Source organism: Hypanus sabinus, chromosome 11 (genome assembly GCF_030144855.1).
Source record: "Hypanus sabinus isolate sHypSab1 chromosome 11, sHypSab1.hap1, whole genome shotgun sequence".
Taxonomy (NCBI): Eukaryota; Metazoa; Chordata; class Chondrichthyes; order Myliobatiformes; family Dasyatidae; genus Hypanus; species Hypanus sabinus.
The window spans coordinates 17,107,833-17,175,475 of NC_082716.1; the positions used below are offsets into that span (position 1 = coordinate 17,107,833).

The window sequence follows — 67,643 nt, forward strand, 5'->3', positions numbered from 1 at the left end:
CTGACCCAACACAGAGACAATAGCCTGTCTCACCCACTCTGAGCATAACACAAGGTAAAATCTTTGCAGGTGAACTGACTCAACTGGTGAGTCGTATTCACTGACAGGCTCTCGACTGCACTTCTCCCTCCCATTACGCCCTCCAGCCAATGAGATAATCGTTCCCTTTCAGCCCTCTCTTTACATGCCACAGCATTGTTTTTGAGGTTCTATTCAAAATGCTATTGAATTCGATTATTTTGTGATTAAAAAATAATTATGAAATATTGAGGATTTGTTGTGCAGTTACAGAATTTGTGTAAGTGACCCAGTTGCAACCTAACTACTACATTCAGACAGATTTATATTTATTTTTTCTAGAAACATAGAAAACCTACAGCACAATATAGGCCATTCGGCTCATAAAGCTGTGCCAGACATTAGAACTACCTAGGCTTACCCACAGCCCTCTATTTTTCTAAGTCCCATGTACCTATCCAGGAGTCTCTTATAAAACCATATCATTTCTGCCTCATTCACCTTCGCCAGCAGCCCATTCCACGCACTCACCACTCTCTGCGTAAAAAACTTACCCCTGGCATCTCCTCTATACCTACTTCCAAGCACCTTAAAACTGTGCCCTCTCATGCTAGCCATTTCAGCTCTGGGAAAAAGCCTCTGACTATCCACATAATCAATGCCTCTCATTATCTTGTACACCTCTGTCAGATCACCTCTCATCCTCCATCACTCCAAGGAGAAAGGGCTGAGTTCACTCAACCTATTCTCATTAGGCATGCTCCCCAATCCAGGCAACATCCTCGTAAATTTCCTCTGCACCCTTTCTATGGCTTCCACATCCTTCCTATAGTGAGACGAACAGAAATGAGCACAGTACTCCAAGTGGGATCTCACCAGGGTCCTATATAGCTGCAAAATTACCTCTCGGCTCTTAATCTCAATGCCACAGTTAATGAAGGCCAATGCACCATATGCCTTCTTAACCACAGAGTCAACCTGCGTAGCAGCTTTGAGTGTCCAATGGACTCAGACCCCAAGATCCCTCTGATCCTCCACACTGCCAAGAGTCTTATCATTAATGCTATACTGTATTCTGCCATCATATTTGATGTACCAAAATGAACCACCTCACACTTACCTGGGTTGAACTCCATCTGCCAATTCTCAGCCCAGTTTTGCATCCTATCAATGTCCCGCTGTAACCTCTGACAACCCTCCACACTATCCACAACACCTCCAACCTTAGTGTCATCAGCAAACTTACTAACACATCCCTCCACTTCCTCAACCAGGTCATTTATAAAAATCACAAAGAGTAAGGGTCCCAGAACAGATCCCTGAGGCACACCACTGGTCACTGACTTCCATGCAGAATACGACCTGTCTACAACCACTCTTTGCTTTCTGTGGGCAAGCCAGTTCTGGATCCACAAAGCAATGTCCCCTTGGATCCCATGCCTCCTTACTTTCTCAACAAGCCTTGCATTGTTTCTGGTTTCCTGTCATTCTTCGGTAAACAAGTGTAAAGGAGAACAGCAGGATTATTAATCCACATCCAATGCAGCATAAAAATACACAATAAGCCACACATGAAGGCCAGGAGCTGCACTTGGTTGTCAGAGGCCATTTGAGATGCATGCTATTGTGAACTTATCCCCGCTACCTCACTCCGATATAACAAACCTTAAGGAACCACAATGAGCATAAAGAACACAACAAAACTCATTAGGTACAAATACATGTGATTAGCATATACAGTATACATAGTCAGATTGTGTGTACATAAAGTTTCAATGTACATATATCGAAAATACAATACTATGCAAAAATCTACACACACGCACACACACGCACACACACACACACACACACACACACACACACATACACACACACACGATGCCTTAGACTTTTGCACAGTACTGTATTTGTCAATATGGAGCTGAAAGAAAGTTTGTAAGTCTAGTGGGAGAAAAGATGATGGGATTAAGGATGGAGCACCCCAGGAGGGGTGTAGGACAGGAGAAGGAGAAGGAGTGCCAGGGATGGGGCGTTGCTACGGATGCAGATACACCCAGCCATGAGTCACCGGGTAAGGCCATTTGATTCCAAAAAATTGGTCTCTGGTGCTCCATGCTCCCTCGATTTCCCTTCCCCTTTTCCCGACCATGATCCCCTCTCCCTGCCCCCTTACCACTCTCTGACTACAATAGAGATCCATATCAGAATCAGGTTTACATATAGATACCTAAGACTGACTTTTACACAGTACATGCAGTGAAATGCATCATTTGAAATGTAATGATTGAATGTGTGAGCCTGAAACACTATCGACAATTCAGGAACAACTTCTTCCCCTTTGCCATCGTACTTCTGAATGGACGTTGAAGCTATGTATACTACCTCACCAGGGAAGAGCTAGAGGCAAATGTCGCCACACATTCTGGTACCCACCCTGTTCCACACAACAACATGAAAGCAATAAAAATGAAACAGACAAGACAGCAACAGCAAAGCAAGCCCCTTTCCCATCCCTCCCACCAACTCGCACACCCAGACAGGCCGACAAGCCAAGGACAGTCCGCCTCTGATTTCATGAAGCAAAACCAATTACGCCATAATGTAATTCCATTGTACACAAGCCATATTTTTGAAAATTGACAGTGCAGATTTGTAACAACTGTGTTTTCTATCTTCACAGTTATAGATTTTGATTAGTTATTTATTTTGGATTTATTAATGTTATGCCTTTTGTGAAATAAAAAAAAACAACCAATGCAGAATTCATTCTGCAAGTGCAAATTTCCCCTCTGTCTAACAATCTTCAATCAACAATATCAAAACCCAGTCAGACTCCCAAAGTAGTCTTGTGCTTCAGCTTGCTCTGCAGCTGTACATGTGAATTATATTCATAAGTTGTGCCGCCGGTCGTTATAAACATGAGATTACTGTAATTTTTCATTGGCTGAAGATATAATTCAAATCACAGTTGTACCTTCAGTTAAAAGCAGGAGACTTTAATTCAGATGGAGAGGCTGTTCTAACCCTCGCAGGCTGTGATAAACCTTGCCCATTATATTGCTCATTTATGGGCGCCAACTGTTGAAGACCCCAGGGATCAGGGCTCTTGTTCGGTTGCTTGAGCATTCTGTTGTCAGTGCGTCGGCGGATTTGATACACCTGACGTTAAAAAGCATATTAATGCCGCTGCTTGGGGGGATCTTGCAAATGCAGAGACGTGCAGCTGTTGGGCAACTTCTGCAGGCGACCAGCTTCTGTACTCTCGTGGTTGAATCAGCTAAACTGACCAGCCGTACAACCTCATCAGGGTTTTACAGAGGTACCCACTGACCTCGAAACTTTGCTTCAAACAAAAAAAGAATTCCTGTGATTGGCACAAAAGCCTTATTAGTGTTTTCTGCCTGAATGTTTGAGATAGGATTCTTGCCATTAGCACAGTCTCCAAACTGCTACAAAAGTTAGGTCTTGATTGTATTCCTCCTCATCCATATTTTATCAGGTAATTGGATCGAGTTGCATTTTAAAGGATAATTTATTTGTTGTTTTTTTTTGCATATAAAAACATGACCTGATCATCTGTTTCTGGTTTTGTTTTATTAATGGTGCAAGAAAGACCCTTGTCCCAGATCTTGGGGCTTGTTCTGTGAAGTGAGGTCTGAAGGAAGCGGCCGATCAAAACACGTCAATCAGATGTAATTGGCCTCCCTTTAGGAACACCATCAGGTAGCAGAGAGAAACTTGTACGGTACAAAAAAGGCAGATTCACCACAGCACCTAATCCACTAATGAGTTCAGTCGGCTTTTTCCCACATCTCTGCAGCAGAATAAGAGACAGAGAAAGAGAGAATATCGATGGAAGGAAATGGACACTCACTATTTTGGGTTGTCTTCATTAGACTGAATGATATGGAAGGTTTGTTCATTCATTACATGCCGTGTCATATGACTATGATTATGGTCTCCATGATCATAATTGTTCCTGGCAATTTTTTCTACAGAAGTGCTTTGCCATTGTCTTCTTCTGTCTTTACAACATGGGTGACCCCAGCCATTGTCAATACTCCAGAGATTGTCTCATAACCAGGACTTGTGATATGGACCTGTTCATACAACCATCCACCACCTGCACACATGGCTTCATGTGACCCTGATCGAGGGGGTAAACAGGTGCTGATGAAGGGTTTACTCTTTACTCTTTTCCAAAGATGCTGCCTGGCCTGCTGAGTTCCTCCAGCATTTTGTGCGAGTTGCTCGGATTTCCAGCATCTGCAGATTTTCTCATCTTTGAGTAAGAGGTTGTTGTAGTGACAGCACGCAGCCAACTTTCAATCTGCTTCCTATGTGCTGATTCACCACCACCGTTAGATAGCCTACACCAATGGTGTCATCAGCAAACTTAATTATGGCATTGGATCTGTGCTGAGTCACAGAGTCATAAGTGTAAAGCAAGTAGCGGGGGCCAAACACACAGCTTTGTGACGCATCTGTGCTGATGGCAATCGTGGAAGAGATGATGTTGCGAACCAAAACTGACACTCAGCTTCTTGCAAGCGTTCACATATATACAAAGAAACGTCATAGGATCAATGAAAAACTGCACAAACCAAAGGATAACAGATAAACAACCAATGTCCAAAAGACAACAAATTGTACAAATACCAAACAGAAAAAAAAACAAAATAATAATAAATAAATAATACTGGGAACGTGAGTTGTGGAGTCCTTGAAAGTGAGCCCACAGACTGTGGAATTATTGGGTGAATGAAGTTATCCATGATGGTTCAGGAGCCTGATGTTGAGGGGTAATAACTCTTCCCGAACCTGGTGGTGTGGAATCTAAGGTTCCCTCTCAACCCCTTTCTTCTGCCTTCTCCCCATAACCTTTGCTAATCAAGGACCTATTAATCTCTTTCAAATACAGTATACCCAATGACTTGGCCTCCACAGCTGTCTGTGGCAATGACTTCCACAGATTCACCAGCCTGGCTAAAGAAACTCCTCCTCATCTCTGTTCTAAAGGACTGGAGGGAGTCTACAATTCTGCCTACAGTTCTGGGTGCCATGGGAAAGCAGCCAACATAATCAAAGACCCTTCTGGACGGAGTCTGATGTCCCTCCTCCCATTGGGAAGAAGATACAGAAACTTGATAGGAACCACCAGGCTCAAGGACAGCTTTTAGTCTGCTGTTATAAGAATTTTGAACAGACATCAAGTATGATGACGACAAACTCTTGAACTCAAAATCTCCCGCATCATGGCCCTTGCATGTCATTGTCTACCTGCACAGTACTCTCCCTGTAACTGTAACACTATTTTGTGTTCTGTTATTGACTTTCCCTTTGTATTACCTTGATGTTCATGTCTTGAATTGATCTGCATGGATGCAAAATAAATCTTTCCACTGCGTTTTGGTACACGTGTCAACATTAAATCAACCGTTCAGCTCCTGGCCCATGGAATATGAGAATGTTTATCTACCTCAATTGGGTCCTCTGTGCATTATTTACCTCTTGTTTTGGGCTCTGCCCTGGGACCCCTTGCACAACAAATCCCATCTCACTCCCGCAATCATGAAACCCTTCTCTGTCTCAGGGACACCAGAAAGAGAAAAGACCCTTTATCATCAATGGGGTAACTCTTATCAGCAATCTTACTTCCTGTATCCAAGACCTTTATACCAAATAAATGACAAACATGCGGCATGCAGGAGAATTCCTGGAAGCATGGTTTTCCATGAACAATCCTGCAAACAGACATGGAGACCTTGATCCTAATTATAAGCCAATGTTGGCAAAATTTCAGACTACAACGCACGAAATACACCACTCAAACAATCAGCAATGAGGTTTCCTCCCTACCTCATGACTGAACTTCTGGAATGAGACCATAAGATATAGGAACAGAATTAGGCCATTTGGCCCATCAAGTCTGCTCTGCTATTTCATCATAGCTGATCCATTTTTCCTCTCAGCCCCAGTCTTCTGCCTTCTCCCTGTATCCCTTCATGTCCTGACCTATCAGCTGATTGAGAAGTATATAAATTCGGAGGACACACCACAATTAACAGCACACTGACGATGCCTCCTTGTATGGTGACGAAACGAATGCAAGCAAATTACGGAGATCTGAAAACAATTCAACTCAACCATCAACCACCCCAGCTACACATTTTCCAAATTATTTCCTAATGACATTTTCTTTAACTTCTGTTTTTGGCAAGTAGGCACACAATGGGCTAAAATGGCCTCATTCTAAGCCATATATTTGCAATTTTCACTGATTCCATTGTAATTCTTTGACCTTACCGTACGTTGATTATTTTAGAGAGTTTACACCTTAGTCATTTTATTTGAAGTGCAATAAATCCAGGTATAGGATGCAGCCCACATCCGATTTATCCCTGCACTATTGTATGCCATCAGCATTACCAGCTTCCAGTTCATTACTCTGTCCTGTAGTTCTAGGGTTAAAAACTCAAGAGCTGGAAGATATGGGTCCCATCCCAGGTCAGCAAGGGCACAATAACATAAACACAATTATTCTTCTGAGGAAAATCATCCACTAATCAGTTGTCGATCAATAGCCTGACAAGGGAAGATAGTTACATCCTTGCTGAAGCTCACTCTTACTAATAGTCCCTTCCTGTAATTACTTCAGGCTTGTGCAGGTGCATAAAAGGACAGACTGTGTAGTGTACTGGATTGAAGATTAATGAGTTCTGTCTATCTATTCCCCAGCAGACAGCTGACTGTTCCGCTGCAGCACTATGGCCACTCTCACAATCCTACCTCGTTTGGAGCGCTCTCTATCACTTGGCTCTTGTTCGCCTGCCATTTGTTTAATTCCTGCCTTTCAGCACAACTGCAACCTCTTCTGTTTTTAAGATCCGGCCTCTATCAAAACCGTATAATTATAGTGAAGCTTACGGCATACCGAGACTGTTTCGGAACATTGAACCTGGAGCAAGCAGTACCGCACAGGAACAGGCCCTTAGGCCCATGATGTTGTGCTGAACTAATTAAACGTCTAACTAAACTAATCCCTTCTGCCTACACAAGGTCCATATCCCTCCATTCTCTGCATATTGATGTGCCTCTCTAAGAGCCTCTTAACTGCCTCTATCAGATTTGCCTCCACTACCAGACCTGGCACTCCCGGTACTCACCTCTCTCTGCATGATAAAAAGAAGCATGCCCTGTTCACCTCTTTTGGAATTCCCCCTCGCCTTAAATACATGGTGTTAGGCATTTTGAACCTTGGAAAAAGATACTGGCCATCTCCTCGATCCAAACCTCTCATGGTCATATAAACTACTATTCGTCTTTTATATCTGTACTTCAACCTCTAAGTTTATATAATTCTTTATTCTTTTAATTGTTGAATGTTGTTGCTTTTGTTGTATTTCACACCAACACACCACAGCAAACTCCTAATACATGTAAATGTGTATTTGTGAATAAAGTTGATTCTTGATCTTTACTTTTGATAATTGATCAGGTATTCACTCAGCCTATGCTGCTCTAGAAAAAAAAGTAATATGTTTGCTCACAGCGTGTACAATTCTTTTCCTGTAATGTACAGGAAAAAAGTACTCACTGGAGTTTAGACGAGTGAGGGAAGGGGGGTCTCATTGATACCCATCGAATATTGAAAAGCCTAGATAGAGTGGATGGGGAAAGGACGTTTTCTATAGTAGGGGACTCTAGGACCAGAGGTACAACCTCAGAATAGAAGGACATCACTTTAGAACAGAGATTAGGAGGAATTTCTTTAACACAGGGTGGAGAATCTGTGGAATTCATTGCTACAGACAGCTGTGGAGGCTGATGGGTTCTTTATTAGTAAGGATGTCAAAGGCTACAGGGAGAAGGCAGAAGAAAGGGGTCGAGAGGGATAATAAATCAGCCGTGATAGAATAGCAAGGCAGACTCATTGGGTCGAATAGCCTAATTCTGCTCCTCTGTATTCTGTAAACAGCACAGATATAAAATTATTTTCAAGCTGTCTATGAAAAGGAGTATACAGACGACCCTTCACACCAAGACCCTTCATCGGGACTGGAAATGAAGCGTGAAGAAGCCAGAATGATACCATTTTATATTGTATTGTAAACCAAAAACCTCCAAGAGGACCACAACCTTGTTGTAGGGTTTGGAGGCTTGCATGCCTCAATGACCCAGAGAGCCATGTTGGCTGGAATCAGGGCTTAATGCTTTGTCTCTTGGTAGCCAAAGGGTAAAGGCCAGGCTAAGAGTGGTCCAAATGTTTGGGTGTTCAGTTCAGGGCTAACAACACTGACTGGCAAAACAAAATTGCTACAGAAACAGCAATGGACAATTCTATATCTGAGTGTGATGGTATTCCTGAGTCTGCACCGTTGATTTGCGTGACTGACAGTAGTGAAAACCGAGAGGAAGCTACTGACACGATGAAGGAAGCCCTGAACACCGCCAGAGATGGAGGACTTTCATTGCTGCCCTAAACACCAGCGGCATAACGGGCAGTAGGAAGAATAAACCAAAAAGCACTTAAAAATCAGCTTCTTCAAATATTAGCAAATGAGCAGTTAGAATAACTTTATTAAAGCCAATCCATCACTGTATTTTAAATGCATCAAATCCTCTAATACACATGTGAGAAGAATTTCCCACACATGCATTATACATTTGTGCATTAATATCCGGAAAGAGTCATTTCAAGTCTAATTATTCCAATGCTTTTCTTTAGAAGAAGTGTGAGTGAAATCACTTGGCCAAGTACTAAATGCTGAACATCTGTACACACTCGAACTTGCTGCCTCTCCATCTATTCAAGAATAACGCTGGACAGATACAGAGCCGAGCAGATTGATGAGGGCCAGCATTCAGATAGATAGCTCAAGCAGTAAAACACCTCATTTCCAACTCATAAAAATGCTTGTAAATTCCGTGTCTGCAGACAGACCTGGCTGAGGTGAACTTCATATACACTGAGTGGCCACTTTATTAGGCACAGCTGCGCACTGGCTTATTAATGCAAATATTTAATCAGGCAACCATGTGGCAGCAACTCAATGCATAAAAGCATGCAGACATGGTCAAGATATTCAATAGGTCTGAACACCAAGGTGACTTTGACCTTGAAGTGATTGTTGGAGCCAGATGGGGTGGTTTGAGTGTCTCAGAAACTGCTAACCGCCCCCCCCCCCCCGGGATTTTCATGCACAACAGTCTCTTGGGTTCACTGAGATGGTACAAATAACAACAAACATCCAGTGAACGGCAGTTTTATGAACAAAAATGCGCCGTTAACGTGAGAGGTCAGAGGAGAATGAGCAGACTGGTTCAAACAACACACACGAAACATTGGAGGAACTCAGCAGGCCAGGCAGCATCTGTGGAGAAAAGTACCATTGATGTCTTGGTCCAAAACCCTTCAGCAGGACTGGAGAGAAAAGGCTGAGGAGTAGATTTAAAAGGTACGGGGAGGGAAGAGAGAAACACAAGCTGACCGGAAGGCAACAGTAACTCAAGTAACCACGTGTTACAAATGTGGTGTGCAGAAGAGCATCTCTGAATGCACAACATATTGAACATTGAAGTGGATGGGCTACAGCAGAAGACCACAAACATACTCCCAGTCACCACTTTATTAGGTACAGAATTTGTACTTGATAGAATTACCCAGAAGCTGACCAGAATTGGGGTTCAAAGGAGATGCAAAGGAAACATAGTTAATGCTTTAGACTGATTCTCTTATCTCTGTTTCTCTCCCCGCAGATGCTACCTAGCCTGCTGAGCATTTCTAACATTTTTTTCTTTCATTTCTGATTTCATGCATTGTGGGCCGAAGGGCCTGTGCCTGTGCTGTGCAATTAGACATAGGAGCAGAGTTAGGCTATTTGGCTCAGTGAATCTGCTCCACCATTCCATCATGGCGGATTTGCTTTCCCTCTGAACCCCATTCTCCTGCCTTTTCCCCATAACCTTTGACACCATTATTAATCAAGAAGCTATCAACCTCCACTTTAAATATACCCAATGAGTTGGCTTTCTGTAGCAATGAAGTCCACAAGCCCTTTGGCTAAAGAAATTCCTCCTCACCCCTGTTCCAAATAAGCATCCTTGTATCCTGAGGCTGTAGAATATTCTAAGTTCTATGTTCATAACATAACGTGGCTCGCAGCCTTGTTCTCCTGCCTCGTCCCATAACCTTTGACACCCATACTAATCAGGAACCTGCCATCCTCTGGCTGGAATAGAGTCAGGTGCACAGTAAGGGATATGCAGCAGCTACTCGAACAAACTAACGCCACTGCTTGGAGACCAAGCACAGCGAGTTACTGTATACTGTCTGATGTGTCCTCTGATCCAATCCAATAATAATGTTCAAAAAGTCAAAGAAATGTATAAAATCCTTTATTAGTAGCTACCAAAACAATCAATCTTGAAGTGATAAAACTAAAGGTAGCGATATTACAAGTACTTAAGTGAACTTAAGGGTGGCATGGTAGCGTAATGGTTAGCACAATGCTTTACAGTACCAGTGACCCAGGTTCAATTCCTGCTGCTGCCTGTAAGGAGTTTGTACGCTCTCCCCCGACCTCATGGGTTTCTTCCTGGTGCTCCACTTTCCTCCCACAGTCCAAAGACATACTGGTTGGTAGGTTAAATGGCCATTGTAAATTGTCCAATAATTAGACTAGGATTAAATTGGGGGATTGCTGGGCTGCGCAGTTTGAAGGGCCAGAAAGGCCTATTCTGTGCTGTATATCAATAAATAAATAAGTAAATAAATGGAGTTAAGAGAAATTAGGTGGTCATCAAAAGGTATCACACGTGGCAGTCTCCAGCTGTAAACTGCTCCTGGCAAACCCTTTGCTTTTACCACGTCCCACCCACATACGTAGCTGCCATCATAAACATAATAAACGTGCAATTGTCTGTTGTGACTGTTTACAGAATCACCAGAGATACTGAAGCGAGTAGATATAGAAGTCTTTATTCAGCAAAAATAAGCAGCAGATATATCTGATAAAAGCACAAAATGCTGGCCGAACTCAGCAGGCCAGGCAGCATCTATGGGAGGAAATCTGATATATCTGAGACAGGCCTGGGAGAAGAGGCCTGCCGGACCCAATATTGCTTCGCACACAAAATGGTGGTGGAACGCAGCAGGCCACGCAGCTCCTAGAGGAAGAATCACTGTTGATGTTTCGGGCCGAGACCCTTCCATCTTCCAGCATCTGCAGATTTCCTCGTGTTTGCCGATATTGCGTGACAATTTATATGCCAAAGGTCAAAGGTAACAGCAGAATAGTTACAATGTATCTACAATGCTTCCTTTGGATTACATATAATTTTCAGACACTACCTTCTTCACACCCACAGCCCAGACACCCAAAGTAAATGTTAAGTCAGCATTGTGTCTCTGTCTCTAGCTGCATGCAGGCATCAAGGGAAAGGATGTTTCCTGGTTTGCAATCAACCCCAATCTGCAGCTCCAGGAAGCAGTTCACAGCTGCATTTTAAATTCAATCTACAATCCACATTCAAATCTGAAGGTTGATTGCTGTTGAAATTAATATTTGCTATATATCCTAACTCCAGAATACGCCCTAACACTACAAACTATATTCATGACAAGTCCAAAAGCAGTGTCGGGGGGCTCTGGGTACATTTCCCAGCAGATAATTAGTGAGTAGCAGAGCCAAAATCAATGCTGTTATCTGAATATGTTGTAAGTTTCATTAATAATTATGGATGTGATCCCAGATAGGTTTGAACTGCCCAACCACCATAATAGGGAGCAGTTGCTGCTACATCTGCAAAGGTATTAAGTTCATTTAGGACAATGTATTTCCAGTAACAGATAAGTAGAGCAGCTGAAACTTGATTTTTCAAATGAATGGATTAAAACCATATCATACATTGATCTATGTTCATCGGCAATTACTTTGTCAGTTATTTGAGAAGCCCGTAAAGAACTCTGCAATAGAGATCTGCAGATTTACTGATCTGCGTCAATAGTTAGTGGCCAATTACCAGTAACTCTATTTTTAATAGAGAGAAAAAAAAAGAATGTTTTAATGTTGCTAGGTTAAGCATTTCATGGTGTGCCTCAGTTTAAAATATCTGAGTGCCAGGATTAAAACATAATTTTATCCTATTTATAAAGCCATGGCACTTCCAATAAGCTATTCATTTACTAATGAGTCAGCGAGATTTTTCATTAGCATGCATTTGCAGTCCCAGAATTTTAATCAAGAGGATTTAATTTCAAAGGGGAGAAGAGGGTAAAAAGTGGTATGGACATAGTAATTCAGGATTATGGAAATATTGTAATATCATGAAAAGTAGTTTGATTAACAACAGACCACTAAAAATAGCATTTTATTTTCTCTTTTTAACCCAGGAAGTCAAATGCTTTACATTTTAATTTTGTGGTATCACAATTGCGCGTCTCTTAGTGCGAGGTGTGCAGTTGTTGACAGATAATTCATCTCCACTGTTGTGATGATAGATACGTTGAAATGTACTCGATCAAGATCGAGAAGCAGAGATAAACAGGGTCATGGACATTCCGCATCTGTGGAATTTCCAAAGGTGCTGTTGAATGAAACCTTGTTATTCTACCCGAACTTTTTCTTAGCCAAAATGTCTTTGGTTTCTGCTACAGAGGTGTCAGGCACTGATATTAGATGGGTTAAGTGTCCCTGTTCTCACAGCAGAGAGACAATTTTCATGCCAACAATTCAAGCTCTACTGGGTTAATATTCACAAGAGTCCCAATACAAGGTCTTTATTGGCAAAGTAATATAAGCCAGGGTGATGCTTTGCTATCAGTTGGTGATGCATTAAAGTATCAGATTTTAAGAAATGATACTTTTCTTAATTTAATGAGATTCTGAGCATGCTTTCTCCTCTTTGTTCTGGCGATTTGGCAAGGCTACATTTATTGGTCACCCCTAGTTGCCCTTGGAAAATCGATGACATCCAAGAGCAATTGACAACCAATGAAACGTTTTTTAGCTGCTGCTGCTGGAATGTAGCAGCCAATCACAAATGATCTAGGGATGATGCAACAACTGAGGGGTCCCTGGAACGAAGATGAGAATGGGGGGAGTGAACAGATATCATGAATGATAGGGTACCAACATTCAAAATGACGGAAAGTTGGGTGCAGACATCATGAAATCGTTGAATGAAAGAGTGGAGACGTCATGAATTATCGGGCACAAGAATCAGAATGAAGGGGTAAAAACATCCTGTATTATGAGATGTGGGCAACCAGGAAAGGGGAGTGGAGTACAAACATCAGAAATTATGCTACAAAATCATCACGATTTTTGGGAAACACACACACACACACACTCTGCTAGAGGGACTCAGTAGGTCAGACAGCATCCATGGAGGGGAATAAACAGTCAATATTTTGGGCTGAGACCTTTCACCAAGACTGAAAAAGAAGGGGAAAGAAGCTCCTTTCCCTTTCCAGTCTTTGTCCTTCTCATCCTTCTCAGCCCCCAGCCTTCCTTTCCAGTCCTGGTGAAGGGTCTCAACCTGAAAAGCTGACTGTTAATTCCTCTCCATAGATGCTGCCTGACTTGCTGAGTTCCTCCAGCACTTTGTGTGCATTGCTCAAGATTTTCAGCATCTGCAGAATCTTTTGTGTTTATGATTCTTAGGAAACAAGTGACAGGAATTCTAAGGCATAGATAGTAGGGGGTACAGACCACAAATTAGGGCAAAGGCACCAGGAGTTCTGTGGTATAGACACACTGTATGAAGAGGTGAGGTGTAGTACTGTTTACAGGTGGAATCTGTGTGTGACCCTCTGACAGATTAGAACTTGGAGCACTACAGCACAGTCCAGGCCCTTCAGCCCACAATGTTGTGCCAACCCTTTAACCTACTCTTAGATCAATCTAACCTTACCCTCCCACGTAGGACATAGGGGAGAGATGTGAGAATAGATAGTGGAGGGGCCTGTGCTGATCTTGAGAGCCTGGAAGAAGTTTCTATGAGAAATTTATCTTGTTTTTATGGAGCTAATGAAACCTCACACAAAATGCTGGAGGAACTCAGTAGGTCCAGCAGTATCTATGGAAATTCATAAATAGTCAATGCTTTGGGCCAAGACATTTCATTAGGACTGCAAAGGAAGGGGTAAAATGCCAGAATAAAAAGGTGGGTGGAGGGGAAGGAGGATAGTAAAAGGTGATAGGTGAAGCCAGGTGGGCTGGAAAGATAAAGGACTGAAGAAGAATCTCATTGTAAACAATTCCACATGATAAGTATCAACTGCAAACCATTAATCTTTTCCTGGAACAGAGGAGGATGAGAGGTGACTTGATAGAGGTGTATAAGATAATAAGAGGCAGTGATAGAGTGGACAAAAAACACCTTTTTCTTAGGGTGGAAACGGCTAATGCGAGGGGACATAATTTTAAGGTAAATAAAGGAAAATATGGGGGGGGGATGTCAGAAGTAGTTTTTTTTACACAAAGAGTGTTAAGCGTGTGGAATGCATTGGCAGGGATAGGGGTAGAGGCAGATACATTAAGGACATTTAAAAGACTGTTAGATAGCCACATGTATGAAAGTAAAACGGAAGGCTATGTAGGGAAGAAGGGTTAGACTGATTTTAGTGCAGCTTAAACATCATGGGCTGAAGGCCCTGTACTGTGCTGCAATATTTTATTTTCCATGATATGAATAATCACAATGGATTCCAGTTTCTCCAGGTGCATAACTTCAAGCACCTTTTCACATTACTATGTTTGATTTTGGTCTCTGTAACTACCCTTATTTTACAGCTTTCTCTACTTCCCTCTCTTTCCAGCTTCCTCCATTAATCCATCAATTAATGGCCACATTAACTTTTCTCCATTGCAGACCTGGTCTCACCATATCAGAGATGTTCTCTTCGTACTGTCCCTCTCTCCTCAGCCCTCCCTTCATCTTAAAACTAACATGTTTTCTCTTCTTCCAAGTTCCAACAAAGGGTCTTCTACCTGAAACATTAACTCTGTTTCTCTTTCCACAGATGCTGCCTGACCTGCTGAGTGTTTCTGACATTTTCTGTTTCTACCTCATTATATCTCAATCCCAAGGGACTGTCTATATCACTCATGATTGTGGATGAGTTACATCCAGTCTGGTTTTATGGGTTCTGATGTATTGGTATTAGTAATGGTATTGATATGAGTATTGGTATTGGTATTGGTATTGGTACTGGAATTGGAATTGGTTTATTATTATCATGTACTAAGTTACAGTGAAAAGCCTGTTTTGCATACAGTTCATATAGATGAAATCATTACACAGTGCATTGAGCTAGAATAAGGCACAAAGAATAAAGTATAAAAGCTACTAAAAAAGTGCAGTGCAAGTTAATGATAAAGTCCAAGACCTTAACAAGATAGATAATGAGGCCAGAATTCCATCTTATCATTACAAAAGGTCCATTCAATAGTCAGATAGCAATGGGATAAAAGTGGTCCTTCAGCCTGATGGTACGTATTTTCCGGATTTTGTGTCTTCTGCCTGACGGGAAAGGAGAGAAGAGAGGATGTGCGGGCAGGTGCAGTCTTTGGTTACGGAATCTGCTTTGCTACAACAGAGAGAAGTATTGAGGAGGCTGGTTCCTATGGTGTGCTGAGCTGTGTCCACAATTCTGTGCAGGTTCTCACAGTCCTGTGCAGAGTAGTTGCCAAACCAAACCGTCATGGCTAATGAGACCAGTGCAGGAACCTCAGACTCTTCAGTTGATGCTGTCTCAAGGAACAGTTGGATGCACTTCTATTTTTGCTGGATATCTAGGTACTTCTGATATATGGCCTCAATATGTTCGATACCATTCCAAACTCTTCTCCTCTACTTAAAACAGTCATGGGCCAAAGATCTCTCTGGAGATCAGTCAGGTTTGTTACTTCACTTCAAAGAGGCTTTGAACACATCACTAAATCTTTTCCTTCCCATGGTAGAGCTTGGAACAGAATGCTTGCATCAGAAATCTGGTATCAAGGCATGAAAATGACAAGGTAGACAGCTGAGTGTAACTCAGGCCTCGGTGCTGGGGATACATGAAGCATGTCACATATGATAACACAACAACCTGAACTGTACTAGCTTGTAGTGTAGATGCCAAAAACAGCCATCATCCACCAAGCATTGAAAGTAGCCTGACTAGAGAGGCACTGCCTCAAGGAGACAACACCTATCATTGAAGACCCATACCATCCAGGCTATGCCATCTTCTCACAGCTGCCATCGGGCAGGAGATACAGAAGCCTAAGGTCCATGGCCACCAGGGTTCAAGAACAGTATGGTACTGGTGGCACAGAAGCATAGTGGTCAGCACAACAATTTACAGCACCAGTGACCCAGTTCAGCTCCCACCACTGCCTGTAAGGAGTCTGTACCTTCTCACCGTGACCACGTGGGTTTCCTCCGGGTGCTCCAGCTTCCTCCCACAGTTTAAAGTTTGCAGGATAATTAGTCATTGTAAATTGTCATGTGATTTGGCTCGGATTAAACTGGGGGATTCCTGGGTGGCATGGCTCAAAGGGCTGGAAGGGCCTGTTCTGTGCTCCATCTCAATAAATCAACTACTTCCCTTCTTGATCAAACCTGCACAACCCTAATCACTGCAGTCTGGCAACACCATGACCAGTTTGCACCACGGTAGATCTTTTTTCTTCTAACTATATGATGTTATATTGGAGGTTCTTGCAAATAAAATGACATAAGGCATTTTATGTTTAAAAAAAAACCATACAACTCATTTATTGAACTGCAAAAAACTGAACACAAAATCAGACCAGCCTCTTAAAGTGAAACCCCAATTCAATATCGGTGGTTGTGAATTACCTACGTTTCCACCAATTACATTACCCTACAATATAAATTATATTTATTTTAATCTTGTTATTGCTGTGCCTCTTTGTGCATGTGACAATAAACTCAACTTGGAAGCAGTTTGTTTTACCGTTGTTGCTTATTGTATGTTGGCTGAGTGTTGCTCTGCCGAATATTGTGGGCATGCTGTGTTGGCGCCAGTTTGTGTGGTGACACTTGCAGGCTACCCCCAGCACATCCTCAGATTGTGTTGGCTGTTTGTGCATTTCACTGTATGTCTCGATGTCATCAACGTCATCGCCATCATTCTGCGCTGCGTCGAATGACGTTGGCAATCACGGTCATCACCATGATTGTTCTTGTCAAATTTTTTCTACAGAAGTGGTTTGCCATTGCCTTCTTCTGGGCGGTGTCTTTACAAGGCGAGTGACCCCTTTAGAACAATACCCTTTAGAAATTGTCCGCCTGGTGTCAGTGATTGCATAACCAGGACCTGCGATATGCCCCAGCTGCTCATACGACCATCCACCACCTGCTCCCATGGTTTCACATGATCGGGAGGACAACACATGCTTGCCCAAGCATGACCTGCAGGCCAGCAGAGGGATGGGGCGCCTTACACCTCCTTTGGTAGAGATGCATTTCCACACCGCCACCCAGTTTCAGTATAATCCAATCTTTGACTTTTTGACTTTGTGCAATTTAGATGGGTCAACGTGATGGACAACCATTTTCTATATTTGGTGAAATTGCTTAGTGAGAAACTACAGGCTAATTGGGGGGAGGACGTCTTTGGGGGACAAGTGGGGAAGGTTTTGCCGAATGACACCCACCACCCTCTCACCCAGATAATAGGCATCCGTTAGTCTTGAGAGACCATGGATTTGTGCCTTGGAAGGATTTTTCCAGGGCGCAGGCCTGGGCAGGATTTTTATGGGAGACCGGCATTTGTCCATGCTGCAAGTCTCTCCTCTCCACGCCACCGATGTTGTCCAAGGGAAGGGCACTAGGACTCATACAGCTTGGCACCGGTGTCATCACAGAGCAATGTGTTGTTAAGTGACTTGCTCAAGAATACAATGCGCTGCCTCAGCTGAGGCTCGAACCAGTGACCTTCAGGTCACTAGACTGATGCCTTATCCACTAGGCACCAATGCTCACTCAGATTAAATGGATATCATACACTGCCTGTACAGAAGAGGAATATTAGTCACCAAATAGTCCTGGACCAAAGCAATGAGACCCTGAGAAACATGGAGGACTTGCATAGAGTAATGTCACTTGGGAAGGGCACACCCCAACCTCAAACTCAAACCTGGTGTATTTTTGACTGATGACGTTTTTTTCCCCTCAGAACATTACCATTCATCAAAACTATCAATTCATTTGAAATACAAAAATTAAGTAGGACATTTGAAAAATTAAAATTAAGAAAATACTTTAAAATATTTATTAAATCCACATAGAGGCAATTCAAAAATTAAAATCAGCTAAACAAGTTGTTTATAATTTATAATATTTTCCTCAATGAAGCTAAAAAGTCCGCAGTGAAGTTGGTTGGCTCATAGATCCTACACTGGTGTTAGTATCAGAGTCACTCAACACAGAAAGAGGCCATTCAGCCCACCATGTGCATGCCAGCCAGCTAGACTAGCACTGGAACCCTCTGACTCTATAACACCATTCCTTGGCCTCTTCTGTACCCACTGGATTCATGACCTACCAGATCCAATCAACAACCGAGATGATTGGCCACCTTCTGTGCTATCACACTTCAGGCAGAGAGTCTAGATGTTGTTATGCCAGCCGCCCAGCAACGTTCTGCACACGGCTCATTAAGAACAGCACTCTGGTCCACCTGAGGCCTCTGTCGAAGATGACTGATATCTGAAGAATTGTAGCTAGTAAGAAAATCCACAGCCCCTGGCATTTCCTCCTGGATGAACTAAACAAAAGGATTATTTTGGATCCAGCTTACAAAATAGGGAGAGACTCCCCCTCTCTGCCCTCCCCTCCACCACCTCCCCCCACAAAACACTCAGTGTCCATAGAAGGATTAACCTAGATGTCTGACGATTCATTAGTAATCCAGGCTCTTCCCTTTTAGACGTTGTATAAAAATACTTCCCCATAGACAGTTGTGTAAAGGACACGAGGGAATTTAATTTCAGTGCCACAGAGCACAATGTGGACCTTCTGTAGATGAGAAAATCCTGCCAATTTCTGCAGCACTTGGGAAACAATTTCCGTCTCTGCCACTAAACAGAACAAACAGGTTCTTGTTTCCTTCAAAATAAGCTTTGTGTATCAGACCGATATGAAATGGAGTTTTTGGAAAATTTCAGCCACTTGCGAACAGCCATGAAGGGGAACATAGAGGAAAGTGGGTGCTTTCAGGAAAGGAAATAGTTTCTCCTCTTTCTGAAATGAAAAAGCACAGAGAGGAATAAACAGTTGACATTCTGGGTCAAGACCATCAGTCCGGAAGAATGGCCTTGGCCTGAGATGCGCATGGGACAGAATTAGGCCATTTGGTTTATCAAGTCTGTTCCAGCATTTATTCATGGATGATTTACTATCCTCTCAGTCACATTCTCCTGCCATCTCTCGTAACCATTGATGCTCTTAATAGACAGCAACTGTTTATTCCTCTCCATAGATGCTACCTTGACCTGCTGACTTCCTTCAGCATTTTGTGTGCATTGCTCTGGACTTCCAGCATCTGTAGGATCTTTTGTATTTATAAAAAGTACAGAGTTTGCCAAAGGGAGTCAGGGAGGAACTCAGCGAGTTCTGTTTGTGGGGGGTGGTGGTGGTGGACAGGAATTAGTCATAGAGTAATACTATATGGAATCAGCTCTTCAAGCCATCTCATCCATGCCAACCATATTGCCCACCAAGTTAGTACCATTTGCCTGTGTTTGGCCCACATCCCTCTAAATTCTGCACCCCTCCTCCCCCCCCATTTATGTACTTATCCAAACATTCTTTGAATATTGTTTGTGAACGTGCCTCAATCACATCTTTTGGCAGCTCGTTCAAAATATGCACCATCCTCTGTGTGAAGAAGTTTCCCCTCAAGTTCTCTTAAATCCTTCAGCTTTCACCTTTAACCAGTTTTTAGTTCCTTTTCTCTGGGAAAAGGACTGCGCATTCACCCTATCTGCACACCGATGATGTTAGACACCTTTATGAAGGCACCACTCAAAATACGATATTCCAATGAATAAAGTCAAACCTCCCACAGACCTGTCAGTCCTGCCAGCATCCTCATAAGTCTAAACCACAAGAGATTCTGTAATCCTTCGCAACCTACAAAATGCCGGATGAACTCAGCAAGTCAGGCAGCATTCACGGAGAGGAATAAACAGTCAATGTTTCGGGTTGAGTCTCTTCAACAGGACTGGAAGGGAAAGGGGAAAGAAGCCCGACAACCTTCATAAGTCTTTAGAGGTGCGGTCTCACCAACAAGTCAGAGGATCGTCAACAGATGCAGTGTTTCAATGTGAAACGGTGACTCCACTGTTCCCGCAGATGATGCTCAGCCCACTCCAGTTCCTCCAGGAGATCGTTTCTTGCTACAGAGTCCAGAATCTGCCATCTCCTGCATCTTCAAGGATCAATGGATGTCTTTTTTCATTTCAGTTGAGGTACTTAACCAGCACCCAAAACTCCTTCCCACATTACATTAACTAGAGGTACTATTAACTGCTACAAACTCAGTGGCTGCTTCATTAGGTACATCCAGTATCTAATAAAGTGGCTATTGAGCATGTCTTTGTGGTCTTCTGCTTCGGTAGCCTATCTACTTTAAGATACGATGTGTCCTACATTCAGAGATGCTCTTCTGCACATCACTGTGGTAATGATTATTCGAGTTACTGTGTTTTATGTTGCAATGAGTGAATGAAGCGAACACAAGTTCAGGACACAGGCACAGAGATTGAGTTAGGATGCCAATGTGGACATGAACGTTGAACAGGAAACAGATGGGATCTTGACACGGAGCCTTGACACAGAGGGACGGAGTTTCATAGGTAAACCTTGAAACTAGAGCAAAACTTAGAACACACGGACCTAAGCAGCCAGGAAATGTTAATTACCACACAGGCAAAACCAACAATCTGGCAACTAGTGGTTGTAATGCCGGGGTTCTTATGCTGCAGGACTAGATGGAAACCAGGTGTGCCATCATCAAAGAGAATTACAAGCAAATGGGAAATTACCAGTTGGAACCATTGCACAATCAAAGGAAATTAGGAGAAAGATAGGGAATTAATAATCAGGACCATGATAATAACACACACACACCCACAACAGGACCCTCCAGGCGAACCACCAGGCTTGTCCAGATGGATCCGATGGAAATCACAGATGAGGGAAGGGTCCAAGATGAAGGAGCGGGGAATCCAGAAACGTTCCTCCGGGCCTTATCCCTCTCAGTCGACCAGGTGTTAGAAGCCCCTGCCTCGGCGGCGCACGTCCAGTACTCGCCGAACAGTGTATGCTGGGTGGTTGTCAATGATCCGGGTGGGTGGAGGGGGTTCAGCAGCAGGGCACAAAGGGCTGACAGATACAGGTTTCAATTAGGAGACATAGAACGTCAGATGAATGTGCACGGATCCGGGCAGTTTGAGTCTGACCACTGAGGGGTTGATGACACTCTCAATCTCAAATGGTCCCAGGTAGTCAGCAGAGAGTTTCTTGGGTTCATTCTTGAGTCAGATGTCTTTTAATGAGAGCCAAACCTTCTGCCCAGGTCAGTAATTTGGTGCAGGAATTCGATGGCAATCGGCAATCCCCCGGTTGCGGTCAGCTGAGCGGAGCAGGGCCACCCGTGCATCCTTCCAGATCTTGCGGCACCGGCCGAGATGGGCCTGAACAGCAATGTCAGCTTCATGAGCAGGAAATAGATTGGGTTGGTAACCGAGGGGTCATTCGAACGCAGACATTCCGGCGGCGGTGCTGACCAGGGAGTTGTGAACGTACTCTAGCCAAATGAGATGGGTGCTCCAGGAAGACAGATTGTTGACAGTTATTCATCGCAGTGCTGCTTCCAAATCCTGGTTTGCTCGTTCTGTTTGACCCTTAGTCTGTGAAGGGTCCCAAGGGCTTGACAAAAGGATCTATAGAATTGAGAGATGATTTGGGTGCCCCGATCAGAAATAATGTACAAGGAGATCCTGTAAAGATGGAAGAAGTGATGAACAAAGAGGTCAACTGTCTCACGGGCTGTAGGGAGTTTGGGAAGGGCTACGAAGTGCACGGCTCTGGAGAAGCGGTCCACCACGGTGAGTATAGCAATGTTCCCATGTGAATGGAGTAGTCCAGTGACAAAATCCAGCACAAAGTGGGACCAAACATGGCTATGGACAGGTAATGGACAAAGCAATCCAGCAGGTTGTCGGTGGGAGGCTTTTCCGCGGGCACAAACAGAACAGGCAGAGACGAAGCAACGGATATCAGCATCCATGGAGGGCCACCGGAAATGGCTCTTCAGGAGGGGCAGAGTCCGATCGATCCCGGATTGGCGGGCGAAATGAGAAGTGTGCCCCACCGGAGAACCTGAGACCGAACCAAGTCAGACACAAAGAGCCAATTGGAGGGTCCATTGCCTGGGTCAGGTTGAGTCCGTTGGGCCTCTTTGACTAAGGCCTTGACCTCCCAGGTGAGGGCAGCCACCACACAGGATGGTCTCAGGGTTGGGAAGGCCCTCCTCGGAAATGTATTGACGGGGGAGAGCATCGGGCTTCCCGTTCTTGGACCCCGGATAGGTGAACCGACCAAAACGTAATGCCTAACAGGCCTGTCGGGAATTCAGGCGTTTGGATAAATCCAAGGTTCTTGTGATCGGTCCAGACAATAAATGGATGTTCCACTCCCTCCAGCCAGTGTCTCCACTCCTCCAAAGCAAGTTTGACGGCCAACAACTCCTGGTTCCCTATGCCGTAATTTCGTTCGGCGGAATATAGCCGGCGAGAAAAGAAGGCACAGGGATGAAGTTTTTGGTCAGGGCCGGAGCGTTGGGAGAGAACCACTCCCACCCTAGAGTTGGAGGTGTCGACCTCCACAATGAATTGACAAGAGGGGTCTGGTTGGACCAGGATGGGAGCGGAGGTGAAATGCCTCTTCAGCTCGGAGAAGGCAGCATCCTGCTTCGGGGTCCCAGTGAGAGGGGGTCTTAGCAGACATGAGTCGAATAAGAGGCGCTGCCACCTGGCCGTAATCCCTGATTAACCGACGATAAAAGTTTGCGAAACCCAGGAATCGCTGGAGTTGCTTGAGTGACGTGGGTTTTGGCCACCCAGATCTTATCAGGATTCGCCCTCACTTGCCCGCTCTCGATGTGAGACCAAATGGCATGACCAGGTGTTCAAAGTGACCAGGAGGGGTGTTAAAAGCTGTTTTCCACTCATCTCCCTTGCTTAGTCTGACCAGGTGGTAGGCACTTCATAGGTCCAACTTAGAGAAGATGGGGGCTCCATGAAAGGGTTCGAAGGCAGAGTTGATAAGGGGCAGTGGATACTTATTCTTTCTGGTGATGCTATTCAGACCCCGGTTGTCAATGCAGGGGCTCAGTGAGCCGTCTTTCTTCCACACAAAGAAGAAACCTGCGCCTACAGGGAAAGATGCGGATTGGATAATCCCCGCCGCGAGAGAGTCATTTAGGTAAGCCTCCATTGCTTCCCTTTCTGGCCGGGACAGGTTGTACAGCCGACTGGTGGGTAGAAGGGCTCCGGGGAGAAGGTCAATTGCTCAATCGTAAGGTCAGTGTGGAGGCAGGGAAAGGGCCCATTGTTTGCTAAACACTTCTCCCAGATCGCGATATTCTGCTGGACCCTCAGATAAGTCAGAGGTTTCAGCAGCGGACGAGGTCGCTGTGACTTGCACAGGGGAAAGGGCCGATTGTAGACTAGTGGAATGGCAGAACGGACTCCAGCTGACCATCTTCCCGGTGGACCAGTCAATGTGGGGATTATGGCGGCTTAACCAGGGGTACCCAAGGACTACAGGAGCTTGAGGAGAGGAAATTAGGTTAAATCGTACCTGTTCCCAATTGTTCCCGGACAGAATAAGAGACAGAGGTGGAGTGCAGTGAGTGACTCGGGCCAGAAGTCCACCGTCCAGTGCCTGGGCTTCCAGAGGGGTACTCAACGGCTCCCGAGGAATTCTGGCCCGGGAAGCTAAGTTTTCATCCAGGAGGTTTCCCTCAGCGCCGATGTCCGGTAGAGCTGACAGAGGCAGGGACTGTTGGTTGTAACGTAAAGTAGCTTGGATCTGCATCCAGATTCGGGGGACGGAAGGGAATGTTGGCTAGCTCACCAGGGTCCCCCTTTCTACTGGTGAGCCTGTCCTTTTGGCCGAGTGGAACAGTTAGCGTGGAAGTGGCCGGACTAGCCGCAATAGAGACATTGCCCCGCTCTCAATCTCCGTAGTCGTTCTGTGGGAGAAAGACAGTTCCGTCCCAGCTGCATGGGTTCCTCTCCCGGGGCAGTGGAAAAGGCCAGGCTGGGAGCTATTCTAGGAGCAGGAGGAGAAGAGAGGTTTGAGCTGGTGGGAGATGGTAATGAGTGCCGTGGTGTGGCCAAAGGTGGCAGACGCACAGTTCTTTCCCTCTGGCGTTCTCAAAAACAATTGTCCAACCTGGTCATTAGGGAGATCAAGGAACCCAGGCTGTCGGTGCCATCTCTTGCCACCAACTCGATTTTCACCATGTCGCTGAGACCATTCTGAAATACCCCATGGAGTGCCTCATTGTTCCACCCCAAGTTGGTTGCTAACGTCCGAAACGCCACAGAATATTCAGCAACACTGTGTGAGCCTTGACGGAGAGTGAGTAGGTGATTAGTAGCATCTTTACCATGGACAGGGTGGTCGAAGATCTTTCTCATTTCCGCAGTATAGGTGGGGAAAGAAGAGCAGATATCCGGTTGATTATCCCAGACAGCTGTAGCCCACGCTAAGGCACATCCCTACAACAACCCCAGGAAAAAATTATCTTTGACTTATCTGTGGAGTATGTGGATGACTGCTGTTCGAACACCAAGGAGCAATGCGAAGGAAGGCCCGGCTCTTCCCCAGATCCCCAGCATAGGGTTCTAGTTCAGGTCCGTGAGGCTCTCTTGGCGGAGGTGTTGCTGACACGTAGGGGGTTGCCACTACAGGCTGTCTGGGCAGGTTAGACAGAGTTCCAGGAGTGGATGGGGTAAATTGAGTAGATACACGCTCACCAATCTTCGTTACATTAACAGACCCAGTAGGGAGCTCTGGCTGGCGAGGGCTCGTTGCAGGGGATTCGTGTCCACTGGGTGCATTGTGGCCAGATCGTTCTGTTGCAATGAGTGAATGAAGCGAACACAAGTTCAGGACACAGGCACAGAGATTGAGTTAGGATGCTGATACGGACATGAACGTTGAACAGGAAACAGATGGGATCTTGACACGGAGCCTTGACACAGAGGGACGGAGTTTCATAGGTAAACCTTGAAACTAGAGCAAAACTTAGAACACTCGGCGCTTAGCGGCCGGGAAACGTTAATTACCACACAGGCAAAACCAATGATCCGGCAACTAGTGGTTGTAATGCCGGGGTTCTTACGCTGCAGGACTTGATGGAAACCAGGTGTGCCATCATCAAAGAGAATTAGAAGCAAATGGGAAATTAGCGGTCAAAACCATAGCTCAATCAAAGGAAATTAGGAGAAAGATAGGGAATTAAGGATTGGGACCATGACATTTTCCCGTCAGCTTGAACCAGTCTGGCCATTCTCCTCGGACCTCTCTCATTAACGAGGCATCTTCAACCACAGAGCAGCCACCCTTGGGATGGTTTTCATTTTTTGCACCATTCTCTGTAAACTCTAAAGACTTTTGTAAGAAAATCCGAGGTGATCAGTAATTTCCAAGATACTCAAACCACTCCATCAGGCACCAACAATCATTCCACAGTCAAAGTGACTGAGATCGCGTTTCTCCCCCATCCTGATGGTTGGTGGATTAGATCCTGCAGTTGGGGATTAAACTCTGTAGTTTTGTGGATTGGACTCTTCGGTTCATGTCATATGTGTTTCTGGTTTCTGGTTATGCCTTTTTTATTGCCATTTTGTGTGGTTTTTATTGGGGTGAATCAGCAAATGACACACCACCAAATTGAACTGAACTGAACATTCCTAAACTGTTTCAATGACTCTGTGGTTTGATGTTTTATATTCTATATTTTATGCTCATTTTTTGCAATTTGCATGATTTGTTCTTTTCTTTAACTGTTACACATGGCAGTGAATGAACCCAAGTGCAGAACACGGGTGTGGAGGCAGAGTTGGGAGGCATTATTGACGTAGCAGGCGTGGAATCGGTATCCAGGAGCAATGCTAGACTTAGAACCATCAGTCCTAAGAACCATGAAATGAGGTTACTCACACCGGAGTCGTCCAACAAACTGACAGCTCCTTGTTGTGATCACAGGGTCTTTATCCTGCCTTTTCTGATGGAAAGTGGGTGTGTGTAGTTAGTGGAACCTGGGAATGATTGGAAACTAAACGAGGGGATTAAGGTCCAATTCCTGAGGTGAATAGCAAGGTGGGGGATTGCCCGAAGGGACCGTGACATTACGTTGGGTGTTTGATGTTTTATTTGAGCGGGTTCCATGGTGTTTTTTTGTTTTATGGCTGTCTGCGGGAAGACGAATCTCAGGGCTGTACACTACAACCATACTCTGATAATAATGTTCTATGAATCTTGGGTGTGAACAATAACTGAATCTCTTGACCATGTCTGTATGCTTTTTTGCATTGAGTTCCTGCCACATGATTGGCTGGTTAGATATTTGCATTATCAAGCGGGTGTGCAGGTGTACCTAATAAAGTAGTCACAGAGTGTATATCAAGGCTAGAAACAAACTAGAATTTTTGAACCAACTGCCTGAGGCAATTAGTAATTCCCAATCTCCGCCTTTAACAGTGCATGGAATTAAGCTGTCACTGTACAATAATTCCTTTATTCTTATTATCCTGCATGTCACTGCCAAGTGTATGCTACAAAGGACACTTTGTGTCTAAACCTCCCCCCTCTCCAACCCAATGTCCATTGATCTCACCACTCCCACCTACTCTGTAAGAAATTAGTATTGGAAACTATGCTGAGGAATTCATAAGGTCTCATGTTCCTGTTATCCAAGGCCCCAATCACCCGTCAGCTCCATTCCCAGATAAGAATAGGAGGCTGAGGGTTCTCAGTCTGATATCTCGAGACTCCTCATTGGTCAATACCAGTCAGCCTTTCCAATAAGTTCACAGGACACGAAGTTTACAGTAGAGGGATGCTGTTCACAAGACCTCAGCTGCTGATCAGTAAATAGCATAAAGAATCCTTTGATGAACTTCACCAACGAAAGCCTCTTGAATTAAGTCTTGAAATGACAGCAGCATTAAGCCAGTCAGACCGCAAGCAGAAACATGAGACTGCAAATCCTTCCTACTATACCCAGGCTCAATTACTGTCTCCTGGTAGAATGACAGAGAACTAATCCAAGTCCCACCCTGAGGCTGAGTAACGATGGTCAAGATCAGAGCTACTCCTGACAACAGGTTTCCTCTTCCCTGTGTACAGTGATCAGATTTCTTCCGACAGGATTTATCAAAGCAACTAGTCATTTGAGTGATAAAGGTAAATATGAGTCTCCAAACTGAGGTGGCTGTCAAAGGATTGTATGCTGACAGTGAACTTCAGACGCAAGAGTTACCCCTGTCTGAAGAGGGCAAATAGAACATTATTACAGTAATTGGAAGCAGATTTGTACGCTCAGTGGCCATCTTATTATGTCCTTCCTATATCTAATGTACTTGATGAAGGGTCTCAGCCCAAAACATTAACTGTTTACTCTTTTCCATAGGTGCTGCCTGGCCTGCTGAGTTCCTCCAGCACTTAGTGTGTGTTGCCTGGATCTCCAGCATCTGCAGATCTTCTAGTGCTACTGAGTGTTTGCTCAGGGTTTTTTGCTGCTGTAGCCCACCCACTTCAAAGTTCGATGTATTGTGTGTTCAGAGATGCACTTCTGCACACCACTGGTATAATGTGAGGTTATTTGAGCTACTGTCACCTTCCTGTCAGCTTCTGCCAATCTGGCCATTCTCCCCTGACCTCTCTCGTTAACAAGGCGTTTTTGCTCACAGACCCACCACTCACTGGATGCTCATTGTGTCTCGCACCATCCTCTGTAAACTCTAGAGTTGGGTGTGCATGAAAATCCCAGGAGATCAGCAGTTTCTGAGATACTCAAACCACCCCATCTGGCACCAAAAATCATTCCACAGTCAAGGTCACTTGGATCACATTTCTTCCCCATTCTGTTGTTTAGTTTGAACAACAACTGAACCTCTTGACCATGTCTGTACGTATTTATGCATTGAGTTGCTGCCACATGATTGGCTGATTAGATATTTGCATTAACAAGCAGGTGTACAGGTGTACCTAATAAAGTAGACACAGAGTGTATGTAATTTTGAAGGAAATTTCTGGTTCCTTTCATATTTCTCTTACACGAAGTCTAGAGGCCATTATGATTGTACACAGAACAATATTGCTTACTGTTCTGCATCCACCATTATAGGTAGGTCACCTTCAAACACAGCTTCACAGACTCAGATTTATTTATTACATGTACAGTACATCAAAATATACAGTGAAATGTATCATTTGCATTATCCAAGTGTGTGCCAGGGGCAGCTCACAAATGCCACCTCACATTCCGGCACCAACACATCATGCCCACCATGCTTGGCAGAACAACACAGAACGCAACAAATCAGAACATACCAAATGACAAAGCAACAACAGCAGAACAGATGCCCTGCTCCTTCCTACACACATTCACAGTCCTCCAACGCCAGGGCAAGCTGTCTTCGGCCTCCAGCCTCCGGCAGACTCGAGTATTGACAATCAACGGTCAATCTTGAGGGTAGCAAACAGAGTTCATGGCAGGATTCTTGGCAGTGCGCAGGAACAGAGGGGTCTGTGGGTCTGCGTCCATCGATCCCTCAATGTTGCTGCAAAAATTGATAAGGTGGATAAGAAGGCATATGGTATGTTGGCTTCATTTAACAGAATTGATTTCAAGAACTGTGAGGTAATTTTGCAGTTCTATGAAACTCTGGTTGAACCACACTTGGAATACTGTGTTTAATTTGGGTCACCTCATTATAATGTTAAAAGGATTAACCCTCAATAACAGTGATCAGTTAGGCACAGAGAGAATCCGTATTTACTAACAAATAGCTTTATTGTCTCAACTAACAAGGTGACTAATTGTGTGCACACCTACGAAGTTTCCTGACTCTCCATGAGCAATCAAATAAGAAAAAAGATAATAACCGGGATAGACAATCTACGCTGGCAAGGTATCACTCATGGTGATGATGCCAACTCCACATGTCCAATGTGGAGTCCTCCACATCCATAGTGGTTGGTCTCCAGGTATGTTGCTGCCTGTATTCCCAAAATCCTCTATTTTTATACTTTTCCTCATCAAATCAATCTATGATGTTTCACTAGTGTTGGCTTGAGGTCAGCTGACTGTTTTTTGTCAGGTTCCCGTTGGATGTACCCCAGCGCAACAAACAGTATTGCTTTTTAGCCTTTGTCTTCAATATCGTGCCTGCTTTTGTTTGATTCAACTGTAACTGGTTCAAACCTGTCAAAGCAGGTCATTAGGGACACTGGGCCCAGAATATGAGATCACTCTGCAAACCTACCATCTTACACAACAAACAGCTTCTCATCTGAGAATAGACTCAGGTTTAGCAGATCATTCGCAGAAACTCCTTGAGTCCATAAGAGACAGGAGCAGAATTAGGTGATTCAGCCCATTGAGTCTGCTCCACCATTCCATCACAGCTGATCCCGGATCCCACTCAACTCCATACACCTGCCTTCTCACCATATCCTTTGCTGCCCTGGCCAAACAGAAAACTATCAACTTAAATTTAACGACAAACTTGGCCTCCACCACAGTCTATTGCTGAGCATTCCACAGATTCACCAATTTCTGGCTAAAAAAAAATTCCTCCTTACCTCTGTTCTAAAAGGTTGCACCTCAATTTGGAGGCTGTGCCCTCTAGTTCTAGATACCCCTACCATAAGAAACATCCTCTCCACATCCACCCTATCTTTCAACATTCAACATTCGGTAGGTTTCAACGAGACCCCCACGCATTCTTCTAAATTCCAGTGTGTACAGGCCCAAAACTGCCAAACACTCCTCATATGTTAACCCCTTCATTCCCAGAATCATCCTTGTGAACTTCCTCTGGACCATCTCCAATGACAACACATCCTTTCTGAGTTATGGTACTCAAAATTGTTGACATACTCCAAGTGCTACCTGATGAGTATCTTATAAAAGCTCAGCATTATCTACTCGTTTTTATATTCTATTCTCCTTGAAATAAATGCCAACATTGCATTTGCCTTCTTTACCACAAACTCAACATATAAATTAATCTTCTGGGAGTCTTGCACAAGGATCCCATGTCCCTCTGCAACTCAGATGCTTGAATCTTCTCCCCATTTAGATAATAGTCTGCACTATTGTTCCTTTTACCAAAAAGCATTATCATACATTTCCCAACATTGTATTCCATCTGTCACTTTTTTGCCCATTCTTTCAATTTGTCTAAGTTCTGCTGCAATCACATTGCTTCCTCAGCACAACCTATCCCTGCACCTATCTTTGAGTAAACATTCAATTGCTCGGCTTAACTTATCCCAGAGCAAGAATCAGTTCATCAAACAGTTCACAAAATGGCAGCAGAAAGGATAGTCTCACAAAATGGCCACCTCCATTCCTGTTCACTGATTGTAGCTCTTTCTGGCCAACATGGAAGTACGTGGAAGCCTGCATAAGGATGCAGAGGAGGTTTACCAGGATGTTGCCTGGATTTGAGAGCATGTCTTATCAGGAAAGATTGACCAAGCCAGGACTCTTCTCTTTGGAGCAAAGGAAGATGAGAGATGACTTGATAGAGGTGTTTAAGATGATAAGGGGCATGGACAGAGTGGATAGCCAGAGACTATTTTTGCAAGGCAGAAACAGCTAATATGATTGGAGGAAAGTATGGGGGTAAAGTCAGAAGTAATTTTTTTAACAGACAGTAGTGGGTGCAAGGGGTGGTGGCAGAGGTAGATGCATTAGGAACATTGAAGAGGCTCATGGATGAAAGGAAAATGGAAGGGAAGCATTGGATAATCATGGGGTAGTTTAGATTAGCACAACATTGCGGGCCAAATGTCTTCCTCTGTGGTGTAAAGTTCGATGTTCTATATTGTAAGGGTTGTCTTGTAGCTTCAAAGTATCAGAATCAGGTTTATTATCACTGACATCCATCATGAATACAGTAGTAGTACAGTGCCACACAGTCAGCTACCTCAGCAATAAAGAGAGACCAAAGACCGGAACAAGTTCTGCTAATTTGTAATACAACTTGGCAGTCATGTAGCTTATGAAGGTAAAGCTTATCCATGGACCAGCCCTGCTATTCAAACTTTCCCTCCAGTTCGTAAACCAAACTTCTCTTTGACTTTTTAGATCAGGCTGTGTAATCCAAATTAATTCTTCATATTGGCAAACCAGTTGACTTACAGTCATTATCTTCTTACCAATGTCAAAAAGGCTACATCTTCTTGGAAAAAGATACCATCTATGGGGAAAGCAATTAAAAATATAAATAGGATAATATATAGAGGGCAATGACATTTCATTAAAATTAATTCAACATTGAGGTGTAACATCAGATCTGTTTATCTCTCCATCGATGCTGCCCAGCTGGCTGAGTGTTTGCAGTGTTTTCTGATTTTATTTCAGTCTCCCAGGATAAGCAGAATTTCATTCCAATAACAACAATTTCACTTTGACTTGTAATGTATCTGTTTTATGCTTTACATTTTGGTGTTCTTAATAAATCATCTTTTAGGACAGGTATATCTTCAAGTCACTTAACAGCAAAGTTTCGTGCAGATGTTACTTGAACTCAGTGGCCACTTTACTCCGGACACCTGCTCGTTAATGCAAATATCCAGTCAACCAATGGTGTGGCAGCAACTCAATGCATAAAAGCATGCAGACATGGTCAAGAGGTTCAGTTGTTGTTCAGACCGAACATCAGAATGGGGAAGGAAATGTGATCTAAGTGACTTTGAGTGTCGAATGATTGTTAGTACTAGATGAGGTTGTTTGTGTATCTCGGAAACTGTTGATCTCCTGGGATTTTAACGCACAACAGTCTCTAGTGTTCACAGAGAATGGTGCGGATAACAAAGCAGTGAGCAGCAGTTCTGTGGGCGAAAAATGAGAGAGGTCAGAGGAGAATGGCCTCACAGGTTCAAGCTGACAGGAGGGTGACAGTAACTCAAATAACCACACGTTACAAGAACGTTATACAGAAGAGCATCCCTGAATGCACAACACATCGAACCTTGAAGTGAGTGGGCTATAGTAGCAGAAGACCATGAACATACACTCAGTGTCCATTTTATTAGATACAGGAGCTACCTAATAAAGCGGCCGCTGAGTGTATAGTCAAACCATATTGGCCTTTTTTCTTTGAAGTGCCCTCCAAATGGATTTTTTGTTGCATTATCTGTATCCCTCCCCTTCCCTGAATGTATTGCTTGTGTTTGAAGTTTTAAACATGGACCTATCATTCAAATCACACTTACTCTCAATATGCTTTCACATTATAATTTAATTACTTTTTGATCATAGGGTGTAGTCAGTCACTAGCTATGTAAGACAGATAAAATTATCACTCACAGCCTTGTACCATTTAGCATGGTTTTAAAAGTGTCATCTTTTAGGTTCCATAACCCTGACACAATATATAATTTCCTATTGCATTTCCAATAAAGTAAATCTAGCTAAAACTGTACTGCCTGACCTTTGGATTAATATCACAGCCTCTTGGCTGTCACGCTAATAGAGGGCTTGGGGAATTGGAACGACTCATCTGGTAGTGATAGAATTTCTTCTTTTGTCTTTGTTTGGGCACTAATGGCTTTTTGTCAGCTTCTTTCACTCAATTTGTGACACATGTACCTTCTCCACTTCAGATGTCCATTTACTTCTTTCTGCAAGACACAAAAGAAATCTGCACTCAAAATATATATAGAGAGAGAGTCCAAAATGAGCAAATTATATTCCTTTAAACATTTCTGTGGCAAGGGCTCTGAAAAGGCATTAAATTATATTAGTGGGCACAAATTTTCTTTCAGTTAGAGCAACAATATTAAGATCCATTTTCTGATCACACAACACTGACCTGAACTTTAAACGTGGCAGCGCACAAGAATTTGACAAGAGTGTGCCAGCCTTTGGTTTGCACCTTGCTGACTTCTTTAAAATCACCAGTGAAAATGGTCCCTCAGGCGGGGAACCAGCATGTAGACAGGAAACGATAGAACTCAAAATGGGGGCAGGAGGTGCTAAAATAGCAAAAATAAAATTATGAGAAAATGACATGAGCTTGTTAAGACTATTAAGATTGAATAGTTCATTTTCCATCTAGCTTACAAAAATGATTTCTTTTCCAAAAAAAATCCTTTAAATCAATCTCAGAGATACACAAATTGTGTTTATTATGCTAATGAAACATGAAATCTAGATAAGTCAAAGCAAGTGGATGTAATTAATGAGTTTTATGATGGCAGTGCCCCATAATACATCTCCAAACAAGTAAGCTTCCTCTATGCTTCAGGCATCTTTGCAATTCTTATAAAAAAGTACAATAGTTATTCCTAAAGATCTACTTTCCTCAGTAAGTGCTGTCTATAAAATTAAAAATCACATGAAACATTTCCCCCATTCTCTCACCTTATCTCCTTACCTGCCCTTCATCTCCCTCTGATGTTCCTCCCCTTCCCTTTCTTCCATGGTCTTCTACCCTCTCCTTTCAGATCCCTCCTTCTCCAACCCTTTATCTCTTCCACCTATCAGCTTCCCAGCTCTTTACTTCACCTCTCCCAGTTTCACATATCACCTACCATCTTGTACTGCCTCCACCCCTTCCCCCACCTTCTTACTCCAACCTCTCCCCTTCCATTCAAGTCCTGTTGAAGGGTCTTGGCCTGAAACGTCAATGTTTAGTCTTTTTCACGGATGCTGCCTGACCTGCTAAGTTTCTCTAGTAATTTGTGTCTGTTACTTTGATTTTCCAGCATCTGCAGATTTTCTCATGTTAATGAAACATTTTGTTCAGAATTAGTTTTGGTTTTTACTAATATTTACTATCTGCATTTTGGTACTTCCATGTAAATATTGGTTAAATTATTAAGAAAATGAATATAATATATGTTGTCAGTCAGAATTATTGATGAAATGGCTCCTTGGGAGCAATCAGACTTTGAATGCAAAATAGCAGTGAGTGACAGCATTGACCTCTGCTGCTTTGCCCTACAAGAGCTTTACCTACAAGTACGAAGCACAAAGTAAATTTATTATCAAAGTATGTATATATCACCATATGCTACCTTGAGCCACATTATCTTATCTACACTACAGAATGTAGTAAAATGGTAATCTTGTTCTTTGGACATTGATCTTCCAAAAAGTCAGTTTGAGGAATTACTAGTAGTTGGTAGTTATTGGTAGCTGGTTTATTATTATCACATACACTGAGATACAGTGAAAAGCTTTTGTTTGAAGGACCTCCAATTAGATTACTCCATATTCAAGTACCTCTAAGAGGACCACACCTTTGTCATTGGGTTTGAAGGCTTGTGGGCCTCAGTGAACCAGACAGCTATGCTGGAGTCAGGGCTTTATACTTTGGCTCTTGGTAGGGTCACCCATGCCGAATAGGTCAAAGGGTAGAGGCCAGACTAAGAGCGGTCCACCAGTCTTCCAGGTGTGGGGCGTTTCAGTTCAGGGCTAACATCTCTGACTGGTAAAACAAAACTTACAGAAACAGCAGTGAAGAATCCTTCTGCGTTTGATTGCAATGGTCCTGAGTCTCCACCTGGGACTTGTGTGACTGACAGTAGTGAAAACTGAGAGGAAGTGACTGGCATGAACACCTCCAGAGATGGAGGACCTTCATTGCTGCCCTGAATGTCTGTGGTGTAATGGGCATTAATGGGCAGTAATGGACCTTGAGGCGGTACAACGGGGGGAAATTTGCAAAATATCATGTTATGTATTTAGTGTGGTAGTGTTGTGGGGAGCGCTTGTCGCTCTCACTTTCAGCTTTCACCGCTGGCTAGCAGTCTCGTGAAAAGGAGAACTGAATGTGTCAGTCTCTCCCCGTCAATACACCGTCTCTCCAACAGCAAGCCTCACTAGCACCTCCTCGCTGGCGACACACGGAAACTGAACTCCTTTCAGACTCAGGCTGAACTCCAGAGGACAGGAGGAGATCTGGCCCCTGCACGCGCAGCACGCAGGCTCACTGGCGTGTGGGTACTCCCCGGTGCCCGTGAACCAGATCCCCAGCTGTAGCTAAACAGTCTCACGGCCTTGTGGGCAGCCTCGGGGGAGATGAAGGCTATGGGAGGAAACACGAGCAACAAGTCTAGAGTGGAGCCCCTAAGGGGGCTGGACGTCACAGAACATCCTTCCGCCAGCCCCTGAAGCTAAGCTGGTGCCAAACATATTGTTTCACAGGCTTTCCTTTGGACTACACCACTGAGGCCTAGAGAGGCATCTTGATGACTGGGCATCTCAGGATGTCCATACCTTTCACCCAGGCCTGAACTCCATTGTCCTTTGAGACAGACAGATACGATCATCATCATACTCACAGAGAAAATACAGTGCAGGTAGCCAAATAACGTGCAAGGCCCACAATGAGGTAGACTGAGAGATAGAGTGCTCATCTGCATTGCAGAAGAGGTCCATTTCAAGAGCATTATAATGGTAGGACAGGAAAATGACAGGCTTGGGAGAGGTCTTTGATTATGCTGGCTGCTGTCGCGACATAGTGGGAAGTGTAGGCAGTTTCTTGTAGAGTTGGAGCAATGCCATTGCCATACCGAACTGTGATGCATCCAGACAGGATGTTTCCATGGTAGTAATGAATACAAAGATAATGACACTGGAGATGGTTCAAAGGAGGTTCACAAAAGTGATTCTGGGATTGAAAGGCTTGTCATACGTTTGATGGCTCTGGGTCACTATCCACTGGAATTCAGAACAATGAGGAGGGTTTTCATTGAAAGCTATCAAATGTTGAAAGGGCTCAAAAGAGTGGATGTGGAGGAAATGTTTGCTATGGTGGGGCTGGCGGGGGGTGGGGGGGGAGTGGTAGCGTGTGCTAAGACCAGAGGACACAAGCTTAGAATAGAGGGACATCCATTTAGAACAGGAATGAGGAGGAATTTCTTCAGTCAGAGAATGGTGAATCTGTGGAGGCCAAGTCATTGGGTATATTTAAGGCAGAGGTTCCTAATTAGTCAGGCATGGGGAGAAGGCAAGAGATTAGGGCTGAGAGGGAAATGGATCAGTCATGATGAAATGGTGCAGTAGACTTGATGGGCCAAATGACCTAATTCTACTCCTATATCTTATGGTCTTAAACATTTTCACAACAGAAGCAGCAAGTAACATCTCAGCTGTAAACTGGGAATTGGAATTGAGGAAGATGTTCAGGAAAATGATGATCGCTAGAGGAGAGCTACAGGGGAAGTTATTGAAACGGTAATCTATGGAGATGTATGAAAGCAGGAGGGATATCGATAGGGTGAATGCACACAGTCTTTTACCTAGGGATGGGGATTCAAGGACCAGATGGCATAGGATTAGGGTGAGAGGGTGCAGATCTAATAGGAATCTGGGAATGGGGGTGTTGGGAAACCTTTTCACTCAGAAGGTAGTCAGCATATTGAATGAGCTGCCAGCAAAAGTGGGTGAGATAGGTACATCAGCAACATTTAGAAATTGGATGGATAGGAAAGATAAGGATTAGTCTAGACAGGAATCCTGGTCATTGTGGACTATTAGGTCTGAAGGGCTCCCTTCTGTGCTGTGTGACTCTAATTCTCAGACTCCTGAAGAAGTCCATCTTCAATCATTATAAGAAGTGACCAGTGACTCAGATGATGCAGGCAGATACAATCGGGTCTTTTAAGACACTCCTGGATAGGTACATTAAAGCTTAGAAAAATAGAGGGCTATGGGTAACCCGAGGTAATTTCTAAAGTAAGCACATGTTCGGCACAGCATTTTGGGCCAAAGGGCCGAAGTTTTCTATGTTTCTATGGATCAGGATCAAGCTTTACGATCACTGTCTTATAGACGTGCAATCTGTGGTTCAGCAGCAGTAGTACCATGCAAAAACTTATGACATATTACAAAGTAAATATATAGTGCAAAGCTAAAGAAATACTGAGGTAGTGTTCAGGGTTCATAGAACATTCAGAAATCTGATGATAGAGGAGAAGAAGCAGTTCCTGAATCATTACGTGTGGCTCTTCAGGCTGGTTTACCTTGCTCCGAACGGTAAGTGAGTGTGCCCCAGATAGTGAGGATTCTTAGTAATGGATGCTGCCTTTTAGAGGAACTGCCTCTTGCAGATGTCTTCAATGATGGGGAGGGTCGTGCCTGTGGTGGAACCGGCTGAGTCTACAACCATCCGCAGCCTCTTGTGACCCTGAGCGTTCGTGCCTCCGCACCAGGCTATGATGCAAGCAATCAGAGTATTCTCCACTGCCGAGCCTTCTTTGAGATTGCATCAATGTGACGGGCCGAGGACAGATCCTCGGGTGTGTTGTCACCCAGGAGCCTAAAGTTGCCAAGTTTCAGAGAAGGTTCTATTAGATTAGGTTAAAAAAAAACATAATTTATTCAAAAATTGAGGCAGACTGAAAACGGGAAACTACAGCCCAGTAGCTTAACAAACATCCATCACAGGAACATGTTTGAAGCTGTTGTTGAAGATACTGAAACAGAGAACTTAGAAAATTACAGACTCCAGCTTCTTTCCCCTCCCTTTCCAGGCCTGGTCCAAAACATCAACTGTTTATTCTCCATGGATGCTGCAAGACTTGCTGAATTCCTCCAGCATTTTGTGTACAATATAATGCTTTGAAATTCCAGCAGATTCCCATAGATTTCCATTCCTGTTCTGCCTTGTTGATCCTTGGCCCAATCTTGTGCCAAGACTAGGCCATCTTCAGGATGGAGGAGCAACACCTTATATTCTGTCTGGGTGCCCTCAAACCTGATGGTATGAATATTGATTTCCTCTTTCTGGTGAATAAATCTCCCCCCATCTTTTCCCCTATTCCCCATACTAAACTTTCACTTCTTCACACCTGCCTCTTACTTCCTCCCGGGCTCCTTCCTCCTTCCCTTTCTCCTATCAGATTCTTTCTTCTCCAACCCTTTCGCACCCACTTGTTTTCACCAATCTAGCCTCTTTCCCCTTACCCCCACTTTTTAATTCAAGCATCTCCCCCATTCCCTCTCAGTCCTGAAGAATGGTCTCAGACTGAAACGTCAGCTGTTTATTCTTTTCCATGGGTGCTGCCTGACCTGTTGAGTTCCTCCAGCATTTTGTGTGTGTTCCTTTGGATATACAGGATCTGCAGATTTTCTCATGACTGCTGAATCTCTTGTGGTTGAGGCAAAGGTGATGTGTTTTTCTGAAACGGAAATCATAAGACCAAAAGACATAGGAACAGAATTAGGCCATTCAACCCATCAAATCTGCTCCACCACTCCATCATGGCTGATGTTGGATCCCACTCAACCCCATGCACCTACCTTCTCACCACACCCTGACCGATCAGGAAACAATCAACTTCTGCCTTAAACATACACAGAGACTTGGCCTCCACCGCAGTCTGTGGCAGAGAATTCCACAGATTTTCTACACTCTGGCAAAAAAATTCCTCCTTACCTCTGTTCTAAAGGGTTGCCCCTCAATTTTGAGGCTGTGCCCTCTACCTCTGGATACCCCCACCACAGGAAACATCCTCTCCATATTCACCCTATCTGGTCCATTTTAACATTCAGTGGGTTTCAATGAAATCCCCATGCATTCTTCTAAATTCCAGTGAGTACAGGTCCATAGCTGCTAAGTACTCCTCATATTTTAAACCCTTCATTCCCAGAATCATCCTTGTGGACTCTGTCCAATGACAACACAGTCTTTCTGAGACATGGGGCCCAAAACTATTGATAATACTCTAAGTGCGGCCTGATGAGTGTCTTATAAAGCTTCAGCAATATCTCCTGCTTTTATATTCTATTCCCCTGATAACCGCCTGTATCTAATAAAACGGCCAATGAGTGTATGTTCATGGTCTTCTGCTGCTGTAGCTCATCCTCTTTAAGGTTTGGTGTGTTGTGCATTCAGGGACGCTCCTCTGCACAACGTTCTTGTAAAGTGTGGTTATTTGAGTTACTGTCACCTTCCTGTCAGCTTGAACCTGTCTGGCCGTTCACCTCTGGCCTCTCTCATGCACAAGGTGTTTTTATCCATGGAGCTGCTGCTCACTGGATTTTTTTTTTTTTGTTTTTTGCACCATTCACTGTAAACTGTAGCGACTATTGTGTTAAAATTCCAAGAATCCGGCACTTTCAGAGATACTTAAACCACCTCACCTGGCACCAACAATCATTCCATGCTCAAAGTCACTGAAATCATATTTGTTGCCCATTCTGGTGTATGGTCTGAACAACAATAGAACATATCTGCATGCTTTTATGTATTGAGATTCCTCAACTGGACCTCAACATGGAACTATTTATGTAAAATGCTTAGATGAAGGCTCTGAGCGCTTGGATGTGAAGTGTGATGATGGCAGAGAGGAGAGGAAGTGAAGACATCAGGTCTCCGAGGTGTCTGAGACACAGAGACAGTGAAGACAACAGGGCTCTGAGATGCAGAGTCAGTGAAGGCAACAGGACTCTGAGACGCAGAGTCAGTGAAGACAACAGGACTCTGAGACGCAGAGTCAGTGAAGACAACAGGGCTCTGAGACGCAGAGTCAGTGAAGACAGCAGGGCTCTGAGACTCAGAGTCAGTGAAGACAACAGGGCTCTGAGATGCAGAGTCAGTGAAGACAACAGGACTCTGAGACGCAGAGACAGTGAAGACAACAGGGCTCTGAGATGCAGAGTCAGTGAAGACAACAGGACTCTGAGACGCAGAGTCAGTGAAGACAGCAGGACTCTGAGACGCAGAGTCAGTGAAGACAGCAGGGCTCTGAGACTCAGAGTCAGTGAAGACAACAGGGCTCTGAGATGCAGAGTCAGTGAAGACAACAGGACTCTGAGACGCAGAGTCAGTGAAGACAACAGGACTCTGAGACGCAGAGTCAGTGAAGACAACAGGACTCTGAGATGCAGAGTCAGTGAAGACAACAGGACTCTGAGATGCAGAGTCAGTGAAGACAACAGGACTCTGAGACGCAGAGTCAGTGAAGACAGCAGGGCTCTGAGACGCAGAGTCAGTGAAGACAGCAGGGCTCTGAGACTCAGAGTCAGTGAAGACAACAGGGCTCTGAGATGCAGAGTCAGTGAAGACAACAGGACTCTGAGACGCAGAGTCAGTGAAGACAACAGGACTCTGAGATGCAGAGTCAGTGAAGACAACAGGACTCTGAGATGCAGAGTCAGTGAAGACAACAGGGCTCTGAGATGCAGAGTCAGTGAAGACAACAGGACTCTGAGACGCAGAGTCAGTGAAGACAGCAGGGCTCTGAGACGCAGAGTCAGTGAAGACAGCAGGGCTCTGAGAGTCAGTGAAGACAACAGGGCTCTGAGATGCAGAGTCAGTGAAGACAACAGGACTCTGAGACACAGAGTCAGTGAAGACAACAGGGTTCTGAGATGCAGAGTCAGTGAAGGCAACAGGGCTCTGAGATGCAGAGTCAGTGAAGACAACAGGACTCTGAGACGCAGAGTCAGTGAAGACAGCAGGGCTCTGAGACGCAGAGTCAGTGAAGACAGCAGGGCTCTGAGACTCAGAGTCAGTGAAGACAACAGGGCTCTGAGATGCAGAGTCAGTGAAGACAACAGGACTCTGAGACGCAGAGTCAGTGAAGACAACAGGACTCTGAGATGCAGAGTCAGTGAAGACAACAGGACTCTGAGATGCAGAGTCAGTGAAGACAACAGGACTCTGAGATGCAGAGTCAGTGAAGACAACAGGACTCTGAGACGCAGAGTCAGTGAAGACAACAGGGCTCTGAGACGCAGAGTCAGTGAAGACAACAGGGCTCTGAGACGCAGAGTCAGTGAAGACAACAGGGCTCTGAGATACAGAGTCAGTGAAGACAACAGGACTCTGAGACACAGAGTCAGTGAAGACAACAGGGTTCTGAGATGCAGAGTCAGTGAAGGCAACAGGGCTCTGAGATGCAGAGTCAGTGAAGACAACAGGACTCTGAGACGCAGAGTCAGTGAAGACAACAGGGCTCTGAGATGCAGAGTCAGTGAAGACAACAGGACTCTGAGACGCAGAGTCAGTGAAGACAGCAGGGCTCTGAGACTCAGAGTCAGTGAAGACAACAGGGCTCTGAGATGCAGAGTCAGTGAAGACAACAGGACTCTGAGACGCAGAGTCAGTGAAGACAACAGGACTCTGAGATGCAGAGTCAGTGAAGACAACAGGACTCTGAGATGCAGAGTCAGTGAAGACAACAGGACTCTGAGATGCAGAGTCAGTGAAGACAACAGGACTCTGAGACGCAGAGTCAGTGAAGACAACAGGGCTCTGAGATGCAGAGTCAGTGAAGACAACAGGACTCTGAGACGCAGAGTCAGTGAAGACAACAGGGCTCTGAGATGCAGAGTCAGTGAAGACAACAGGACTCTGAGACGCAGAGTCAGTGAAGACAGCAGGGCTCTGAGATGCAGAGTCAGTGAAGACAGCAGGGCTCTGAGACTCAGAGTCAGTGAAGACAACAGGGCTCTGAGATGCAGAGTCAGTGAAGACAACAGGACTCTGAGACGCAGAGTCAGTGAAGACAACAGGACTCTGAGATGCAGAGTCAGTGAAGACAACAGGACTCTGAGACGCAGAGTCAGTGAAGACAACAGGGCTCTGAGACGCAGAGTCAGTGAAGACAACAGGGCTCTGAGATGCAGAGTCAGTGAAGACAACAGGGCTCTGAAACTCAGAGTCAGTGAAGACAACAGGGCTCTGAGACTCAGAGTCAGTGAAGACAGCAGGGCTCTGAGATGCAGAGTCAGTGAAGACAACAGGACTCTGAGATGCAGAGTCAGTGAAGACAACAGGGCTGAGACGCAGAGTCAGTGAAGACAGCAGGGCTCTGAGATGCAGAGTCAGTGAAGACAACAGGGCTCTGAGACTCAGAGTCAGTGAAGACAACAGTGCTCTGAGACTCAGAGTCAGTGAAGACAACAGGGCTCTGAGACTCAGAGTCAGTGAAGACAGCAGGGCTCTGAGATGCAGAGTCAGTGAAGACAACAGGGCTCTGAGACTCAGAGTCAGTGAAGACAACAGGGCTCTGAGATGCAGAGTCAGTGAAGACAACAGGGCTCTGAGATGCAGAGTCAGTGAAGACAACAGGACTCTGAGACTCAGAGTCAGTGAAGACAGCAGGGCTCTGAGATGCAGAGTAGTGAAGACAACAGGACTCTGAGATGCAGAGTCAGTGAAGACAGCAGGGCTCTGAGATGCAGAGTAGTGAAGACAACAGGACTCTGAGACGCAGAGTCAGTGAAGACAACAGGGCTCTGAGACACAGAGGGATCTAGGTGCCCTTTTAGATGAGTTGCAAAAAGCTAGAATGTGAATACAACTAGTAATTTAGAAAACTAACAAATTGTCATTGTTAACTGCAGGGAAATTGCTTACAAAACTATGGAGAATATGCTTCAGTTATAATGGATTCTGATGAAACCACACCTAGAATTAGTGTGCTCAGTGGTCAGGTTCTTATTTAAGGAAGGATGTAAATTACTTAGGAACAGTGTTGAGAAGTTGGACGTATAGCTAACATCAGTAACCCACTGGGGTTCTATATATAAAGCAGAAATAATAAGAAATTCATAATGGGTCTATTATTGTTACATGTAACAAGGTGCAGAGAAAAGCTTTGTTTTACATGCCATCTACATACTTCAGGTCATCTCAAAGCATCATTATATTGAAGTCATACAAAAGAAAAGCATTAATAGAATGCAGTGTTACAGTTCCAGAGAAAGAACTATGCAACAACACAATGAGATGCAAGACCCCAATGAGGTAGATGATGAGATTAAGAGTTCATCTTCTTGAACAATACCAGAGTTTAGAAGAGTGAAAGATGATTTGACTGAAAGATAAAACTTTTGTGTATACATATAATTTCATTGTATGTTTTCCTGCTCATGTGATCTGAATCTGAATCTGAATGATTAACCCTAAAGGAAGTGAAATGTAAATGTATTAGAATTATTCCTGGACTTAAAGGTTTAACAAGAGGAAGCATTTGCACTGAGTTGTGATCCCTAAATCTCAAAAGTCAATGATTGATTTAATTGCAGCTTGCACAATGTTAATGCAAATGGGTTAAGTAGATACAGGAACTAGTTTCATTGGTTGGGAACTATGGAAAACTATTCAATGTAAATTTATAATTATATTTATCCAAAAGCCAAAACATAATTCAGATTCAGATTCAGTTCATTTGTCATTTAGAAACCAGAAATGCAATGCAGTTAAAAAATGAGACAACGTTCCTCCAGAATGATATCACAAAAGCATATGTCAAAACAGACTACACCAGAAAATCCACATAACATTTGGCAATCCCCAATCCAGAGACCGGAGAGGCTGCTGCGTATTAATATCGTGCTACTGTCTTAGCGCGTTCCCTGGAAAGGAGCTCCAAATCCACCAGACAAAACAAGACCAAAAACTAAAGCTACAAGACCTACACAAAACCACATAGTTACAACAGTGCAAACAATAGCATAATTGATGAAAAGCAGACCATGGGCACAGTAAAAATAATCCAAAGATGTTAAAAGACTATAAGTTCAAAAGAAATCAGCACACATTTTCCACAAGTCCCCAGGGCCCCAACAGACTTGCCATCCCATGCCAGTGGCAGAAGGTAATACCCCCCGCTATGCTGGAGGAACTCAACAAGTCAGGAGCTTCTTCAAAGATAAAGACTAGCTTTATTTGTCACACGTGCATCAAACCATTAAAACATATAGTGAAACATGTTGTTTGCAACAATATTTGACACAGTCCAAATATGTGCTGAGGGCAGTCTTCAAGGGTAGCCATGCTTCCAACACAAACTTACCGGCTCATAACTTACTAACCAATACATCTTTGGGATGTGGGAGGCAGCTGGAGCACCCAAAGGAAACCCATTTGGTCTCAGGAAGAACTTACAAACTCCTTAAAAGGAGTGCCACAAATTCAATCCCAACCGCTGGCGCTGTAAGGCATTACACTAGCCATTATGCTACCATGCTACCCTGTATCAGTGGAGGGAAATGCTTGGTTGACACTACAGGTCAAGACCCATCACATAAACCAGTCTAGATGAAAGGTCTTGACCTGAAATGTCAATTATCCATTTCTCTCTACAGATGCTCCCTGATCCATTGAGTTCCTCCAGCAGATTGGGTTTTTTTTTGCTCTGTATTCCAGTCCCTTTTTCAGTCCCTTGTGTCTCCATCCAAGAGCCAAAATAGACCATAAGACCATAGGATATAGGAGCAGAATTAGGCTATTTGGCTCATCGAGTCTGCTCTGCCATTCCATCACGTCTAATCTATTTCCCCTCTCAGCCCTAATCTCCTGCCTTCTCTCCAGTAACCCTTCATGCCCTGACCAGTCAAGAATCTATCAACCTCTGCCTTAAATAGACATAAAAACTTGGCTTCCACAGCTGCCTGTGGCAACAAATTCCACAGATTCACTACTCTCTGTCTAAAGAAATTCTTCCACATCTCCATTCTAAAAGGATGCCCCTGTATTTTGAGGCTGTGTCCTCTGGTCTTAGGCACTCCCACCATAGGAAACATCTTCCCAACATCAACTCTGTCAAGGCCTTTCACCATTTGGTAGGTTTCACTTAGATCACCCCTCATTCTTCTAAACTCTAGTGAATCCAGGCCCAGAGCCATCAAATGCTCTCCATAGCACAAGCTGCTTAAACCAGGAATCATTTTCTTCAATCTCCAATAAACCATCTCCAGCTTCAGCACAGCTCTTCTAAGATAAGGAGTCCAAAACTGCTCACAATACTCCAAGTGAGGGCTCACCAGTGCTTTATAAAGTCTCAATATTATATCTTTCTTTTCATAATTTAGTCTTCTTGAAATGAATGCTAATATCACATTTGTGTTCCTCAACCAATTAACTTTTAGCAAATCTTGCATAAGGACTCCCAGTCCCTTTGTGCCTCAGATTTTTAAATTTTCCTCCAGTTAGAGGAATCCTTTTATACCTTCTACCAAAGTGCATGACCATACACTTTCCTAGACTATATTCCTTCTGCCAGTTCTTAACCAATTCTCCTAATCTGTCTAAATCCTTCTGTAGCCACTCTACATCCTCAAAACTACCTGTCCCTCCACCTAGTTTCATATCGTCTGTAAACTTTGCAACAAAGCCATCAATTCCATCATCCAAATCATTGACATATAACGTAAAAAGAATTGGTCCAAACACAGACACCTGTGGAACAACACTAACCACCAGCAGCCAACTAGAAAAGGCTCTCTTTATTTCCACTCATTACCTCCTGCCAATCAACCACTGCTTCATCCATGCTAGTCTCTTTCCTGTAATACCATAGGTTTGTAGCTTGTTCAGCAGCCTCATGTGCAACCATATTAAGGCCTTCTGAAACTCCAAGTACACCGCATCCATTGATTCTCCTTTATCCATCCTGTTTTTTTTATTTCTTCAAAGAATTCCAACAGATTTGTCATGCAAGATTTTACCTTGAGGAAGCCATGCTGACTATGGCCTATTTTATCTCGTGCCTCCAAGTACCCTGAGATGAAAGCCTTAACAATCAATTCCAACATCTTTCCAATCACTGAGGTCAGATTATCTGGCCTATAATTTCCTTTTCCTGCCTCTCTCCCTTTTTGAAGAGTGGAGTGACATTTGCAATTTTTCAGTCTTCCAGAACCATTCCATAATCTAGATGCTAGAGTCCATTATTAAAGATGAAATAGTGGCATATCTAGATAGCAGTGATAGGATTGGGCCGAGCCAGCATGGATTTACCAAGGGTAAATCATGCTTGACTAATCTATTGGAGTTTTTCGAGGATGTAACCAGGAAGTTAGACAAGGGAGATCCAGTGGATGTAGTGTACCTCGATTTTCAGAAGGCATTTGATAAGGTCCCACATAGGGGATTGGTGGGTAAAATCAGAGCTCATGGCATTGGGGGGAAGATATTGACATGGATAGAAAACTGGTTGGCAGATAGAAAGCAAAGGGTAGCAGTGAATGGGTGTTTCTCAGAATGGCAGGTGGTGACTAGTGGGGTGCCACAGGGCTCTGTATTGGGACCACAGCTGTTTACGACTTATGTCAACGATTTAGATGAAGGCATTGAGAATAACATCAGCAAGTTTGCTGATGATACTAAGCTGGGTGGCAGAGTGACATGTGATGAGGATGTTAGGAGAATTCAGGGTGACTTGGATAGGCTGGGTGAGTGGGCAGATACTTGGCAGATGACGTTTAATGTGAATAAGTGTGAGGTTATCCACTTTGGGATTAAGAACAGGAAGGCAGATTATTATCTGAGCGGTGTAGAGTTAGGTAAGGGAGAAATACAAAGAGATCTAGGAGTCCTTGTTCATCGGTCACTGAAGGTGAATGAGCAAGTGCAGCAGGCAGTGAAGAAGGCTAATGGAATGTTGGCCTTTATTACAAAGGGAATTGAGTACAAGAGCAAGGAAATCCTCTTGCATTTGTACAGGGCCTGGTGAGACCACACCTGGAGTATGGTGTACAGTTTTGGTCTCCAGGGTTAAGGAAGGACATCCTGGCTGTAGAGGAAGTGCAGCATAGATTCACAAGGTTAATTCCTGGGATGTCAGGACTGTCTTATGCAGAGAGGTTAGAGAGACTGGGCTTGTACACGCTGGAATTAAGGAGATTGAGAGGGGATCTGATTGCAACATATAAGATTATTAAGGGATTGGACAAGTTAGAGGCAGGAAATATGTTCCAGATGCTGGGAGAGTCCAGTACCAGAGGGCATGGTTTGAGAATAAGGGGTAGGTCATTTAGGACAGAGTTAAGGAAAAACTTCTTCTCCCTGAGAGTTGCGGGGGTCTGGAATGCACTGCCTCAGAAGGCAGTGGAGGCCATTACTCTGGATGCTTTCAAGAAGGAGCTACATAGGTATCTTATGGATAGGGAAATCAAGGGATATGGGGTCAAGGCAGGAACCAGGTATTGATAGTAGATGATCAGCCATGATCTCAAAATGGCGGTGCAGGCTCGAAGGGCCGAATGGTCTACTTCTGCACCTACTGTCTATTGTCTATAATCTAGTGATTCTTGAAAGATCATGACTAATGCCTTCACAATCTCTTCAGCAACTTCTTTCAGAACTCTGGAGTGTTCACCATCTGGTCCAGGTGACATGTATCTTCAGACCTTTCCATTTCCAGAAACCTTCTCCCCAACTTCACACATTTCATGACCCCTGAGACCTGGAACTTACACGATACTGCTAGTGTCTTCCATAGTGAAGACTGATGTAAAATACATATTCAGTTCAACCCCCATTTCCTTATCCCCCATTACTATCTCTCCAGCATTGTGTTCCAGTGGTCCGACGTCCATTTTTGCCTCTCTTTTACAGTTTATGTATCTGAACAAACTTTTGGTATCCTCTTTGATATTACTGGCTTGCTTACTTTCATATTTCATCTTTTCCTCCTATGTCTTTTTAGTAGCCTTCCACTACTATTTAACAGTTTCGCAATCCCCTAACTTCCCATTAATTTTTGCTCTATTATATGCCCTCTCTTTAACTTTTATGTTGGCTTTGACTTCCCTTGTTAGCCATGGTCATGTCAACTTGCTTTGAGAATTCTTCTTCCTCTTGGGGATGTAAATATCCTATGCCTTCCAAATTGCTTCCAGAAATTCCAGTTATCACTGCTCTGCTGTCATCCCAGCCAATGTTCTTTTCCGATCAGTTCTGGCTTCCTCCTCTTTCATGCTTCTGTAAGTTCCTTTACTCCACTGTAATACTAATATACCTGAACCAGATGCAAAGGATGATGGATAAGCCTAAAATTGGAGTTGCTGCTCGAGCTGTTGTTAATTGTTAACTTTAAAACTGAGACCAAATTTTTTTTGTTAACGGAAAGCTGGGTCTCTCTTGAGCCATGATCTCATTGGATGGTGAAACAGGTTCAAAGAGCTGAATATCTTAGTATTGCTATTATGCCATTGTTAGAAATTTCTCTTCTATTGGCCCTGTAAATACTGCTTCTCTGCACTAACATTAGGAATGAGGATAGCAGAACATCATGGAATTTGTAAAGCATGAAATCTTAACACTGGCTGTAAATATCCTCAGGATTTTCAGAAGAGTTTTATCTAAATCATCACATATTGAACTATTACCAGATGGTGCCTTGTAGGCATTTTAGTGCAAACTGTGATTATCTATCTAAATCAGTCCATGTTATTATTCATACTTCACAGTGAAATACTTAATAAGGTTGAGAATAAAGTAGATCCAGGATTCTGGAGCTAATGACTGATGTTGACAATATATTCATACTATTTTGGGAAACAGCTGAATTCCTTGCCGTATCCATTTTATTAATTACTCAGATGCTACAGATCTAGGTTTGATAGAAGCACTTGATTAAAATGACATGGGCAGCTCTTTGAACCATTCAAAGTTCAAAGTAAATTTATTATCAAAGTACATATATGTCATTTTATACTACCTTGATACTTGCTTTCTTACAGACATTTGCAGGAAAAAAGAAATACAATAAAATTCATGAAGAACTATTTTAATTCCAATTCCCATTCCCATTGTGACGTGTTGATCCGTGGCCTCTTCCTGTACCAAGTCGAGGCCATCCTCAGGTTGGAGGAGCTACACATTATATTCCACTTGTGTGATCTCCATCCTGAAGGCATAAGTATCAATTTCTCCATCTGGTAAATAAATTCCACCCCCCCACCTCCTCTATTCCCTACTCTGGCCTTTTACCTCTTCTCACCTGCCTATCAGCTCCCTGTGGTGTTCCTCCTCCTTCCCTTTCTCCTATGGTCCACTCTCCTCTCCAACCAGATTCCTCCCTCTCCAGACCCTTGACTTTTCCCACCCACCTGGCTTCACCTGTCACCTTCCAGCTAGCCTCTCTCCCCTCTCGCCACCTTTTTCTATTCTGCCATCTTCCCCCTTCCTTCTCAGTCCTGATGAAAGGTCATGGCGCAAAACATCGACTTCCTGCTCATTTTCATAGATGCTGCCTGACCTGCAGAGTTCCTCCAGCATCTTGTACGTGCTATCTGTAAAAAAAAACTGACAAACAACCAATGTGCAAAAGGGGACAGATAATGCAAATAATACAAAATTAATAATACTGAGTTGTATAACCCTTGAAAGTATGACTAAAAGTTGTGAAGTCAGTTCAGTATTGAGATGAGTGAAGTTATCCATACTGTTTCAGGAGCCTGATGGTTGTAGGGTAATAGATCCAGAACCTGGTGGTGAGGGACCAAAGGCTCTTATGCCTCCAAATATTAATTTTTAGATATTGTTGCCATAAAACATCAAATTTCACAACATACATCAGTGATAATAAACCTGATTCTAATCCTGGTAGAATTCTGATGAAGGTCCTAATAAGACTGTACTCTTTTCCAAAGATGCTGCCTGGACTGCTGAGTTCCTCCAACATTTTGTGTGTGTTGCTTGGATTTCCAGCATCTGCAGATTTTCTCCTGTTTGGAATTCTGATTCTGCTGGGAGTAGTGAGAAGAGAGCATGGCCTGGATGGTGGATGCTCATTTCTTGCAGCAGGGTTTCACTGTGCATCCATAGAAGTCTGTCAAAGTTTTAGATGACCTGTGAAACTGCTTGCAGTTCAGACTAGTCAACATAAGTAAGGACAATTTTAGCAGTATGAAAGTTATGTTGCCTAAGGTGGAGCGGTAAGTAAGCTTAGATAGATAGTAGATTAACCTCGGCAGATATTCAAAAAGCTGTCCCTTAATGCACCAGGACCTGCCTTCGCCCCTTTTCCTGTCAGTAGAAACAGTTCCGCCAAGAATTTCAGAATCAGAATTAAGAATCACGTTTATTATCACTGATATATGTTGTAAAATGTGTTGTTTAACAACAGTAAGACTTCAAAATTACTATAAGTTATAAAAATAAGTAAATAGTGCTAATGAAAAATAACGAGGTAGTCTTCATGGATTATTCAGAAATCTGATGGCAGAGGAGAAAAAGCTAATCCTAAAACATTGAGTGGGGGTCTTCAGGCTCCTGTAACTCTTTCCCAGTGGTAGAAATGAGGAGAAGGCATGTCCTGGATGGTGAGGGTTTTTAATGATGAATGCTATCTTCTTGGTTCAAGGAGTGGTAGTGGGGACAAGCTCTCACTACCTAAAAGTGCACTTCATGGCATGCACCTCAAATAGCCTCTGGCAAACAAGTCTAACTCCAGGTCTTCTCGTGTGGCTTAGCCGCTAAGCCCAGCGGAACTGTTTCTACTGACAGGAAAAGGGGCGAAGGCAGGTCCTGGTGCCTTAAAGCCAGTGCTTCGGGTAGATGGAGCTCATCAGCCTGGGAAGGCAGTCCATCTAAGAGAGGGAAAACTCTGATTTCAAACCTCCGCTGCCTTGCAGCCATACCCACTCATGGGAAAGGCTTCGGGAGTAAACCCTGAGGACAAATCTGGAGCTGGAGTCCCTAAGGCAGTCTGACGTTGTCTTCAACCTCACTCTAGCAACTCCTGCGATGTCACTGGTGCCAAGCTGTATCGGCCCTTGCCCTTCCCTTGGACAACATCAGTGGTGTGGAGAGGGGAGACTTGCTGCTTGGACAACTACTGATCTTCCATGCAACCTTGCCTAGGCCTGAGCCCTGGAAAGGACAAGACTTTCCAGGTGTAGATCCATGGTCTTTCGAGACTATCGGATGCCATCACGCTACCTTCTTGAGTCATTGCATCTCGATGGCATAGAGGGTCGTGTCCATTATGGAGCTGGCTGAGTCTAGAACCCCTTGCAATCCCATTCAGAAAGATGGGTTCCTTAGGAAAGAGGTCAACAAAGGTAGTTAAAGCTATTGTTAAATTGAAAAGTAGGGCATAAAAAAATGTCAAGTTTAGTGGATGGCCAGTGTACTGGGAAGTTTTTAGGATTCAATAGTGAAGACTAAAAGCTCATTAGAAGGAACAAAATTGACTGTGTAATATCAAAACAGATTGTTAGTTTCTACAGAGTTATACCCTCAGTGGTCACCTGTACGCCTCCTCATTAATGCAAATATATAATCAGCCAATCATGTGGCAGCAGCTCAATGCATAAAAGCATGCAGACATGGTCAAGAGGTCCAGTGATCAGGCCAAACATCAGAATGGGGAAGAAATGTGTTCTAAGTGACTTTGACCATGGAATGATTGTTAGTGCCAGATGGGGTGGTTTGAGTATCTCAGAAGCTGCTGATCTCCTGGGATTTTCATGCACAACAGTCTCTAGAGTTTACAGAGAACGGAGCAATTAAAAAAAACATCCAGTGGGTAGCAGTTTTGTGGGCGAAAATGCCTTGTCAATGAGAGAGGTCAGAGGACAATGGCCAGACTGGTTCAAGCTGGCAGGAAAGTGACAGTAACTTAAATAACTGCACATCACCACAGTGGTGTGCAGAAGAGCACCTCAGAACATACGTGTCAAACCTTGAAGTGGATGCACTACAGCATCAGAAGACCACAAACGTACTCTCAGTGGCCACTTTATAAGCTGCAGGAGGTACGTAATAAAATAGTTCCTTAATGTAAACATGAAGAAGGTTGTTAAAATAAATGTGGGCCCTCTGGGGGAGGGAGCTGATGAATTAATTACAGGAAACAAAGAAATGGGAGGTTAAATCAATATTTTTTGCATCAGTCTTCACTGTAAATATCCCTGATAGCATAAATGAAGCTGTAAAAATCCAATAACAAGGGATAAAGAATTTGAAAATTTCCCAGTGATTATCAGGGTAGACGTGAAAGGTTTGAGGGGAAAATGAGGGGAAATTTCATCACTCAGAGGTTTGTGAGAGTGTGAAATGAGCTGCCAGCGCAAGTGGTGCATGTGAGCTCAATTTCAACGTTTAAGAGAAGTGTGTATGGCAGGAATATGGAGGGCTGTCATCCGGGTGTAGATAGATGGGAGTAGGCAGTTTAAATGGTTTGGCATGGACTAGATGGGCTGACTGGCCTGTTCCACACTGTCTGACTCTGTTTTCAATGAGTGAGAGTCTCAAACAAAGGGACAAACATATTTACAAAATAAGGGCCAGTCATTTAAAGCTGAACTGAGCCACAGGATCAGGCAAGATCATTGGAAGTTTTTAAATTGAAGATAAATGCGTATTTGAGGAATCAAAGAACTAAGCAGACTAGGGAACTGGCAGAGAAGAGGTGTTGAGGGCAGCATAGATCAACCATAATCATATTGAATGGTGGGGCAGGTTTGAGGGGCAGAGTGGTCTTTTCCTGCTCCTATTTTCATGTGTACTTGCATTATTGTGAGTTGGTGGACTAACAATCTCCACCAATTCACAACAGTTACAGGAATTACCTCATCGAAACCCATGGAATGTTGGCAGTCCTAGATAGGGGGAGTGAAGAGGAAGTATCCTTTGGTGGGGGAGTCTAGGGCCAGAGGGCACAGCCTCAAAATAGAGACATGTCCATTTAGAACAGAGATGAAAAGGAATTTCTTTATCCAGAGGATGGTGAACCTGGGGAATTCATTGACACTGTGGCTTTAGAGGGCAGGTCATTGGGTGCATGTAAGGCAGAGGTTGACAGATTTGTGATTAGTCAGGGTGTGAAAGGTTATGGGGAGAAGACAGAAGAAATGGGTTGAGAGGGAAATTGATCAGTCATGATGATATGGCAGAGTAGTCTCATTGGGCTGAATGGGCTAATTCTGTGCCAATGTTATGGTCTAAGAACTGGTCAATGGAAAAGTAGCTTGGAGGACATTTGTATATAGATGGACTCATGAAATTCCTTGCTCACATTCACGAAAAGTGGGAGATGAGAATATATTAATATCAATAAGACAGCAGCGAGCTACCAATGGAAAATCTGTCCTTCTTGATCTTTCTCGTGGTGAGCAATGGGAGATTTGAAATGGATAGACAAATGTGTCCTTTTGTGCCAAAGCATCTGTGCACTGTACTTGATCAGATCTGAGCAGCGGGAAGTTTACAGCTGAACCATCCCTACGGTTTAGTCAGGTTTGTCACTGACATTCTTCTACACTGTATTCACTCTAATGGAGGCATTACTTAGAAGCATTCTCAACTGAATGGATGATCCTTTGTACCTGGAGAGTTAGATGTGACTCTAATGATAAAACATCTCTATAGCAGCAGAATCCAAAAACATTAATTTAAAAAACACACAAACTGAAAGCTGTATAGAGTCATGCAGCATAGAAAAATTCCCATTGGCTCATTGTCAATGTCTACCAGCAATGACGAAGCTGTACTAATCCCACCTATCAGTATTTGGTCCATTGACTTAAATGCCTTGCAAATTCACAGAGCAAGTTCAAAACTTCTTAGTGAGAGTACCTGCTTCCATCACCCAAACAGATTTCTGAACAGTACATGAACATTAACATGTTATTCTTCTTTTTGACAGCATTTGGTAAATGCTTTTGATGAAACAATATCAATACTTTTGTAATGGGGCACCACAGTAGCATTGCAGTTAGATCTGTAAGACACAACTGTAAGGATCAGGTTCAATTCCCACTCCTGCCTGCAAAGAGTTTGTACGTTCTCTCTGTGATTACGCAGGTTTCCTCCTGAATTCCAAAAACATTACGATCCAAAAACGATTAGGATTAGTAAGTTGTGGGCATGGAATGGAGGGGCCAGAGGTGTAGCAACACTTGCATACTGCCCCAGCACAAATCTTTACTGATTTGATTTCATTTGATGCGCATTTTACTGTTGTTTTGAAGTTTCAATGTAATGTGACAAATGAAGCTAATCTTTTTAAGATTTTTAAGATTTTAAGAGCTTTAAGTTTACACTGTACTGTCGCAGTAAACAACAACTTTAATATCATTTAAGTCAGTGATAATAAACCTGATCCAGCGAGTTCTACATAGTGTCATGCTGACATAGATAGGCCTTATCGTATCAACAAAATGGTGGAAAGACTTATCCAGTCAAATAGTTCCTGTGGAAAAAGAAGCCATTTTAGGTTTCAGACCAGCTGAAAATAGAGGGTTTACAGTGTTTAAAAACAGAGTTACAGAGAGGAGCAGGGAGTAAGGGTTCTGCGTAATATGGAGAAAGGTTAAAGCAGGTTAGATGATAAAGAGCGTAAACTGACCATTTACAAACAAGAGAAAATCTGTAGATGCTGGAAGTCCAAGTAACACACACAAAATGTGGGAGAAACACAGCAGGCCAGGCAGCATCTATGGAAAAGAGTAAACATTCAAAATCACCCACTCCTGATGAAGGGTTTCAGCCCGAAATGTTGATTGCTGCCTCCAGCATTTTGTGTGTGTTGCTTGAACTGATCATTAAGGAGTTATTTTACAGAGATGAGGCGAGAGCAGACACAGGCATGATAATGAGAAATGATGAGGGAGCAGTTTTCCTGAAGTGCACATACCAGAACGTTGCCAACACTGAAGGCAAGACACTGATACAAACTGTCTGCAGATGGTAGAATCTAGGGTTACACACAATGTGCTGGCAGAAGTCAATGGATCAGGCTCAGATTAACCTAGTTATTTTATTTATTTATTTACTGATTTATTGAGAGGCAGCGTGGAATAGGCCCTTCTGGTCCTTCGAGCTGCCCCACCCAACAAATGCGATTTAACTCAAACCTAATCAGGGGACAATTTACAATAATCAACTAACCGACCAACCGGTACATCTTTAGAATGTGGGAAGAAACTGGAGCATCCGGAGGTAACTCACACGGTCACAAAGAGAATGTATGAACTCCTCACAGGCAACAGTGAGGACTGAACCTGGGTTTGCTGTACAGTAAAGCGTTGAGCCATTATCATGTGTACAATGAAACATACAGCGAAATGTGTCACTTGTGTTAACAACCAACATATCAAGGATGTGCTGGAGGCAGCCTGCAAGTACCGCCACACACGCAGTGCCAACAGAGCATGCCCATAATGCTCAGCAGAGCAACATAGAACACAATAAATCAGGACACAACTAACAGCAAAACAAGCCCTTTTCATCCCTCCCACCCACCCACCACACACAGACAGTCCTCCAACTCCAGGACAGGCCTCTGGGTCTCCAGGCTCCAGGCAATAGGGTTCTGACTTTTGGACTTCGATCTTTGTTATCGATGTCCAAGCTGGAAAATGACGGGACCCTGAACACCAGGCCACAAACTACGTGTTCGCAGACTTACTGGCTCTCATGCCTCCTGCTCGATGGATATCTGATAGCAGAACCCACCAACATTGGACAGCCCAACCTCCACGAATGTCCTTTGTTGCACGTCCATGTCCATATCTCCATGCGTTTGTGGCCTTCAGGCATGGAGCATGGAGCAGAGTCCTGGACTCCGATCTGACTTCTAACTCCTTGACGTCCCTTTTCCTAAACCCTAATAGAACCTCTAACTCCCTACATACTTGCGTCTAAACCCTAACCTGAATCCAAACTCCCCTCTCTGTCCCCAAAACAACTACATCTGATCCATGACCTTGACAGCTTTATGCCATCTTGCTGTGAAAGAAAATGGACAGACAAAATATCAGGAGAATCGTTCACTGATCCAGAAAAAAAAGTCTTAACCAGAGATATTGATTGTCAATTTCCTTCCACAGATGAAGAACCATAGCATAATGATTAGTGTAATATTATTACAGGTTCCTGAAGATTGCTATAGCCAGTGGGGGGGGGGGGTGGTGAGGGGTCAAGTCCAACTCCTGCCCTTCACGTGTGGCTTAGCTATTAAGCCCGGCAAAACCATCTCTACTGACAGGAGAAGGCGCAAAGGCGGGTTACTGGAGTCTTAAAACCAGTTGCTTTGGGCAGATGGGGCTCATCAGCTGTGGTTGGCAGCTCATCTGGGAGAAGGAAAACTCTGATCTCAAACCTTTGCTACCTTAAGGCTATACCCACTCATGGAGGAGGTTTTGGGAGTAAGCCCCAAGGAGAAATATGGAGTTGGAGTCCCTAAGGCTGTCCTACATTGAGTTCAATGCTGACTGAGAGCTCCTGTGACACCCATGGTCAAACTGAGTCTTCTCCATGGATTGTCACCTTGTCGTGGTGGAGAAGCTTGTGTGGTCCTGAGATCACGAGAGTGATATCATCTGGAGCTATGCTCCTGATAGGGTCACCCATGGCGGTAAAGTTGAGGGTGAGGTCCCTGACAAAGAACAATTCAAGCAAGACCTCAACGGTGGAACAAGCGGACAAAGTTACTTCGAACTCAACGGCTGTGAAGGCGAATGAAGTCTGCAACAAATCCATCAGCTTCAATCATCGTGGTTTCCATGCCATTTTGGAATCAGTTGGTTGATTTGTGAAGTATCGTGTACTTCTTCGTGTGAAGTATCGCAGGCGTCTTTGCTCTGTGATAGATCAACGGAACGAAGACCATCATTCTCGACCTTGAGGGATAGCCACGATGACAACAAACTGTGTCAGTCTCTGCCATTCCTTTGGATGCATTAGCTGCATGCTGAGAGGGAGCCTGCTGCATGTGTTTGCGTATCATGTAGACAACTAGGACACAACATCCATGGTCAACCTCAACCAACAGAGGGCTTCCTCCTCCTTCTAATACTATTGCAGTACCGGTGATCCGGGTTCAATCCCTGCTGCTGTCTCTAAGGAGATAGTACATTCTCCCCATGACAGCTTGGGTATCCTCCGGGTGCTCCAATTTCCTCCCACGTTTCAAAGACATACAGGTTAGTAGGTTATTTGGTCACATGGGTGTAATAGGACAGCATGAAGGTTCTGTTACCATAAAGAGCGCTGCCTGACCTATTGAGTTCCTCAGTATCTTGTGTGTGGCTGCAGAAGACAAGATGCTCTTTTGATTTACACTGGGCCTCCTAGTGCCCGTGAAGGAGGCTGCAGGCAGACAGGTCAGAACCAGAGTGGGTGTGGGAAAGTGCAGTTGGAAGCTCTGAGTTGTCCTGTGGACTGTACAAAACCAACCACTTAATCAGTGTTTGGTCAATAAACTGATAGAACTATAAATATTTCCACAAGCTCCCTCTTCATTTTCTCTGTAGCTGCTGTGCTACATTCTGCATTCTGTATGACGTGACCTGGCCTGATCGCATGCAGGCAAATACTTTCCACTGTATCTCAGTGGTGGTTGCTCATCATGTCCGACAACGATAGGAAACCTGTGCAGGAGAGTCTTTAATGTGCAAAAGCTGTTGCACTGGAGCAGTTCCACTCTCTCAATCTCAGAAGTCCAGGTCCAGTGGTTCGAAGAAACGTTACAAACTGGGATCTTCCTACATAGCAGTGGATGACTGTGATGCCCTGTCTCTCCATGGAATGTGGCACCTTCCTAACCGCTGGACTTCACTGCAGATCTCATCTACCCAGTCCACTCAAGCTGACCGCGCATGCTAAGACAGGCATATCCCTACCTCACCAGGGTATGAGGTTTCAGGCTACCCTCCCCTGGTTTAGCTCACCTGTGTTCTGGGGTGTGGCCACTGTTGCATGAAAACAGCTACTTGGAGCCATAGGTGAGAGCTAGGTGCGGTGGAGACTGATGGTAAGTGAGTTGCCCAGGAATAGACATGACAAACTCCTTCACCAGAGGTGCTGCCCTCCCTGGACCCTCCATATACCCTGCATGTCAGTAGCAAAATAAACAAGTTCTAATTCCACTTCCAGTTCAGAGGAAGATAGAACTGGTCCTCTTTCCACAGATACTGCTTAGCTGTCTGGGTTCTCCCAGCATCTGTTTTTGTTTCAAATACCAGCATCTGCAGTTTTCTTTGTTTTCCAGACCTTATCTGGAAAAGAACATCAGCATCAGGGAAGTCTAGAATCGGGTCCACGCCATTCTAAAGGGGGAAAGTGAGCAGCCAGAAATTGCGGTGCATATTGGTACCAACATGTAGTGTCCGCATCCGTTAGTCTCGATAGACCATGGATTTGTGCCTTGGAAAGTTTCCAGGGCGCAAGCCTGGACAAGGTTGCATGGAAATTGTCCAAGCTGCAAGTCTCCCCTCTGCACGCCACCGATGTTATCCAAGGGAAGAGCATGAAGACCCATACAGCTTGGCACCGGTGTCGTCGCAGAGCAATGTATGGTTAACTGCCTTGCTCAAGGACACAGACGCAGCCTCAGCCAAGGCTCGAACTAGCGACCTTCAGATCACTAGACGAACGCCTTAACCACTTTGTCACACGGCAACACTGATACCAACAACACAGATAAGAATGGGAGGAGATCTGAAGAGAGAATATAGGGAGTTAGGTAGAAAACTGAAAAGTAGGACCTCCAGAGTTGTAAGCTCTGGATTTCTGCCTATGCCACATCGCCAGTGAGGATACAAACCAGATGATTTGGCAGATGAATGCATGGCTGAGGAACTGATGAATGGGAAAGGGTTTCTGGTTTCTGGATTATTGGGTCTTTTCTGGGACCTTTTCCAAAAGGATGGGTTACACCTGAACCGGAGGGAGACCAATATACTTGTGGGTATATTGGATAGAGATTTGAGGAGGGTTTCAGCTAATATGGTAGGGGGATTTATTTATATTTGCATTTGCACAGTTTGTTGTCTATTGATCCTGTCTACAGTTACTGTTCTACAGATTTGATAAGTCTGCCGATGGGGAAAGAATTTCAGGGGTGTATGTGGTGACATGTATGTACTCTGAAAATAAGTTTTACTTTGAACAACACTTTAATTTAGAAGGCCAATGTACCAAAAGCTTTTGTTTACTCAGTGCCCTAACATTCGCACACCAGTTGTTAAACTTTTTAAAATATCTCTGCTGTAGCCCCAGTAATTTCTGCACTTGCCTGCCACAGGGCCTGAGGGAAAACCTTGTCACCGTGGGGATTTATCCACCCTGATTTGCCTCAAGACAGCCAACACCTCTTCCACTGTAATCTGTACAGGGTCCATGACCTCGCGGCTGCTTTGCCTCACGTCTATAGAATCAGTATCTATCTCCTGAGCAAATACAGATGCAAAACATCTGATTAACATCTCCCCATTTCCTTCAGCTCCATGCATAGACTGCCATTCTGGAGGACCAGCACATCCCTTGCAATCCTATTGCTCTTAACATATCTGCACAATCCCTTAGGATTCTCCTTCACATTGTCTGCTATGGCAACCTCAAGCCTTCTTTTAGCCCTCCTGACTTCTTTCTTGAGTGTCCTTTTCCATTTCTTATACTCCGTAAGCACCTCATTTGTTCCTACCTGCTTATACCTGCTATGCGCTTCCTTCTTTTTCTTAACCATGGCCTCAAAATCTCTTGAAAACCAAGGTTACTTAAACCTGTTATCTTTACCTTTTATTCATACAAGCACACACAAGCACTGAAATCTCAAAATTTCACTTTTGAAAGCTTCCCAATTTCTAAAGTGCATCTTTGCAGAAAACAGCCTGTCCCAATCCACACTGGCCAGATCATTTCTGATACCATCAAAATCGGCCTTTTTGCAGTTTAGAATCTCAACCCAAGAACTAGGCCTATCATTTTTTAATATTTGCTTTGAAACTAATGGCATTGTGATCAGTAGGTACCAATTGTTCCCCTACACAAACTTTTGTCACCTGCCCTGTCTCATTCCCTAATGCATGCTCTCTCGTTGGAACTTCTATGTACTGACTAAGGAATCTTTCCTTAACACATTTGACAAACTCTGTCTCATCTAGTCTTTCTATAGTTTATGATCCTTTGCAATCCTATTGCTCCTAACATACCTGTAGAATCTTTTAGCATTCCAGTCAAGAGAAGTGCCCCAAAGAATGAAGGACAGTTAAACATGAGAACCCTAAAGCTCCCCCCAATTCCCCCCTCCTGCGTGTAATCAGCATTGAGCAACAATCCCCCCTCCCTCCACCAGCAAAAACAAAGCAAGCATCAGCTCCACCACTGAGCACTCAAGCACGATCAAGGCAATAGCAAAGACACAGACTTACAGTTACCCCAAAGACTTTGTGTTTCATCCAGCATTCAACATACCACAGGTTTTCTCTCTCTCCCTAATAAGGGGGAGGGAGGTGTCTCCATATTCCCACTGAGCAGGGAGACATAAGAACAACTCACATCTCACCGACATCTTAGGCCTCCGAGTACGAGCTGGACTCTCAGGTGAACCCTTCACATGCCAAACAACGACCGGTCCTGAAAACCTGAAAATGGGTCCCATTCCCGCAAAGTCTGCGTGTAACTCCAGGTCAAGGTCTTCAAAAGAACCCCGAAAGGGAAAAATAAAGATATTAAAGATGGAAGTAGAGGTTGATAAGTTCTTGATGAATAAGGGCATTAGAGGTTACAGGGAGAAGGCAGAAGAATGGGGTTGAGAAGGAGAAGAAATTGCCCAAGGTGGAATGGTGGAATAGATTCTGTGGTTGAATGAAATAGTCCTGCTCCATATGGTTTTATGGTCTAAAATACAAAAGCCTGAATGGACACTCAAGAATAGCTTCTATCCTGCTGTTATAAGACTTTTGAATGATTGCTACTATGATTAGTTGAACTCTTGGCCTCATAATCTATCACATTATAATCTTCCACCTTATTCTCCACTGGCACTACACTTTCTCTGTAGCTGTTTCACTTTTACTCTGCATTCTATTATTGAGTTACCCCAATGCACTGTGTAATGATTTGATCTGTATGAACCATTTGCAAGACAAGCATTCTGTACGTATGAAAAGAATAAAACAATTCCATTTCCACTTCCAGCTAAACTTCAAGGCCTTTTCATCCAACCACGTTTGCACCTCACGGGAATGAGTGAAATTAATCTGGAAATGCCAAACTTCTCGTGAGTCACGACATGGTGGAGGATACAGTTTGTACCTGTACATGCTTGTCAGTCTTTGCTTGTGGGTAGGTTTTCATTGATTCTTTTGTGCGTCTTGTTCTACTGTGAATGCCTGCAAAAAAATAAGAATCGGGTTTAATATCACTGGCATCTGCTGTGGAATTTGTAAACTTTGCACCAACAGTACCATGCAGTTCATGATAATATAGAAAAACACCTGTGAATTACAGAAGTATGTATATTACAGTGAGCATTATATATGGTGAGCAGACGAGAGAAGCTCGTTTAACTCAGCTGTTATGTTTATTGTGATAAGCACAAAAACAGATCGGACGCAATAACCGGGGAGAGAACTGCTCAGTCTCATACACACGGGAGGAGATGACCCCGGTTACAGTCAGGGTGACCCACAAACACACACGCGAATAACTGTGTAACCTGAGCTAAAATGTAACAATAAATGAACTTGAACATTCCACCATAACTCCATGAATGCATTTTTAAAACAATAAGTAGCAAAGGCCCCCAGGAATGCTGAGGCAAGCTGTTCAACCATGGCTCCCCTGGAGCACCACAAAATATTAAATAGTTACATATATAATAGTGCAAAAAATAAGGAAATAAAAGAAGTAATGAGGGAGTGTTCATGGGTTTAATGTCCATTCAGAAATCGGATGGCAGAGGGGAAGAAGCTGTTCCTGAAGTGTTGAGTATGTGCCTTCAGGCTTCTGTATCTCTTTTCAGATGGTAACAATGAGAAGAAATGTGTCTCAGAGAGTATATAGTGACATATGTGTACTTTGATAATAAATTTACTTTGAACTTTGAACTTTGAAGTGGTTTACCAACAACCCCAACAGGGCCAACAGGAAATATAGAGGCGAGGCTTGCAAGTATTGATTCATTCATCCAGTGTTTTCACATTTGCGGAACATAGCTGTGTGGTTACCCATGGGCCTGTTGAGAAAGTTCACACAAAAAAAAATAGCACTGTATTACAAATATGTAGGCGGTATCTAATACCAACATCACTGATGTGTGTGGAAGCACCTATGATTTATTTATCCTTGCTAATTCAGCACCAGGCAGGAAGCTTTAAGAAAGATGATTGACTCGTAGTCATCCATAATAACCCACTGATCTGTGAGATTATGTTTCTTGTCTGTGCAGCACAAGGTAATATCACACTCTCTTAAGAGAGACTATTATCTGATGTCCTAGTTCATGATACCTCTGCTCAATTTCAAAACTGCACGCAAGAAAAGTATAATGAATTTCACTCTCCCACAAGGAGAGCTTTATATTGAAAACAGACATTTTAACCCGCGAAGCACCATGGAGAATTTAACTCTTTGTTTCAGTTGAGCCAATTGCCGGGTCGTGAGTACAATAAACACTGCAGTAATTCAGTGCCAGCACTTAACCATGATTATTTTCCAACTAATGAGGCTATTGTACTTTTTATTTAGAGATACAACACAATAACAGGTCCTTCAAGCCCATCAAGCTCGTACCGCCCAATTAACCAACTAATACACAGGTCTTTGGAATGTGAGAGGAAACCGGAGTGCCCGGAGGAAACCCACGTGCTCATGGGGAGAAGGTGCAAACTCCTTACAGACAGCAGCAGAATTGAATCCGGCTCGCGAGCGCTGTGTCAGTATTACGCTAACCACTACGCTACCATGCTGCCCCAAATGTATGTAACAGAAATCTCCTCAGACTGCACAACCAATGATATTGATCCCCATTCAAGTCAGATTTGGTGTTTGACCTCCAAATAAAATGGCAGCTCTTAGCAAGTCTGATGTGTTAGTTTATTCAATTCATTTCAATTTCAAGGTCAAGTTTATCGACATTCAGCCATACACATGTATACAGCTAAATGAAACATCGTTCCTCTGGGGGCAAGGTGATAAACACATACATTCACACACGGCACATAGAGTTACAATCCAGCACATACAGACACAAAATCATATTAGCACAAGTCCCTGGATGACATGGCCTGAAGATCAGCAGGTTGCTATAAAGCATGTTTATGTAAGACAGTATAATGTTACTGGCAGTATTATAATAAAACAAGCAATCATATAAATATGTGAAAGAACAGCACTGACAAATGAAAAGGGGCCATTGCAGGATTAGAGTGTGTCTGTGAGTTGAGGAGTAGTGGGAGAGTGTGACAGGACATTCAAACAGGATGTATATGAGTGGCAGCAGGGTGTTAGAAAGTCTAACAGCCCGGGCGAAGAAGCTGTTTCCCAGCCTCATCCCCAACTGACCAGACTTGCGAGATGAGCTAACTGTTCATAACCGGCCTTGTTGGTGGGTTTGCAGTAATCTATAGAATAAGACAAGGTGAGAATGGCAGATTTCCTACTCTGGAGAAGAATAGAGTCAACGTTTCAGACTGAGACGCTCCATCAGGACTGTAAAGGAAGGGCGATGAAGCCAGAAAAAGCAAGTGGGGTGCGGGGGAGGGAAAGGGGTACAATCTGTCTGGTGGTTGGTGAAGCCAAGTGAGGGGGAAGGTGGGTGTGGAGGGAGGATGAAAAGGTAAAGGACTGAAGAAGGAAGAATCTGATAAGACAGAAGAGAGGATGATGAGAGAAAGGGAAGGAGGGGGAGCACTAGAGGGAGGTGATAGACAGGTGAAGAGAAGAGAAGGGATAAAAAGGGAGCCTGAAGGGGGAATTGAAATAACTTCTGTGCAGGGGGGTGAAATTATCGGAAGCTGGAGAAACCAATGTTAATGCTGTCAGGTTGGAGGCTACCAAGATGGAATATGAGGTGTACACCCATCGTCCCCTCAGGGGTCTTGAGCCAAAACTTCTTCCTCCACAGATGCTACCCAGTGTGCTGAGTTCCTCCACCTTTTTGTGAGTGTTGTTCGAAATTTCCAGCGTCTGCAGAATCTCTTGTGTTTTCCTTTGCTGAGGGTTGGGAGTGTACCTGATGAGTTATAATAGTAACCCATTAACCTCATTGTGTACTCATTACAGATACTTCTGTGCTAAATATCAAGTCTTTACTTAATTACTTGAATTTAAATTTCTCAGCTGCTGTACAAATGATCTGGGTGTTTTGCTAAAGTCAAAATTAGTCTGGCAGCTTATCCACTGTGAAAACCAGAACCAATATGTTTTAAACCAGAAAGTTTTCCCAATGAAGTGAACAGAGTGAAGTTCGAAGTTCAAAGTTCAAAGTAAATTTCACCACAGTCAGTAGAAGATGGCAAAGTGTTCTGCTAACTTTGTTATCCATGGCTGAAGATTGTGCAAAGACTCAAATCAGTTGTCATGAAACCTGAAGGTTAGTGGTAACAACTCCTCCTGTTTAATCACCCCTCCCACAACGACACATCTTCTCAGTTTTGTGGCCTCCCTTCAGTCTTGTAATGGCTTGTTCCATCTTCCCCAGAATGTACTGGTCCAATTCTACACTGCCTTCAAAGGGAGCATCCTTACATCAGCCATTATTGTCTGGTTTGGTGAAATACAAGAGCTGCCAGCAGAGAATGTCAGTGGGTGCACTATGCCATCACTGCAGGACTTGTATATCTCCAGAATAATGAAAAGGGCAGGAAAAATCACTGCAGACAAACCACCTTTTGCAAAAGCTCCTTTTTGGAAAGTGCTTTAGGAATTTCAAAATAAAAACTTCACACCATCTGAAAAGTTTCTTTCCCCAGACAATTAATCAGGTCAAACATTCTAGTTAGTCAATGCAACCCCCCTCTATCTATTACCCCATCACTGCACCGCACAGTAAACACTTTAAACCACTTGTAATAATGCTGTTTACTTTGTAAATACCATAACCCCATAAGAAATATGAGCAGAATTAGGTCATTTGGCCCATCAAGTCATCATGACTGACCCCTTTCCCTTGCAGCCCTGATCTCATGCCCTCTCTCTGTATCCCTTCATGCCCTGATTAATCAAGAATCTATCGATTTCTGCCTTAAATATACCCAATGACATGGCCTCTACAACTGCCTGTGGCCATAGGTTCACCACTCTCTGGTGAAAGAAATTCTTCTATAAATATTCCATAAATATATGCTGATATTTATGTATTTATGCACATTTTATTACATATCAATACTTCAACCCCTAACTTTATTTTTTATGTAATTATTTATAATTGTTGAATGTTTTTGTTTCTGATAAGCAAACCACAGTAATTCCCTAATAAATGTAAATGTACTGCACCTCTTTGGCAAATAAATGAGATCTTTGATCCGTTGGATATCATGCTGGCCAGGGCACTCCCAGCTCAGGAGTCAGCCATAAATGGAAAAGACATCCAAGTTTACTATCATGTTCATCATAGACAGTGAGAGTGTGTTTAGGCATCCACAAAATGCTGGAGGAACTCAGCAGGCCAGGCAGCATCTATGGAAGAGAGTATAGTCACCATTTTGGGCCAAGACCCCAACTATACTTTTTTCTCTTGTTTGTGGATGGGTATTCACTGTTGGTTACCTCTGGACTTTCTTGAGAGCGGTTGAGTGGGAACGGAGCGTGAGGCCTAATGGCGGAGCAAGAACCTATGAACGGCTCCAATTCTTGACCAACTCATCAATTAAACCCTCGAGCACAATTGAAATCAGCCAGGATGAGGGCAGAAGGCAAGCAGGTGTTCAGCGCCCTCTTCCTGCATTTCAGTGGTGGTTGCCAGAGTCTTGGATCTTGGGCAAGGTTTGATCAGCGTGGTTTGTGGATTGGATTTGTGTTTTGAGGGCTCTGCAGTTCATGTTTTGACATGTTTCTAGCTTCTAGTTATTCCTTTTGTTTTGCCATTTTGCGCGATTTTGATCTGGACAGGCTCCGCAGCCTCCAGTCGATGAACGACACAGTGCTAGATTGAACTGAACTGAACACGAGAAGCAACAAAACAAAACAGCAAAACGGGCGCCATTCCTCTCTCCCTACCACCGACCCATGCACATGCACGCACAGTCCTCTAACACTAACACAGGCCAGCTTCTTTGGCCCCCAGCCTCCAGCAGACTCGGACAGAATAATTATAGCATTAATGGTAGAGCCTCAATCGACACATTGTGCTGGAGGAGCTCAGCAGGTCAGGCAGCAGCTATGGACCGGAATAAAACAGTCGACATTTTGGACCGAGACCCTTGTGAATATTTCTCTAGATTTTCAACATCCACAATACCTCTTGCATCTATTAATTTATCTGTGATCTTTCCCTAACTTTGGAAAGAAAACAAATTGTTCTTTACCATGTACAGACGATTACACAGAAGTTACAGAACTGGAGCACAAAATACAAAAGGAAAGATTTGCTTAAACATTCTCCCAAAGGGCATTATAGCAAATTGCCTTTGGGTATCTATAGTGTTTATTTTGACAATAATAACTCCCACAGATTTGCTGACTCCAACATAGTGAGTTTTCCCTAAAGCATTAACTAAGAGAAAGTATCCGTTAAACAGGCCACGTAGGGATATTAAAAGATAGAAAACCAAAGTTTGCCCGAAGTGGTAGATTTTAGTGAGAACTCCATCGCTCAGGGTCGACCTTGGATGTTGCATCCCAGCTGTTTAGATACACAAGCCAGGGCAGGACAAGATGGAGACCAAGCTGTTGCAGGCTCCCCCTCTCCACGCATCTGATAAATCCAAAAGAACAGCAGAACCTGTACAATTTTGCACGAACAGTGTCACAGGAGTTGCCAGTCAGTGTTGAACTCAACATAGGACTGCCTTAGGGACTCCAGCTCTGGATTTTTCCTTCAGGGTCTACTCCCGAAGCCTTCCCCATGGCTGTGTATTGCCACAAGGCATCTGAGGTTTGAGATCAAAGTTTTCCTTCCCCTAGATGAGCTGCCAGCCATGGGTGGTGAGCCCCATCTGCTCAAAATTACTGGTTTTAAGGTGTCAATAACTATCTTTGCCCCTTCTCTTGTCAATAGAAATGATACCACCAGGCTTAGTAGCTCAGCCACACATGAAGGCCAGGAGTTGGACTAGGTTGTCAGAGGCGATTTGAGGTGCATGTCATTGAAAGCGTTTAATACGTAGTGGGAGATTGTCCCCACCATCACCTCCAGCTAGAACAACCTTAAGGAACCAAGGGGTAGATTTTAGGACACATCTAAAAGGAGGAGTGGTCACTGTCAATTTGGCATGTACAATGTTCAATGTTTTTTTTATTGTCCAAGGTTGGTTGAAAGTATCCTTGCATTCCAGCAAACTAGACCATGTTATCTGTCCTGGGCACCACCACAGCAATGGTGGTCTTCCAATTGCTCTCTGCAGTCCATATGACCATAAAACATCGACGTAGATTTAGACCATTTAAACCAATTGAGTCTGCTCTCTCTTTCCAACATGGCTGGTGTATTATTCCTTTCAATCCCATTCTCCTGCCTTCTCCCTGTAACCTTGGATGCTTTTACTAATCAAGAACCCATCAACCTCCACTTTAAATAACTAATGGCTTGGCCTCCACAGCTGTTTGTGGCAATGAATTCCACAGATTCGTCACCCGATGGCTGAAGAAATTTCTCCTCATCTCTATTCCAGAGGGTTGTCCCCCTTTGCCCTCTGATCC

General features: G+C 43.8%; 1 protein-coding gene across 1 annotated transcript; it reads right to left on the reverse strand.

The window, feature by feature from the left end:
* Window positions 1-21,623: 21,623 nt before the first annotated feature.
* Window positions 21,624-60,351, reverse strand: LOC132402349 (uncharacterized). The gene is made up of 6 exons (XM_059985227.1): window positions 60,346-60,351; window positions 58,053-58,108; window positions 39,761-42,129; window positions 35,299-35,393; window positions 23,911-24,141; window positions 21,624-21,740 (listed from the first exon to the last, which is right to left on the reverse strand). The coding sequence occupies exons 1-6, from the start codon at window positions 60,349-60,351 to the stop codon at window positions 21,624-21,626; spliced, it is 2,874 nt and encodes a 957-aa protein (XP_059841210.1).
* Between the last annotated feature and the right edge of the window lie 7,292 nt (window positions 60,352-67,643).

Excerpts from the sequence above, each read along its gene's own strand:
- LOC132402349 (XM_059985227.1), bottom strand. Across the intron at positions 42,130-58,052 it reads GATGTTCTTTTCCAGATAAG|AGCCCTGCTGTCTTCACTGA; the intron begins GTCTGGAAAACA and ends TCTGCATCTCAG. Across the intron at positions 21,741-23,910 it reads CCGGGAACAATTGGGAACAG|GCCCATCTCGGCCGGTGCCG; the intron begins GTACGATTTAAC and ends ATTGCTGTTCAG.